Source organism: Triticum aestivum, chromosome 5B (assembly GCF_018294505.1).
Source record: "Triticum aestivum cultivar Chinese Spring chromosome 5B, IWGSC CS RefSeq v2.1, whole genome shotgun sequence".
Taxonomy (NCBI): Eukaryota; Viridiplantae; Streptophyta; class Magnoliopsida; order Poales; family Poaceae; genus Triticum; species Triticum aestivum.
The window spans coordinates 351,901,865-351,973,953 of NC_057807.1; positions in this window are offsets into that span (position 1 = coordinate 351,901,865).

The following is a 72,089-nucleotide window of genomic DNA, read 5'->3' on the forward strand; positions in this document are numbered from 1 at the left end:
CATGCATTTTTAGGATGTGTGTGTTGTCTTGTGCAAGCTTGCGAAGAGAGGTACCTGAGATTGCTGATTTCAGGGACTTGGTGATTTTCACTGTCTGGGATATTTTAGTTCATGATGCTATATGTCCAGCTTGTTTCCTAGTGATCCGTGCCTCTTTTGAGGATGACCAGTAAGGGAGTTTTGATATTTATGTTATGCTCTATCCATCCATGTCTTTGTTTTAATATGTGGAGTGCTCTAGGTTGACTCGATCGAGCTCAACTTTTGCTTCGTTGTTAATCTGGGCAGATCGTCAACTCGTTTGCGATTTCGCCGGTGCTATTGTTAGTGATCCATGCATGCTATGCCTTTGTTCTTGCCATGTGTAGCCAGCATATTGTGCCTTCTTACTGGATATATGCTTTCCTTGCCATGACTTGCACCGTAGTGAGTGCATCGAGCTCGTTTACATGCCCTCGCGAGTTAAATTTCTGCATGTCTCAGTTTTCACTAAGTCTGAAAACTGATTGTGTTTTAGCTATGTTCGTGTGCCCGTTAATATATTTTGTGATCCCTTTTGGCCCCAGGTCACTTTGGGTGTTTTGTTAAGATTGTTGAGTAGCTCCATGCCATATTCTTACTTGTCATGTTCAGGTCATCTATCATGTTGTTTTGCTGCTCCGAAGAGAGCATCGTGATCTGAAATTTCAGACTAGTGTTAATTTCACTAAGTCTGGAATCTGTTTTGCATTTGCGTTTTAGCCATGCTTGTTTGAACCTCATAATGGATGAATTGGCCGTGGCTCAGTGATAGTCTTTTGTTAACCATCTTGTGTACATCACTGCCATGTATTTTGTTTTCATGTTTGGTGGCTGTAGCATGTTCATTTCGTTGCATTTAGGAGCCTACTTGCTGTATATCGCAGATCGGTTCGTTTCGTAAAACGCTCGCCATTTCCAAACCGTAGCTCCGATTCCAATGATCTTTATATCGTTTTCCAGCGATTTCATCCCCTCTATCCAGTGGCACACTTGGTTTTCCAAGTTGATGCCAGGTTCATGCATTTCCTGTCATATCTTGCATTTTGCATCCCGCATCGCATCCCGCATAGCATATCGTCATTTCATCATATTGCTTGGTCTTGCCCGTGGTTGATTGTATCCTTGTTGCTTGTTTGTCTTGTTGGGTAGAGACGGGAGACGAGTTCGCTACCGAGGAGCCCGTTGAGTTTGCTTGTGAGGATCCAGTCAACTCTGACAACTGTGCAGGCAAGATGATCATACCCTCGAAATCACTACTATCTTTGCTATGCTAGTTTGCTCGCTCTTTTGCTTTGCCACTGCTACGATGCCTACCTTTTGCTTGTCAGCCTCCCAATTGCCATGTTGATCCTCTAACCCACCATTGTCCTAGCAAACCGTTGATTGGCTATGTTACCGCTTTGCTCAGCCCTTCTTATAGCGTTGTTAGTTGCAGGTGAAGATTGGAGCCGTTCCTTGTTGGAACATTTATTTTTCTTGTTGGGATATCATTATATTGCTATGCTGTCTTAACGCATCTATATACTTGGTAAAGGGTGGAAGGCTCGGCCTCTCGCCTAGTGTTTTGTTCCACTCTTGCCGCCCTAGTTTCCGTCATATCGGTGTTATGTTCCCGGATTGTTGCGTCCCTTACGCGGTTGGGTTATAATGGGAACCCCTTGATAGTTCGCCTTGATTAAAGCTTTTCCAGCAATGCCCAACATTGGTTTTACCATTTGCCACCTAGCCTCTTTTTCCCTTGGGTTTCCGGAGCCCGAAGGTCATCTTATTTTAACCCCCCCGGGCCAATGCTCCTCTGAGCGTTGGTTCAAACTAGAGTCCTGTGCAGCGCCCCCTCGGGGAAACTCGAGGTTTGGTTTTAGTTGTATGGAGCGCTCATCTGAGTGTGCCCTGAGAAAGAGATATGTGCAGCTCCTATCGGGATTTGTCGGCACATTCGGGCAGTGTTGCTGGTCTTGTTTTAACCTGTCGAATTGTCTTGTTGTACCGGGTTGCCGAGTCTGATCGGTGTGTCTCGGGTGGAGGTCTATTCCTTCGTTGACCATGAGAGCTTGTCATGGGCTAAGTTGGGACCCCCTGCAGGGATTGAACTTTCGAAAGCCGTGCCCGCGGTTATGGGCAGATGGGAATTTGTTAATGTCCGGTTGTAGATTACTTGAACTAAACTTAATTAAAATGAATCAACCGTGTGTGTTACCGTGATGGCCCCTTCTCGGCGGAGTCCGGGAAGTGGACACGGTGTTGGAGTTATGCTTGCGCAGGATGTTCCTTTAGCTTCTCGCTCGTGCTTCGCCTTCTCTTCTCGCTCTCTTTTGCGTATAAGTTAGCCACCACATATGCTAGTCGCTTGCTGCAGCTCCACATATATTTGCCTTATCCATTCCTATGAGCTTAAATAGTTTTGATCGCGAGGGTGCGAGATTGCTGAGTCCCTGTGGCTCACAGATACTATAACTCCAGATGCAGGTCCAGGTGATTTCGCTCCAGGTGACGAGTACGAGCTCAAGTGATAGTTCGACGAGGACTCTCAGCGTTATTATGTTTCCTTTCCCGATGATCAGTAGTGGTGCCTAGTTGGGGATCGATTCAGGGCCTTGTCGCACGTTGGGTTCTTTTCTATTTTGGCGCCGTAGTCGGGCCATGAGTGTTTGTTTGATGGATGTTATTTATGTACTCTGATGTGACGTGGCGAGTGTAAGCCAACTATGTTATCTCCCCCTTTTATTATATATTACATGGGATGTTGTAATGATTGCCTGACTTGCGACATTGCTTTCAATGTGGTTATGCCTCTAAGTCGTGCCTCGACACGTGGGAGCTATAGCCGCATCGAGGGTGTTACACCTATGTTAGAGTATATTGACTTAGGAGTCAAGTGAGTTCACTTGATCATAGGTTATGCTCATCGTTTAAGCTTAAAATGGGGTTATCATTTATCGTTTAAGCATCTTGATGTACTCACATCTTATCGAGTTGCTTTGACTCATGACTCGGAGTAAAGCTTCTCTAAGATGGAATGACATACCTTGGGTGGTGGTGTTGATCATGTAGTTGAACTTGTGTGGGTTGCTCAAGGTTGATGTAGCTCATCAAGAGTTGGGAGCACCACTTGGAATTTGAGTTCATCTACCTACATGGGTTAGTTTTTGCAAGGAAGAGCACTTGTGTATCCAAAATGACAATCATGAAACTCAACATAGAATTTGTCAAAGGATATGCTTGAATGGTTCCGTGCTTCCTTGTCTTCAACCACCATTGTCTAGAGCCTTGGTGGTGTAGAGATTGCTCAAGATATGAGTAGGTTACAATCTCATGGAATTCGATTCAACCAAGTACCTACATGGGTTAGATAACATGCAAGGTGCAAATATATCCAAGACATAAGATTATCATCATAAGAGAAATATCAAGGATTAGTCATAAGCTCATGTCTTGCATGTATCTAATGGAGTTTCTACTCCAAGTTTGAAGCATAAATGATGTTCAATTCACCTCTTAACCTGCAAAACACCTTCTCATCAAGTGGTTTAGTGAAAATATCCGCTAATTGTTTTTCGGTGCGAACATGCTTAAGATTAATGGAACATGTTTAACATATATCCCATAATCTTTATGTGACGCCCGGGTAATTAAGCTACAGTAATCCCCGCTAATGATGCCACATCACCTCGGTTACTGTGGATAAACTCGCGTTAGTTCGGAACCTAGTTCGAATTTCAAATTCAAAATCGAGCAAACAATAAAAGTTTTCAAATATTAAAATTTAAATGTTCGGAGTGAACCAAATAATACATAGGTAATTATGGTGATGAAACCACATTTTTATAAAAAGTTTAAATGCTGAAAAGAAAATAAAATAGCAGCATAACAATTATTTTAAATGCTTTTAAATACTAAACAAATGTTAATCTAGTTTATATAATCACCAAACTTTTTGGAGTAGGTGGCCTATGTTGTTATGCTAATTTAGGAGTAGGAGTTATATTTTTGTAAAGATGTTTCGCTAACTAAAATAAATAAAATAGAAAAGGGAAAATAATAAAAACAGAAGAAAACAAAAGAAATTAAAAGCCCCTCCCCCCCTCACTGGGCCTCGGCCCAGCTGGCCATCCAACTAGGCCAACCCACCTAGCCCAGCCGGCCCACCCCCGGCTATAACCCCCCCCCCCCCCGCTACCAGAAACCCTAACCCCATTCCCCCACTCCCCCCCGATCCCCTTTCTCCCCCTCGCGCCGATCCGGATCGGCCCCCGCCCGATCCCGGTCCCCCTCGTCCTCCCCTCATCGTCGGCGGCCCCCGCCGCCCCGACACCGGTCACCTCCGCCCCCCTGCGCCCCTCGCCGCCGTCCGGACCCCCCCTCCACACCGTCGCTCCACGCGCGGGGCACCCGCCGCCGCGGGATCGTCCCCGACCTCCCCCGCCTCACCGGACCCCCTCCCCGACGCCGGCGACCGCCTCCCCGACTCCCTCCTCGCCGGTCGCCTCCAAGCTCCACCGTGCTCGCCTCCTAGACCCCGTGGACCCCTTGTGAGCCTCGCCTCCTCCCTTTCGCCCCCGTACGCCCGAGTTCCGGGCGACGCAAGCCCCACCTCGCCTCCTGTCGCCGGCGCTCCTGGCCTCCTCGTCGCACGCCCTGGCGACGCCCGCCGTTGCCTGCGGCCGCGGCCATGTCCGCACGCCCCGCCTCTGTCCCGCCGCCTCCGGCGCCGGCCCGCGTCCGCGCTGGCCGCCGTGGCCTCGCCGCCGCCGGGCATAGCCCTGGCCGGCCTCGCCGCCCCTCGCGTGGTGGGCGCCTTGGGTGCGCCCCGTACCCACACGCCCGTAACCGCCCGCCCACTCACGGGGCTCCGCCCCAGCAACCACGCCCGAACCCGATAGGCCCCTGGGGCCTATGACAGATGGGCCCCATGCCCATAATGTTTATAAAAAAAAGGGAATTAAATATAAAAAAATAAATAGAAAAAATGATTTAATAAAATAATTAATTAACTAATTAATTAATTATCTAATGAATTAATTAAGTTAATTAATCCGGTTTAATTGATTTAATTAACTAGTTAGGTTAATTAGATAGTAATTAAATTAACTAATCTATAATTAACCTAAACAGCGAATGACATGTCGGTCCCACTGGACCCACATGTCAGGTTGACTCAGTCAACCCTGTTGACTGCTGACGTCAGCATGACATCATGTTGACGTCATAAATACATTTTTTCGAATTAATTAAATAAATAATTAAATTCCAAAATTGTTAAAATCTTTTAAAAATCATATCTTTTAATCCGTAACTCGGATTAAAATACTTTCTACATGAAAGTTGCTCAGAACAACGAGGCAAACCCGGATACGCAGCCCGTTCGTCCACAACACACCTCTAACATACCAAACACGCAACTTTCCCCTCCGGTTCATCTGTCCGAAAACGCGAAACCCCGGGGATACTTTCCCGGATGTTTCCCCCTTCACCGGTATCGCCTATCCCTATGTTAGGACACCCCTAGCACAACGTATTGCCGCATCTTGCTTTGTGTTACATTTGATTGCTCTGTTATTTATTGTGTTCCCCCTCCGTTACTCCTTTCCGGTAGACTCCGAGACCGACGCTGCTGCTGACCAGTTCGACTACGGAGTTGACGACCCCTCTCTCTTGCCAGAGCAACCAGGCAAGCCCCCCCTTGATCACCAGATATCGCCTATTCTACTCTATACTGCTTGCATTAGAGTAGTGTAGCATGTTACTGCTTTCCGATAATCCTATTCTGATGCATAGCCTGTCATTGCTGCTACAGTCATTGATACCTTACCCGCAATCCTAAATGCTTAGTATAGGATGCTAGTTTATCATCATTGGCCCTACATTCTTGTCAGTCTGCCTTGCTATACTATCGGGCCGTGATCACTTGGGAGGTGATCACGGGTATATACTATACATACATACATACTAAACAGATGGTGACTAAAGTCGTGTCAGCTCATTGAGTACCCGCAAGTGATTCTGACGAGGGGGCTGAAGGGGCAGGTGGCTCCATCCCGGTAGAGGTGGGCATGGGTTCCCGACGGCCCTCGACTGTTACTTTGTGGCGGAGCGACAGGGCAGGTTGAGAACACCTAGGAGACAGGTGGGCCTGGCCCGGTTCGGCATTCGCGGATACTTAACACGCTTAACGAGATCTTGGTATTTGATCTGAGTCGGCTATGAGCCTATACGCACTAACCATCTACGTGGGAGTAGTTATGGGTATCCCGACGTCGTGGTATCAGCCGAAGCACTTCAGACGTCAGCGACGGAGCGGCGCGCGCCGGATTGGACTGGAACGCCTACTAGGCTAGGTCTGCTTCCGGCCGCCCTCGCAACGTGCAGGTGTGCTCAGGGCGATGGGCCCAGACCCCTGCGCGCTTAGGTTTAGACCGGCGTGCTGGCCTCTCTGTTGTGCCTAGGTGGGGCTGCGACGTGTTGATCTTCCGCGGCCGGGCATGACTCAGGAAAGTGTGTCCGGCCAAATGGGATCAAGCGTGTTGGGTAATGTGGTGCACCCCTGCAGGGAAGTTAATCTATTCGAATAGCCGTGATCTTCGGTAACAGGACGACTTGGAGTTGTACCTTAACCTTATGACAACTAGAACCGGATACTTAATAAAACACACCCTTCCAAGTTCCATAGACAACCCGGTGATCGCTTTTCCGCAGGGCAACGAGGAGAGGATCGCCGGGTAGGATTATGCTATGCGATGCGACTGGAGATGCGCTTGGAGATGATATTTGGAGATTCTACCGTGGAGATGCTACTTGGAGGACTTCATTCTACTCTCTTCTACATGCTGCAAGACGGAGGCTGCCAGAAGCGTAGTCTTCGACAGGATTAGCTATCCCCCTCTCTTTCTGGCATTCTGTAGTTCAGTCCACTGATATGGCCTCTTTACACTTATACCCATGCATATGTAGTGTAGCTCCTTGCTTGCGAGTACTTTGGATGAGTACTCACGGTTGCTTTCTCCCCCCTTTTTTTCCCCTTTCCTTTCTTTCTGGTTGTCGCAACCAGATGCTGGAGTCCAGGAGCCAGACGCCACCGTCGACGACGACCCCTACTACACCGGAGGTGCCTACTACTACGTGCAGCCCGCTGACGACGACCAGGAGTAGTTAGGAGGATCCCAGGCAGGAGGCCTGCGCCTCTTTCGATATGTATCCTAGTTTGTGCTAGCCATCTTATGGCAACTTGTTTAACTTATGTCTGTACTCAGATATTGTTGCTTCCGCTGATTCGTCTATGATCGAGCACTTGTATTCGAGCCCTCGAGGCCCTTGGCTTGTATTATGATGCTTGTATAACTTATTTTATTTGTAGAGTTGTGTTGTGATATCTTCCCGTGAGTCCCTGATCTTGATCGTACACATTTGCGTGCATGATTAGTGTACGATTGAATCGGGGGCGTCACAAGTTGGTATCAGAGCCGACTGCCTGTAGGAATCCCCCTTTCCAACTCCTTGGCCGAAGTCGAGTCTAGTCGTTGAAAAACTTTTACTAACATGGCTGTGTGGCCCATGGGCCCACGTCGCCATCGGGAGGTATTAGGATCTTTTATTCCTCGACCTTTACTCTGGGATTCTGAACCCTCTTCTATTCGGGTTAAACGATTTTTACTAAAAACTAACTTTAGGTTCTCGAAAATACTTTCTCCCGGAGAGCCCCTTCAGTCCAGATGGTCACCGACTGCACCAGAAGATTTCGGAGATACTCTTTGATATTCTCTCGAGACTTTGTGCCCATCACTTTTGCTATTCCCGACCACCGATAAATCCTTATGGATAACTACTTACACTTGCCATTCTTACGATCATTCCCCATTGTTCTTGTTATTACAAGATACCCGAAGTTTTCTCTATTGTTCCGAGAATACTTCGTGCCTACTGCCTAGCAGTTCTTTGCCACATGAATACCCCTTCAAATAAATCGCCGCACTTGTCAAGTATCCGCTCATCCCCAGTTGTTCATGAGTTTCACAAAAGTCTTCAAAATACTATTCGATCTTCCGAAAATCCTCTGGAGCCTTTGGCTCTTGAAATTCTTGTTTGCTCGCATTATGGTTAATCCCATAAGTCTCGTAGTCTTAATGACATTCCTTGTCATTATCATTTTGAGTCTGTTGACTCAATATGTTTGCGAATGCACGCAAGCATCATTGATCCTTATAAATTACTTCTCCGGCTAAGCTGCCATTCTTTTAACTGGAATTGGTTCTCGACCAATCCAATTGTCATTGATTGTACCCTAAGGCTATTCAACTTATCCATCCCTACTCAGAGCATTGCTTCTGATCCCTTGATTTGGAAATCATAATTCCTTTGCATTTGACAATTGAGTTAGTCAGTTGTTTCTATAATCTGATCTCCTTGCATTCTTCTTCCTCTATTTGAGTATCGATACTTGTATCAGATCCTTTGTGGACCATCAAGTCCTTTGTTGGATTGTTATCCGACAGTGTCCTTCACATTTGATCACCTTGTGAGTTCTTCCCCTGATACATAATGCCTTTGTTAAGTTGTATCCTCTGCTTGGCCAACAATGCTCTGCTTTCGGGCTTGTGTTATTTACTCTTGAAACTTGAGGTATAGGTTTCTAAGAAGCCCCTATGGGTTGAACATATGCCTTCTCTAAACCGTGTGAACCCGAAAGTTTTCACGAGTCATACTCTTCTGGCGCTTCACCAGATAAAATTTCAACACTGCAACTTCATCGAACGCGAGAAGTAAATGAAAGGTTATGCATTGGAGAAGTGGGAGACGACCTTGAACCTTGCGTTCATGCCCATGGACACGATGTATAACTTATCATGGAAGCTGCTCGTAAAAATAGTTACCCCCTTGTTATAAGTTCATCTTGTATCCGTGGTTCAATCATTTATGATCGTGGTTTCTGACCATGTTCTCCTTTAAATACCATTTCTCGTGCAAGTTAAGCACTGGTCTTATGTAGAGTAATACCCTAATCCAACCTCTACTTTGAATTGTCGTCGAGTATTACCCCCTGGTATCTCGAAATTATCATGGAACTGCAGAACTTCTTATGAGTTCTTCATCAAGTGCTACCTTCCCACTGATTCCAATTTTTCGCGGGCTCTGAGTTATTGAACACTCAAAGGCACCGATAACTGAACCGAGTCCGCACTACGGTTCAACAACTCTTCAGTAAGCTTCTATAAGTACGAGTTTGTACCCGATCACGCCATTCCTAGCCTGTTTGGCTATATCATTGTAGTGATGATTTTAACTGTGCTACCCGGTCCTTCTTCTCGGAGCACAATTTTCGACGATGAACTAACCTTACGTCGATCCTCATTATCATATCATTTCGCCTTGAACAACAAGCTTGGTTTCGAGTTTGTGTTGTACCCTTGGTTCCAATAACCTTTCACTTCATCATTACTTTGACTTGATGTCGTCGCCGATCGATTACATCTTCATGAACTCTCGCGACAAAGGGGTCGTGATCATCAACATTCTGAGCTCATCCAGGATATCAATTGAATTCATGATGAGAAATACCATCCTTGCCCTCGATGAATTGTATTATCATCGACCACTTTATTGCCTTCCCACCAACACAAGCTTGTTCATGTTTGGTCTTATACCTTGAGTTCCTTGCTATCCAGCAATTGTTCTTCTTTACCTCGGAAGTATTACCATCACTTTTTGTCAAGAATGTGGTGAGAATTTCACCACCTCTTAATAATTCTTGATATCTTAATACTTCTTGCCATCTTCGTTCATTCCTTGGTCCCCGTATTGTTTTCAACTGGAATACCGACAATGGAGCTATGACGTGTGAATTCAAAACTTCTAGCAACCCTATTGCTTTGAAGTGAATGGGCGATAGTTCATTCTAAGTCCTTCGCTAATTGAATCGCCATTCTAACATTGGTCGTGCAACCCAACCCGTACTTCGGGCGCACCCTTCAACCAATGTTTAATTGTGTTTGTTTTCCTCGAGCATACTTCCTTATATCAGTTGATCTGACAAATGTTATCTCCTTGTTCACTTAATGGTGGAAATCCATCTTTTGGGAATCTCGGTGAATTGCCGTTGAGTTCACCAGACACCTCCTTGTCCTCTCCTTGGGTTAATGATGGACTCTTGTTAATGGAAATCACTTCGTAGTTCATTTCCCCGAGAATCTTACAATGTCATCTCGTCAATTTGCATTGCACCTTTTCTTCTCAGGTATCCTAAGTCTGAGGTATCCTGACACCAATCGGATCTGAATCTCGGTCAGATATGATGGTTGGGACAATTTTCCAAGAGTCATGAAGTTGATCCTTTGATGACCCGGTAACATGATGTCATGCCTAGCACCCCCCCCCTCGGCTGGAGGACCTATCACTATAGATTCCTTTTCAGCAAGGTTATCCGTTCATCCATGGGGAAATTGTAAGACTTATTCTACAAGTTATTCCTGATGGATCCTTCGTGTTTCCAAAGTTTGATCTTCACCTGAAGACCATGTCAACTCTATCTCGAAGCATGTCTATGGTACTTCGATGTTTCAACAAGAACATTTGAAGCCCAATGCTAAACGTTTCTTGCTCAATTATCCAAACACCACTGTATGGATAATGTCATGAAAATTTCTTTCGCCTCACCTAGAGGCTTTTCTACTAAATATCTTGTCATGGTTATCATGTTCTGCTTGTCCTTGGGAAGGATATACCCCTGAAATAGGTGTATAAACATATTTTCCATTCCATTGTTCTATTTGATCTGATGATCACCTTTTCCTTTCCATTGTTTTGTTTAACCTTTCTTGTGATCTATATGATCTAAGCAGTAATGTTCTCCTGCTTATGTAAACACCTCGGTGTACAACTCTGTCAGCAAGACCCTGTTACTATTGTTGAAAACATTCCGGTAACCACCGATGGACGAGAACTTTGCCTATTGGCCCGCCTCGTTCAACGAGCAGGAAAATGGTTCTCTTCGTCCCTCGCCCTTGGTATCGATATTGTTGCCGACATATCTGACAGGCTACCCTTTGACGCACCTTACTATCATGACCGTGCAAAATGTCGGCCCCCTTCCTACTTTCAACCACATGGTGGGCCCATAACCCACAGTTCCACAGGATCGAAACCTGACTCTCCTGCACCTCTGTTACTAAAGTTAATCCTCACGCTTGGCTTCGTATGAAAGATCACGAGCCACTTGCCTATTGATCTATTCTGGTATCAGACACAAAACTTATTACCATTGCTCTGGACCCCTTTTACACTTTGTTTCAGGCATCGGATGATTGCCTACCCGCTTGAAACTTCTCATGGTACCTTCTTACTTGCTCTCGATATTTTCTTGAGTTCCAGTTCAAGAGTTACTTTCCGCCACCTTTCCCTATGTTAGCTACCAGATAGTCAACCTTGCATAGGTTCGTTCTGCCGGAATACCCCTTACCTATTCGTAAGTACGTTGGAGTTCCCGAGAAAAGGGCGGCATCACCATGATTACCTGTAGCAGAGAAATGATGATGTCAAGGTAATGGATCGACCTCTTCAAGAAGAACAACCAAGACTGAGAAGATTCATTAGGATTTCGTAACCAGACCTTTCCCCCTTACTCCCCTTTTAAATCTCGGGACGAGATTTCTTGTAGTGGAGGAGAATTGTGACGCCCGGGTAATTAAGCTACAGTAATCCCCGCTAATGATGCCACGTCACCTCGGTTACTGTGGATAAACTCGCGTTAGTTCGGAACCTAGTTCGAATTTCAAATTCAAAATCGAGCAAACAATAAAAGTTTTCAAATATTAAAATTTAAATGTTCGGAGTGAACCAAATAATACATAGGTAATTATGGTGATGAAACCACATTTTTATAAAAAGTTTAAATGCTCAAAAGAAAATAAAACAGCAGCATAACAATTATTTTAAATGCTTTTAAATACTAAACAAATGTTAATCTAGTTTATATAATCACCAAACTTTTTGGAGTAGGTGGCCTATGTTGTTATGCTAATTTAGGAGTAGGAGTTATATTTTTGTAAAGCTGTTTCGCTAACTAAAATAAATAAAATAGAAAAGGGAAAATAATAAAAACAGAAGAAAACAAAAGAAATTAAAAGCCCCTCCCCCCCTCACTGGGCCTCGGCCCAGCTGGCCATCCAACTAGGCCAACCCACCTAGCCCAGCCGGCCCACCCCCGGCTATAACCCCCCCCCCCCGCTACCAGAAACCCTAACCCCATTCCCCCACTCCCCCCCGATCCCCTTTCTCCCCCTCGCGCCGATCCGGATCGGCCCCCGCCCGATCCCGGTCCCCCTCGTCCTCCCCTCATCGCCGGCGGCCCCCGCCGCCCCGACACCGGTCACCTCCGCCCCCCCTGCGCCCCTCGCCGCCGTCCGGACCCTCCCTCCACACCGTCGCTCCACGCGCGGGGCACCCGCCGCCGCGGGATCGTCCCCGACCTCCCCCGCCTCACCGGACCCCCTCCCCGACGCCGGCGCCACCTCCCCGACTCCCTCCTCGCCGGTCGCCTCCAAGCTCCACCGCGCCCGCCTCCTAGACCCCGCGGACCCCTTGTGAGCCTCGCCTCCTCCCTTTCGCCCCCGTACGCCCGAGTTCCGGGCGACGCAAGCCCCACCTCGCCTCCTGTCGCCGGCGCTCCTGGCCTCCTCGTCGCACGCCCTGGCGACGCCCGCCGTTGCCTGCGGCCGCGGCCATGTCCGCACGCCCCGCCTCTGTCCCGCCGCCTCCGGCGCCGGCCCGCGTCCGCGCTGGCCGCCGTGGCCTCGCCGCCGCCGGGCATAGCCCTGGCCGGCCTCGCCTCCCCTCGCGTGGTGGGCGCCTTGGATGCGCCCCGTACCCACACGCCCGTAACCGCCCGCCCACTCACGGGGCTCCGCCCCAGCAACCACGCCCGAACCCGATAGGCCCCTGGGGCCTATGACAGATGGGCCCCATGCCCATAACGTTTATAAAAAAAAGGGAATTAAATATAAAAATAAAAATAAAAAAATGATTTAATAAAATTAATAATTAATTAATTAATTATCTAATGAATTAATTAAGTTAATTAATCCGGTTTAATTGATTTAATTAACTAGTTAGGTTAATTAGATAGTAATTAAATTAACTAATCTATAATTAACCTAAACAGCGAATGACATGTGGGTCCCACTGGACCCACATGTCAGGTTGACTCAGTCAACCCTGTTGACTGCTGACGTCAGCATGACATCATGCTGACGTCATAAATACATTTTTTCGAATTAATTAAATAAATAATTAAATTCCAAAATTGTTAAAATCTTTTAAAAATCATATCTTTTAATCCGTAACTCGGATTAAAATACTTTCTACATGAAAGTTGCTCAGAACAACGAGGCGAACCCGGATACGCAACCCATTCGTCCACCACACACCTCTAACATACCAAACACGCAACTTTCCCCTCCGGTTCATCTGTCCGAAAACGCGAAACCCCGGGGATACTTTCCCGGATGTTTCCCCCTTCACCGGTATCGCCTATCCCTACGTTAGGACACCCCTAGCACAACGTATTGCCGCGTCTTGCTTTGTGTTACATTTGATTGCTCTGTTATTTGTTGTGTTCCCCCTCCGTTACTCCTTTCCGGTAGATTCCGAGACCGACGCTGCTGCTGACCAGTTCGACTACGGAGTTGACGACCCCTCTCTCTTGCCAGAGCAACCAGGCAAGCCCCCCTTGATCACCAGATATCGCCTATTCTACTCTATACGGCTTGCATTAGAGTAGTGTAGCATGTTACTGCTTTCCGATAATCCTATTCTGATGCATAGCCTGTCATTGCTGCTACAGTCATTGATACCTTACCCGCAATCCTAAATGCTTAGTATAGGATGCTAGTTTATCATCATTGGCCCTACATTCTTGTCAGTCTGCCTTGCTATACTATCGGGCCGTGATCACTTGGGAGGTGATCACGGGTATATACTATACATACATACATACTAAACAGATGGTGACTAAAGTCGGGTCAGCTCATTGAGTACCCGCAAGTGATTCTGACGAGGGGGCTGAAGGGGCAGGTGGCTCCATCCCGGTAGAGGTGGGCCTGGGTTCTCGACGGTCCTCGACTGTTACTTTGTGGCGGAGCGACAGGGCAGGTTGAGACCACCTAGGAGACAGGTGGGCCTGGCCCGGTTCGGCGTTCGCGGATACTTAACACGCTTAACGAGATCTTGGTATTTGATCTGAGTCGGCTATGAGCCTATACGCACTAACCATCTACGTGGGAGTAGTTATGGGTATCCCGACGTCGTGGTATCAGCCGAAGCACTTCAGACGTCAGCGACGGAGCGGCGCGCGCCGGATTGGACTGGAACGCCTACTAGGCTAGGTCTGCTTCCGGCCGCCCTCGCAACGTGCAGGTGTGCTCAGGGCGATGGGCCCAGACCCCTGCGCGCTTAGGTTTAGACCGGCGTGCTGGCCTCTCTGTTGTGCCTAGGTGGGGCTGCGACGTGTTGATCTTCCGCGGCCGGGCATGACTCAGGAAAGTGTGTCCGGCCAAATGGGATCGAGCGTGTTGGGTAATGTGGTGCACCCCTGCAGGGAAGTTAATCTATTCGAATAGCCGTGATCTTCGGTAACAGGACGACTTGGAGTTGTACCTTGACCTTATGACAACTAGAACCGGATACTTAATAAAACACACCCTTCCAAGTTCCACAGACAACCCGGTGATCGCTTTTCCGCAGGGCGACGAGGAGAGGATCGCCGGGTAGGATTATGCTATGCGATGCGACTGGAGATGCGCTTGGAGATGATATTTGGAGATTCTACCGTGGAGATGCTACTTGGAGGACTTCATTCTACTCTCTTCTACATGCTGCAAGACGGAGGCTGCCAGAAGCGTAGTCTTCGACAGGATTAGCTATCCCCCTCTCTTTCTGGCATTCTGCAGTCCAGTCCACTGATATGGCCTCTTTACACTTATACCCATGCATATGTAGTGTAGCTCCTTGCTTGCGAGTACTTTGGATGAGTACTCACGGTTGCTTTCTCCCCCCCTTTTTTCCCCTTTCCTTTCTTTCTGGTTGTCGCAACCAGATGCTGGAGTCCAGGAGCCAGACGCCACCGTCGACGACGACCCCTACTACACCGGAGGTGCCTACTACTACGTGCAGCCCGCTGACGACGACCAGGAGTAGTTAGGAGGATCCCAGGCAGGAGGCATGCGCCTCTTTCGATCTATATCCCAGTTTGTGCTAGCCATCTTATGGCAACTTGTTTAACTTATGTCTGTACTCAGATATTGTTGCTTCCGCTGACTCGTCTATGATCGAGCACTTGTATTCGAGCCCTCGAGGCCCTTGGCTTGTATTATGATGCTTGTATGACTTATTTTATTTGTAGAGTTGTGTTGTGATATCTTCCCGTGAGTCCCTGATCTTGATCGTACACATTTGCGTGCATGATTAGTGTACGATTGAATCGGGGGCGTCACACTTTAAGAGTTTGGGTCATCCAAAGTAATTGAGCACAACATGAACCAGCGGCAATGTATTCCGCTTCGGCGGTGGATAAGGATACCGAGTTTTGTTTCTTGGAAGACCAAGACACAAGAGATCTACCAAGAAATTGACAAGTACCCGAAGTGGACTTTCTATCAACCTTGTCACCGGCATAGTCCGAGTCGGAGTAGCCAAAAAGATCGAATGAGGCCCTCTTAGGATACCAAATGCCAAAATTTGGTGTATGGATTAAGTATCTCACTATCCTTTTCACGGCCTTAAGATGACATTCTTTAGGAGCAGCTTGATATCGCGCACACATGCACACACTTAGCATGATATTGGGACATGAAGCACATAGATATAACAATGAACCAATCATAGAGCGATAAACCTTTTGATCGACCGGTTCACCATGTTTGGTCAAATCAAGATGTCCACTAGTACGCATGGGTGTAGTCATACCTTTGCATTCTTGCATATTGAACTTCTTGAATAAGTCCTTGGTGTACTTTGTTTGAGAGACAAAGGTACCTTCCTTAGTTTGTTTGACTTGCAAACCAAGAAAGAATTTGAGTTCATTGATCATTGACATCTCAAACTTCTCCGACATTAGCTTCCCAAACTTTTCACTTAAATGAGGGTTAGTAGAACCAAATATAATATCATCAACATAGATTTGGCACACAAATAGTGTTGGGGAACGTAGCAGAAATTCAAAATTTTCTACGCGTCACCAAGATCAATCTATGGAGATTCTAGCAACAAGAGAGGGAGAGGATGAGCATCTTCGTACCTTTGAAGATCGCTAAGTGGAAGCGTTACTAGAACGCGGTTGATGGAGTCGTACTCGCGGCGATTCAAATCGCGGAACATCCGATCTAGCGCCGAACGGACGGCGCCTCCGCGTTAAACACATGTACAGCCCGGGGACGTCTCCTCCTTCTTGATCCAGCAAGGGGAGAGGATAAGTTGAGGGAGAGCTCCGGCAGCACGACGGCATTGTGGTGGTGGAGCTCGTGGTTCTCCAGCAGGGCTTCGCCAAGCACTACGGAGGAGGAGGACATGTATGAGGAGGGAGGGGTTGCGCCAGGGGAAGGGTATGGCTGCCCTCCCACCCCCTCACTATATATAGGGGGAAGGGGAGAGGGGGCCGGCCCCTCTAGATGGATCTAGAGGAGGGGCGGCGGCCAAGGGAAACCCTAGATGGGTTTGGGCGCCCCCACCCCCTAGGAAACTTGCCCCCCAAACCAGGAGGGGTGGCTGCCCTAGGAGAGGCGCCCCAACCTCTCCAGGTTATGTTAGATGGGGTAGGAGGGGCGCTCAGCCCCTTAGTGGGCTGATGTGCCCCCTCCCCTTGGCCCATAAGGCTCCCCAACGCTTGCCGGGGCCTCCGAAACCCCTTTAGGACACGCTGGTCATCACCTGATACCCCCGGAACAATTCCGGACTCCAATACCCTTCGTCCAATATACCGATCTTCACCTCCAGACCATTCTGGAGCTCCTCGTCATGTACGGGATCTCATCCGGGACTCCGAACAACCTTCGGTAACCACATACTATTTCCCATAACAACTCTAGCGTCACCGAACCTTAAGTGTGTAGACCCTACGGGTTCGGGAACCATGGAGACATGACCGAGACGTTCTCCGGCCAATAACCAACAACGGGATCTGGATACCCATGTTGGCTCCCACATGTTCCAGGATGATCTCATCGGATGAACCACGATGTCGAGGATTCAATCAATCCCGTATACAATTCCCTTTGTCCATTCGTATGTTACTTGCCCGAGATTCGATCGGCGGTATCCCTATACCTTGTTCAATCTCGTTACCGGCAACTCTCTTTACTCATTCCATAATGCATGATCCTGTGACTAACTACTTGGTCACATTGAGCTCATTATGATGATGCATTACCGAGTGGGCCCAGAGATACCTCTCCATCATACGGAGTGACAAATCCCAGTCTCGATTCATGCCAACCCAATAGACACTTTCGGAGTTACCTGTAGTGCACCTTTATAACCACCCAGTTACGTTGTGACGTTTGGTACACCCAAAGCATTCCTACGGTATTCGGGAGTTGCACAATCTCATGGTCTAAGGAAATCATACTTGACATTAGAAAAGCTCATAGCAAACAAACTACACGATCTTGTGCTATGCTTAGGATTGGGTCTTGTCCATCACATCATTCTCCTAATGATGTGATCCCGTTACCAATGACATCCAATGTCCATGGTCAGAAAACCATAACCATCTATTGATCAACGAGCTAGTCAACTAGAGGCTCACTAGGGACATGTTGTGGTCTATGTATTCACACATGTATTACGATTTCCAGTTAATACAATTATAGCATGAACAATAGACAATTATCCTGAACAAGGAAATACAATAACAACCATTTTATTATTGTCTCTTGGGCATATTTCCAACAGTCTCCCACTTGCACTAGAGTCAATAATCTAGTTCACATCACTATGTGATCGTAATGAATCTAACACCCATGGGGTTTGATCATATCTCGCTTGTGAGAGAGGTTATTAGTCAATGGGTCTGAACCTTTTAGATCCATGTGTGCTTTACAAATCTCTATGTCATCTTCTAGATGCAGTTACCACGCGCTATTTGGAACTATTCCAAATAACTGTTCTACTATACGAATCCGGTTGACTACTCAGAAACATCCATATTAGTGTCAAAGTTTCCATCGGCGTAACCCTTTACGACGAACTCTTTTACCACCTCCATAATCGAGAAAATTCCTTAGTCCACTACTTATTAAAGATAACCTTGACCGTTGTCCTGTGATCCATTCCTGTATCACACTTGTACCCCTTGACTGACTCATGACAAGGCACACTTCAGGTGCGGTACACAGCATAGTATACTGTAGAGCCTACGTCTAAAATATAGGGGACGACATTCCTCCTTTCTCTCTATTCTGCCGTGGTCAGGTCTTGAGTCTTGATACGTCTCCAACGTATCTATAATTTTTGATTGCTCCATGCTACTTTACCTACTATTTTGGACTATATTGGGCTTTATTTTCCACTTTTATATTACTTTTGGGACTAACCTAATAACCGGAGGCCTAGCCCAGAATTGCTGTTTTTTGCCTTTTTCAGTATTTCGAAGAAACAGAATATCAAACGGAGTCCAAACGGAATGAAACCTTCGGGATCGTGATTTTCCAACCGAACGTGATCCTGGAGACTTGGACCCTACTCCAAGCAGTGCCAGAGGCGGTCACGAGGGTGGAGGGCGCCCCCCCTGGGCGCGCCCCCTACCTCATGGGCCCCTCAATGCTCCACCGACATACTCCTTCCTCCTATATATACCTATGTATCCCCGAACGATCAGAAGAGGAGCCAAAAACCTAATTCCACCGCCGCAACCTTCTGTATCCACGAGATCCCATCTTGGGGCCTGTTCCGGAGCTCCGCCGGAGGGGCATCCACCATGGAGGGCTTCTACATCATCACCATAGCCCCTCCAATGAAGTGTGAGTAGTTTACTTCAGACCTTCGGGTCCATAGCTAGTAGCTAGATGGCTTCTTCTCACTTTTTGGATCTCAATACAATGTTCTCCCTCTCTCTCGTGGAGATCTATTCGATGTAATCTTCTTTTGCGGTGTGTTTGTTGAGACTGATGAATTGTGGGTTTATGATCCAGTATTATCTATGGAAAATATTTGATTCTTCTCTGAATTCTTTTATGTATGATTGAGTTATCTTTGCAAGTCTCTTCGAATTATCCTTTTTGGTTTGGCCAACTAGATTGGTAGTTCTTGCAATGGGAGAAGTGCTTAGCTTTGGGTTCAATCTTGCGGTGTCCTTACCCAGTGACAGAAAGGGTTGCAAGGCACGTATTGTATTCTTACCATCGAGGATAACAAGATGGGGTTTTTATCATATTGCATGAATTTATCCCTCTACATCATGTCATCTTGCTTAAGGCGCTACTCTGTTTTTACTTAATACTCTAGATGCATGCTGGATAGCGGTCGATGAGTGGAGTAATAGTAGTAGATGCAGAATCGTTTCGATCTACTTGTTTTGGACGTGATGCCTATATACATGATCACTGCCTAGATATACTCATAACTATGCTCAATTCTGTCAATTGCTCAACAGTAATTTGTTCACCCACCGTAGAATACTTATGCTCTCGAGAGAAGCCACTAGTGAAACCTATGGCCCCCGGGTCTATTCTCATCATATAAAATCTCTATCACTTTATTTACTTGCTTTGTTTTTACTTTGCCTTTTACTTTTTTACTTTGCATCTATCTATCAAAAATACCAAAAATATTATCTATCATATCTCACTCTCGTAAGTGACCGTGAAGGGATTGACAACCCCTAAGCGTTGGTTGCGAGTTGCTATCGTTTTGTGTAGGTACGAGGGACTTGTGCATGGTCTCCTACTGGATTGATACCTTGGTTATCAAAAACTGAGGGAAATACATACGCTACTTTGCTGCATCATCCTCTCCTCTTCGGGGAAATCCAAGGCAGTGCTCAAGAGGTAGCAAGAAGATTTTCTGCCGCCGTTGCCGGGGAGGCTCACGCAAGCAAGTCAACAATACCAAGTACCCATCGCAATCCCTATCTCTCGCATTACATTATTTGCCATTTGCCTCTCGTTTTCCTCTCCCCCACTTCACCCTTGCCGTTTTATTCGCCCTCTCTTTCCCAATCTCCTCCTCTCCTTCCCGTTTTCCTTTTTCCCGTTGCCTTTTTTTGCTTGTGTGTTGGATTATTTGTTGCCATGGCACAAGATAATACCAAATTGTGTGATTTCTCGAATACCAATAATAATGATTTCCTTAGTACTCCGACTGCTCCTCTTAATAATGATGAGTCTTGTGAAATCAATACCGCTTTGTTGAATCTTGTTATGAAAAATCAATTTGCCGGCCTTCCTACTGAAGATGCCGCTACTGATAACAATATTGTCAAATTGAAGTTATTTCCGTTTTCACTTAGAGATCATGCTAAAGTTTGGTTTTCGTCTTTGCCTAAAAATAGTATTGATTCTTGGAATAAGTGCAAAGATGCTTTTATCTCTAAGTATTTTCCTCCCGTTAAGATTATCACTCTTAGGAACGATATCATGAATTTTAAACAACTTGATCATGAGAATGTTTCCCAATCTTGGGAAAGAATGAAATTAATGCTTCACAATTGCCCTACTCATGGTTTGAATTTATGGATGATCATACAAAATTTTTATGCCGGATTGAATTTTGCTTCTAGAAATCTTTTAGATTCGGCCGCGGGAGGCACGTTTATGGAAATTACATTAGGGGATGCTACCAAATTGCTTGATAATATTATGGCTAATTATTCTTAATGGCACACCGAAAGATCTTCTAGTAAAAAAGTGCATGCTATAGAAGAAATCAATGTTTTGAGTGAAAAGATGGATGAACTTATGAAGACGTTTGCTCCTAAAAATACTCCTCTTGATCCCAATGATATGCCTTTGTCTACTTTTCTTGAGAATAATAATGAATCTATGGATGTGAATTTTGTTGGTAGGAATAGTTTTGGAAACAATGCTTATAGAGGGAATTTTAATCCTAGACCTTATCCTAGTAATCCTTCTAATAATTATGGAAATTCCTACAACAACTCTTATGGAAATTTTAATAAGATGCCCTCTGAATTTGAGAGTAGTGTTAAAGAGTTCGTGAATTCACAAAAGAATTTTAATGCTTTGCTTGAAGAGAAATTGCTTAAAGTTGATGATTTGGCTAGGAACGTTGATAGAATTTCTCTTGAAATTAATTCTTTAAAGCTTAGATCTATTCCTCCTAAGCATGATATCAATGAGTCTCTCAAAGCCATGAGAATTTCCATTGATGAGTGCAAGGAAAGAACTGCTAGGATGCGTGCTTCCAAAGATGCCTTTATTAAAGCGTGTTCTTCCAATTCCTATGAAAATCAAGATGAAGATCTAAAAGTTATTGATGTGTCCCCCATTAAATCTTTTTTTTGCAATATGAATCTTGATGAAACTGAATATGATCTTCCTTTACCTAGAAAGCGTTCTAAGAATTCGGAGTTTCTAGATCTTGATGATGAAATTGATGAAAGTGGGATTGAAAGAAATAAAAACCTAGGTGTTGCTAAACCCACTATTTTGGATCTCAAGGAATTTAATTACGAAATTGCTCTTTGATTGGTTGTATTTCCTTGTTGCAATCCGTGCTAGATTCTCCTCATGCTTATAGTCAAAATAAGGCATTTACCGAACACATTGTTGATGCTTTGATGCAATCTTATGAAGAAAAACTTGAGTTGAAAGTTTCTATCCCTAGAAAACTCTATGATGAGTGGAAACCTACTATTAAAATCAAAAATAAAGGTTATGAGTTTCATGCTTTGTGTGATTTGGGTGCTAGTGTCTCTACTATTCCCAAAGCTTTGTGTGATTTGCTAGATTTCCGTGATTTTGATGATTGCTCTCTAAACTTGCATCTTGCGGATTCCACTATTAAAAACCTATGGGAAGAATTAATGATGTTCTTATTGTTGCAAATAGGAATTATGTGCCCGTAGATTTTATCGTTCTTGATATAGATGGCTATCCTTCATGTCCTATTATTCTTGGTAGACCTTTCCTTAGAACGATTGGTGCAATTATTGATATGAAAGAAGGGAATATTAGATTCCAGTTTCCCTTAAAGAAGGGTATGGAACCCTTCCCTAGAAAGAAAATAAAATTTCCATATGAATCCATCATGAGAGCCACTTATGGATTGCCTACCAAAGATGGCAATACCTAGATCTATCCTCGCTTTTATGCCTAGCTAGGGGCGTTAAACGATAGCGCTTGTTGGGAGGCAACCCAATTTTATTTTGTGTTTTTTTGTTTTTGCTTCTGTTTAGGAATAAATAATCCATCTAGCCTCTGTTGGATGTGGTTTTATCTTTTAATTAGTGTTTGTGCCAAGTAGAACCTATAGGATAACCTACGATGATAGTTGATTTGATTCTGCTGAAAAACAGAAACTTTGCATGCACGAATATAGTTATGTTAAATCACAGGAATGTGATTTTGTGTTGATTCTTTTTGATTCTATTCAATAAACAAATTGTCCAGGACTTCCTATTTTGGTAGAATTTTTAGAGGTCCACAAGTTTGCCTTAGTTACAGATTGCTACAGACTGTTCTGTTTTTGACAGATTCTGTTTTTCGTGTGTTGTTTGCTTATTTTGATGAATCTATGGCTAGTAAAATAGTTTATAAACCATAGAGAAGATGGAATACAGTAGGTTTAACACCAAAATAAATAAATAATGAGTTCATTACAGTACCTTGAAGTAGTCTTCTGTTTTCTTTCTCTAACGGAGCTCACGAGATTTCTGTTGAGTTTTGTGTTGTGAAGTTTTCAAGTTTTGGGTTAATTCTTTTGATGGATTATGGAACAAGGAGTGGCAAGAGCCTAAGCTTGGGGATGCCCATGGCACCCCCAAGATAATCCAAGGACACCAAAAAGTCAAAGCTTGGGGATGCCCTGGAAGGCATCCCCTCTTTCGTCCACTTCCATCGGTAATTTACTTGGAGCTATATTTTTATTCACCACATGATATGTGTTTTGCTTGGAGTGTCTTGTATTTTTTTCGTCTTTGCTTGTTAGTTTACCACAATCATCCCAGCTGTACACACCTTTTGAGAGAGCCATACATGAATTGGAGTTTGTTAGAATACTCTATGTGCTTCACTTATATCTTTTAAGCTTGATAGTTTTGCTCATAGTACTTCACTTATATCTTTTGAGCGTGATAATTTTTGCTCTAGTGCTTCACTTATATCTTTTAGAGCATGGTGGTGGATTTGTTTTAAAGAAACTATTGATCTCTCATGCTTCACTTAGATTATTTTGAGAGTCGTTAATAGCATGGTAAATCGCTTAATGTTAATATACTTGGTGTTCAAGATATGTGAAACTTTCTTTTGAGTGCGTTGAATACTAAGATAAGTTTGATGCTTGATAATTGTTTTGAGATATGGAGGTGATAATATCAAAGTAATTCTAGTTGGGTGATTATGAATTTAAAAAATGCTTGTGTTGAAGTTTGTGATTCCCGTAGCATGCACGTATGGTGAACCGCTTTGTGATGAAGTTGGAGCACAATTTTATTTATTGATTGTCTTCCTTATGAGTGGCGGTCGGGGACGAGCGATGGTCCTTTCCTAGCAATCTATCCCCCTAGGAGCATGTGCGTAGTGCTTTGGTTTTTGATGACTTCTAAATTTTTGCAACAAGTGCATGAGTTCTTATGATTAATGTTGAGTCCATGGATTATACGCACTCCCATCTTTCCACCTTTGCTAGCCTCTCTAATACCGCGCACATTTCGCCAGTATCATACACCCACCATATACATTCCTCAAAACAGCCACCATATCTACCTATCATGGCATTTCCATAGCCATTCCGAGATATATTGCCATGCAACTTTCCACCGTTCCGTTTATTATGACACGCTCCATCATTGGCATATTGCTTTTTGCATGAACATGTAGTTGACATTGTATTTGTGGCAAGGCCACCTTCATAATTTTCATACATGTCGCTCTTGATTCATTGCATATCCCGGTACACCGCCGGAGGCATTCATATAGAGTCATACTTTGTCCTAAGTATCGAGTTGTAATTGTTGAGTTGTAAGAAAAATAAAAGTGTGATGATCATCATTATTAGAGCATTGTCCCAAGTGAGGAAAGGATGATGGAGACTATGATTCCCCCATAAGTCAGGATGAGACTCCGGATGAAATAAAATAAAAGAGGCCAAAGAAGCCCAAATAAAAAAAGGCCATAAAAAAGAGAAAAGGACCAAATAAAAAAACGAGAGAAAAAGAGAGAAGGGACATTGCTACTATCCTTTTACCACACTTGTGCTTCAAAGTAGCACCATGATCTTCATGATAGAGAGTCTCCTATGTTGTCACTTTCATATACTAGTGGGAATTTTCATTATAGAACTTAGCTTGTATATTCCAATGATGGGCTTCCTCAAAAGTGCCCTAGGTCTTCGTGAGCAAGCAAGTTGGATGCACACCCACTTAGTTTCTTTCGTTGAGCTTTCATATACTTATAGCTCTAGTGCATCCGTTGCATGGCAATCCCTACTCACTCACATTGATATCTATTGATGGGCATCTCCATAGCCCGTTGATATGCCTAGTTGATGTGAGACTATCTTCTCCTTTTTTGTCTTCTCCACAACCACCATTCTATTCCACCTATAGTGTTATGTCCATGGCTCACGCTCATGTATTGCGTGAAAGTTGAAAGAGTTTGAGATTATTAAAGTATGAAACAATTGCTTGGCTTGTCATCAGGGTTGTGCATGATTAAATACTTTGTGTGATGAAGATAGAGCAACAGCCAGACTATATGATTTTGTAGGTATAACTTTCTTTAGCAATGTTATTTTGAGAAGACATGATTGCTTTGATTAGTATGCTTGAAGTATTATTACTTTTATGTCAATATGAACTTTTGTCTTGAATCTTCCGGATCTGAATATTCATATCACAATTAAGAAGTTTTACATTGAAATTATGCCAAAGTATCACTCCGCATCAAATATTCTTTTTTTAGCATTTACCTACTCGAGGACGAGCAGGAATTAAGCTTGGGGATGCGTGATACGTCTCCAACGTATCTATAATTTTTTATTGCTCCATGCTACTTTACCTACTGTTTTGGACTATATTGGGCTTTATTTTCCACTTTTATATTACTTTTGGGACTAACCTATTAACCGGAGGCCCAGCCCAGAATTGTTGTTTTTTGCCTTTTTCAGTATTTCGAAGAAACAGAATATCAAACAGAGTCCAAACGGAATGAAACCTTTGGGATCGTGATTTTCCAACCGAACGTGATCCAGAAGACATGGACCCTACTCCAAGCAATGCCAGAGGCGGTCACGAGGGTGCAGGGTGCCCCCCTGGGCGCGCCCCCCTACCTCGTGGGCCCCTCGACGCTCCACCGAGGTACTCCTTCCTCCTATATATACCTACGTATCCCCAAACGATCAGAAGAGGAGCCAAAAACCTAATTCCACCGCAGCAACCTTATGTATCCACGAGATCCCATCTTGGGGCCTGTTCCGGAGCTCCACCGGAGGGGGCATCCACCATGGGGGGCTTCTACATCATCACCATAGCCCCTCCGATGAAGTGTGAGTAGTTTACTTCAGACCTTCGGGTCCATAGCTAGTAGCTAGATGGCTTCTTCTCTCTTTTTGGATCTCAATACAATGTTCTCCTCCTCTCTCGTGGAGATCTATTTGATGTAATCTTGTTTTTGCGGTGTGTTTGTTGAGAATGATGAATTGTGGGTTTATGATCCAGTATTATCTATGGAAAATATTTGATTCTTCTCTGAATTCTTTTATGTATGATTGAGTTATCTTTGCAAGTCTCTTTGAATTATCCTTTTTGGTTTGGCCAACTAGATTGGTAGTCCTTGCAATGGGAGAAGTGCCTAGCTTTGGTTCAATCTTGCGGTGTCCTTACCCAGTGACAGAAAGGGTTGCAAGGCACGTATTGTATTGTTGCCATCGAGGATAACAAGATGGGGTTTTTATCATATTGCATGAATTTATCCCTCTACATCATGTCATCTTGCTTAAGGCGTTACTCTATTTTTACTTAATACTCTAGATGCATGTCGGATAGCGGTCGATGAGTGGAGTAATAGTAGTAGATGCAGAATCGTTTTAATCTACTTGTTTTGGGCGTGATGCCTATATACATGATCATTGCCTAGATATACTCATAACTATGCTCAATTCTGTCAATTGCTCAACAGTAATTTGTTCACCCACCGTAGAATACTTATGCTCTCGAGAGAAGCCACTAGTGAAACCTATGGCCCCCGGGTCTATTCTCATCATATCAAATCTCTATCACTTTATTTACTTGCTTTGTTTTTACTTTGCCTTTTACTTTTTTTACTTTGCATCTATCTATCAAAAATACCAAAAATATTATCTATCAGATCTCACTCTCGTAAGTGACCGTGAAGGGATTGACAACCCCTAAGCGTTGGTTGCGAGTTGCTATCGTTTTGTGTAGGTACGAGGGACTTGTGCGTGGTCTCCTACTGGATTGATACCTTGGTTCTCAAAAACTGAGGGAAATACTTACGCTACTTTGCTGCATCATCCTCTCCTCTTCGGGGAAATCCAACGCACTGCTCAAGAGGTAGCAATTCTTACTCAATACTCACACCTTATAACACAGCCAAGAACTCATTCTTTGCCGATCTATTTTGAACTCCTTCAAAATCTTGTCACTGTATGTGTTCGTTTGAAAGTACTATTAAGCGATTTTGATCTATCCTTATAGATCTTGATGCTCAATGTTCAAGTAGCTTAATCCATGTTTTCCATTGAAAAACACTTTTCAAATAACCCTATATGCTTTCCAGAAACTCTACATCATTTCTAATCAACAATATTTCAACAACATATACTCATCAGAAATTCTATTGTGCTCCCACTCACTTCTTTGGAAAATACAAGTTTCTCATAAACTTTGTATAAACCCAAAATCTTTGATCATCTCATCAAAGCATATATTCCAACTCCGATATGCTTACTCCAGTCCTCAAAAGGATTGCTGGAGATTTGCATACTTGTTAGCATCTTTTAGGATTGACAAAACCTTCTGGTTGTATCACATACAACCTTTCCTCAAGAAAATCATCGAGGAAACAATGTTTTGACATCCTATCTGCAAGATTTCATAAATAATGCAGTAACTGCTAATATAATTCCAACAGACTCTTAGCATCGCTACGAATGAGAAAGTCTCATCGTAGTCAACTCCTTGAACTTGTCAGAAAACATCTTAACGACAAGTCAAGCTTTCTTAATGGTGATACTTACCATCATTGTTCGTCTTCCTTCTAAAATCCATCTGTACCCAATAGCCTTACGACCATCGAGTAGTTCTTCCAAAGTCTATACTTTCTTTTCATACATGGATCATCTCTCGGATTTTATGGCCTCGAGTCGTTCGTCGAAATCCTGTCCCACCATCGCTTCTCCATAGCTCGTATGTTCATTGTTGTCTAGCAACATGACCTCCAAGATAGGATTACGTACCACTCTCGAGTAGTACGTATCCTTGTTGACCTACGAGTTTTTGTAGTGACTTGATCCGAAGTTTCAAGATCAATATCATCAGCTTCCACTTCAATTGGTGTAGGCGCCACAGGAACAACTTCCTGTGCCCTGCTAAACACTAGTTGAAGTGATGGTTCAATAACCTCATCAAGTCTCCACCATCCTCCCACTCAATTCTTTCGAGAGAAACCTTTCCTCGAGAAAGGACCCGTTTCTAGAAACAATCACTTTTGCTTCCGGATCTGAAATAGGAGGTATACCCAACTGTTTTTGCGTGTCCTATGAAGATGCATTTATCCGCTTTGGGTTCGAGCTTATCTGGCTGAAACCTTTTCACATAAGTGTCGCAGCCCCAAACTTTTAAGAAACGACAGCTTAGGTTTCTCTAAACCATAGTTCGTACGCTGTCATCTCAACGGAATTACGTGGTGCCCTATTTAAAGTGAATGTGGTTGTCTCTAATGCTTAACCCATAAATGATAGTGGTAATTTGATAAGATACATCATGGCATGCACCATATCCAATAGGGTGCAGCTATGACATTCGGACACACCATCACACTATGGTGTTCCAGGCGGCATTAGTTGTGAAACAATTTCCACAATGTCTTAATTGTGTACCAAACACGCAACTTAGATATTCATCTCTGTGATCATATCATAGACATTTTATCCTTTTGTCACGACGATCTTCAACTCCACTCTGAAATTACTTGAACCTTTCAATAATTCAGACTTTTGTTTCATCAAGTAAATACACTTGGCATCTACTCAAATCATCTGTGAAGTAAGAACATAACGATATCCACTGCGTGCCTCAGCACTCATTGGACTGCACACATCAAAATGTATTACTTCCAACAAGTTGCTTTCTTGTTCCATTTCACTGAAAACGAGGCCTTTTAGTCATCTTGTCCATGTGGTATGATTTGCATGTCTCAAGTGATTCAAAATCAGGTGAGTCCAAACGATCCATTCGCATGGAGTTTCTTCATGCGTATATACCAATAGACATGGTTCGCATGTCTCAATCTTTTCAAAAACGAGTGAGTCCAAAGATCCATCAACATGGAGCTTCTTCATGCGTTTTATACCAATATGGACTCAAATGGCAGTGCCACAAGTATGTGGTACCATCATTACTATCTTATATCATTTGGCATGAACATATGTATCACTACGATCGAGATTCAATAAACCATTCATTTTAGGTGCAAGACCATTGAAGGCATTATTCAAATAAACAGAGTAACCATTATTCTCCTTAAATGAATAACCCAATTGCGATAAACATAATCCAATCATGTCTATGCTCAATGCAAACACCAAATAACAATTATTTAGGTTTAACACCAATCTCGATGGTAGAGGGAGTATGCGATGCTTGATCACATCAACCTTGGAAACACTTCCAACACATATCGTCATCTCACCTTTAGCTAGTCTCCATTTATTCCGCAGCTTTTATTTCGAGTTACTAACACTTAGCAACCGAACAGTATCTAATACCCTGGTGCTACTAGGAGTACTAGTAAAGTACACATGAATATAATGTATATCCAATATACTTCTGTTGACCTTGCCAGCCTTCTCATCTACCAAGTATCTAGGGTAGTTCTGCTTCAGTGACCGTTCCCCTCATTACAGAAGTACTTAGTCTCGGGTTTGGGTTCAACCTTGGGTTTCTTCACTAGAGCAGCAACTGATTTGCGGTTTCATGAAGTATCCCTTCTTTCCCTTGCCTTTCTTGAAACTAGTGGTTTTACTAACCATCAACAATTGATGCTCCTACTTGATTTCTACTTTTGCGGTGTCAAACATCGCGAATTGCTCAAGGATCATCATGTCTATCCCTGATATGTTATAGTTCATAACAAAGCTCTAGTAGCTTGGTGGCAGTGACTTTGGAGAACCATCGCTATCTCATCTGGAAGATAACTCCCACTCGATTCAAGCGATTGTAGTACTCAGACAATCTGAGGACATGCTCAACGATTGAGCTTTTCTCCCTTAGTTTGTAGGCTTAAGAAACTTGTCGGAGGTCTCACACCTCTTGACGTGGGCACGAGCCTGAAATCCCAATTTCAGCTCTTGGAACATCTCATATGTTCCGCGACATCTCAAAATGTCTTTGGTGCCTCAATTCTAAACCGTTTAACATTACGCACTTAACTATCACGTAGTCGTCAAAACGTGTATGTCCGATGTTCGCAACATCCACAGACGACGCTCAAGGTTCAGCACACTGAGCGGTGCATTAAGGACATAAGCCTTCGGCGCAGCAATGAGGATAATCCTCAGTTTACGGACCCAGTCCGCATAATTGCTACTATCAACTTTCAACTAAAATTTTCTCTAGGAACATATCTTAAACAGTAGAACTAAAGCGTAAGCTACGACATAATTTGCAAAGACTTTTTGACTATGTTCATGATAATTAAGTCCATTTGGTTATTTAATGAACTCCCACTTAGATAGACATCCCTCTAGTCATCTAAGTGATACATGATCCGAGTCAACTAGGTCGTGTCCGATCACCACGTGAGACGGATTAGTCATCATCAGTGAACATCTTCATGTTGATCATATCTACTATACGACTCATGTTCGACCTTTCGGTCTCTTGTGTTTCGAGGCCATGTCTGTACAAGCTAGGCTCGTCAAGTCAACCTAAGTGTTTTGCATGTGTAAATATGGCTTACACCCGTTGTATGTGAACATTAGAATCTATCACACCCGATCATCACGTGGTGCTTCGAAACAACGAACTTTCGCAACGGTGCACAGTTAGGGGGAACACTTTCTTGAAATTTTATGAGGGATCATCTTATTTATGCTACCGTCGTTCTAAGCAAATAAGATTTAAACATGACAAACATCACATGCAAATCATAAAGTGACATGATATGGCCAATATCATCTTGCGCCTTTGATCTCCATCTTGAGGCACGGCATGATCACCTTAGTCACCGGCATGACACCATGATCTCCATCATCATGATCTCCATCATCGTGTCTTCATGAAGTTGTCTCGCCAACTATTACTTCTACTACTATGGCTAATGGTTTAGCAATAAAGTAAAGTAATTACATGGCGTTATTTAATGACACGCAGGTCATACATACAATAAATTAAGACAACTCCTATGGCTCCTGCCAATTGTCATACTCATCGACATGCAAGTCGTGATTCCTATTACAAGAACATGATCAATATCATACATCACATATCATTCATCACATTCTTTTTGGCCATATCACATCACATAGCGTACCCTGCAAAAACAAGTTAGACATCCTCTAATTGTTGTTGCATGTTTTACGTGGCTGCTATGGGTTTCTAGCAAGAACGTTTATTACCTACGCAAAGCCACAACGGTGATATGCCAATTGCTATTTACCCTTCATAAGGACCCTTTTCAACGAATCCGATCCGACTAAAGTGGGAGAGACTGGCACCCCCTAGCCACCTTTATGCAACAAGTGCATGTCAGTCGGTGGAACTTGTCTCACGCAAGCGTACGTCTAAGGTCGGTCCGGGCCGCTTCACCCCACAATACCGCCGAAACAAGATAAGACTAGTAACGGTAAGCAAATTGAACAAACCAACGCCCACAACTACTTGTGTTCTACTCGTGCATAGAATCTACGCAATAGACCTAGCTCATGATGCCACTGTTGGGGAACGTAGCAGAAATTCAAAATTTTCTACGCGTCACCAAGATCAATCTATGGAGATTCTAGCAACAACATAGGGAGCGGATGAACATCTTCATACCTTTGAAGATCGCTAAGTGGAAGTGTTACTAGAACGCGGTTGATGGAGTCGTACTCGGGGCGATTCAAATCGCGGAAGATCCGATCTAGCGCCGAACGGACGGCGCCTCCGCATTTAACACACGTACAGCCCGAGGACGTCTCCTCCTTCTTGATCCAGCAAGGGGAGAGGAGAAGTTGAGGGAGAGCTCCGGCAGCACGACGGCGTGGTGGTGGTGGAGCTCGTGGTTCTCCAGCAGGGCTTCGCCAAGCACTACGGAGGAGGAGGACATGTATGAGGAGGGAGGGGCTGCGCCAGGGAAAGGGTATGGCTGCCCTCCCACCCCCTCACTATATATAGGGGGAAGGGGAGAGGGGGCCGGCCCCTCTAGATGGATCTAGAGAAGGGGGCAGCGGCCAAGGGAAACCCTAGATGGGTTTGGGCGCCCCTACCCCCTAGGAAACTTGCCCCCCAAGCCGGGAGGGGTGGCTGCCCTAGGGGAGGCGCCCCAACCTCTCCAGGTTATCTGAGATGGGGTGGGAGGGGCGCTCAGCCCCTTAGTGGGCTGATGTGCCCCCTCCCCTTGGCCCATAAGGCCCCCCAACACTTGTCGGGGCCTCCGAAACCCCTTTCGGACACGCTGGTCATCACCTGGTACCCCCGGAACATTTCCGGACTCCAATACCCTTCGTCCAATATACCGATCTTCACCTCCGGACCATTCCGGAGCTGCTCGTCATGTCCGGGATCTCATCTGGGACTCCGAACAACCTTCAGTAACCACATACTATTTCCCATAACAACTCTAGCGTCACCGAACCTTAAGTGTGTAGATCCTACGGGTTCGGGAACCATGCAGACATGACCGAGACGTTCTCCGGCCAATAACCAACAGTGAGATCTGGATACCCATGTTGGCTCCCACATGTTCCACGATGATCTCACCAGATGAACCACGATGTCGAGGATTCAACCAATCCCGTATACAATTCCCTTTGTCCATTGGTATGTTACTTGCCCGAGATTCGATCGGCGGTATCTCTATACCTTGTTCAATCTCGTTACCGGCAAGTCTCTTTACTCGTTCCATAATGCATGATCTTGTGACTAACTACTTAGTCACATTGAGCTCATTATGATGATGCATTACCGAGTGGGCCCAGAGATACCTCTCCGTCATACGGAGTGACAAATCCCGGTCTCGATTCGTGCCAACCCAACATGCACTTTCGGAGATACCTGTAGTGCACCTTTATAGCCACCCAGTTACGTTGTGACGTTTGGTACACCCAAAGCATTCCTATGGTATCCGGGAGTTGCACAATCTCATGGTCTAAGGAAATCATACTTGACATTAGAAAAGCTCATAGCAAACGAACTACACGATCTTGTGCTATGCTTAGGATTGGGTCTTGTCCATCACATCATTCTCCTAATGATCTGATCCCGTTATCAATGACATCCAATGTCCATGGTCAGGAAACCATAACCATCTGTTGATCAACGAGCTAGTCAACTAGAGGCTCACTAGGGACATGTTGTGGTCTATGTATTCACACATGTATTACGATTTCCAGTTAATACAATTATAGCATGAACAATAGACAATTATCATGAACAAGGAAATACAATAATAACCATTTTATTATTGCCTCTAGGGCATATTTCCAACAAATAGTTCTCCATTGACCCTTTTAGTAAAAAGAGTAGAATCTATTTTTCCAATTTCAAAGCCTTATTCAACAAGGAACTTGGTCAAGCATTTATACCACGCTCTAGGAGCTTGTTTAAGACCATAAAGAGCTTTGTGAAGTTTGTAAACATGATTTGGTTTCTTAGGATTGACAAAGTCGGGAGGTTGCTTAACATAAACTTCCTCCTCTATTTCACCATTTAGAAAAGCACTTTTAATGTCCATTTGGTACAAGGTGATATCGTGGTGATTAGCATAGGAAAGTAAGATGCGAATGGACTCAAGTCTAGCAACAGGAGCATAAGTCTCACCATAGTCCATACCTTCGACTTGTGTGTAGCCTTGGGCGACAAGACGTGCTTTGTTGCGACCTACTTGTCCTTCTTCATCTTTCTTGTTGCGAAACACGCATTTGGTACCGATGATGTTGTGGTTGTTGTCGGGCTTCTCAACCAATGTCCAAACTTGATTTCTCTCAAAGTTGTGTAGCTCTTCATGCATGGCATTTATCCAATCCGGATCTTCCAATGCTTCTTCAACCTTCATAGGTTCAATGCTAGAGATGAATGAATAGTGTTCACAAAAGTTAGCTAAACGAGTTTTAGAGCGAGTGATTCTCCCGGTTTGGATATCGTTGTAGATTTGCTCGACGGGATGGTCTTTAGCAATTCTTGCTCGAACTCGTGAAAGCTTTTGCTTGGGTCTTGGTTGAACATCTTCTTCATCTTGTTCTTCTTCTTGGCCTTCTTCATTGTCGGCGTTGTTGTTCTCTTGTCATGGTGGAGAAGGAGGTTGTTGACGTCCCACTTGTGGATGCTTCCATATCAACTCTTGGTTCACCTTGTCGTGAGGTAGAAGCTTCCACTTGGACGGACGAGGTACTCTCCTTCACCTCCATTGGGCGAATCTTGCCAATAGACAAGTCTTGGATTGCTTCCGAGGGGTCTTTGTCTCCTACATCAATTGGCAATTGCTCTACTTGCGAGCCATTAGATTCATCAAACTTCACATCTATCGTTTCTTCAACCTTTCGGGTGAAATTGTTGTAGACACGGTATGAGTGAGAGTTTGAGCCATAACCAAGTAGGAAACCTTCATGAGACTTAGGAGCAAATTTAGAACGACGATTCTTATCAAGAATGTAGCACTTTGAGCCGAATAATCGAAAGTATCCAACTTGGGGTTTGTTACCGGTAAGGAGCTCGTATGCCGTCTTGCCGAGTAGCTTGTGAAGATACAAGCAATTTGTTGCATGACAAGCTGTCTCAACCGCTTCCGCCCAAAAGTGCTTTGGCGTCTTGTACTCATCAAGCATCGTTCTCGCCATTTCGATGAGCGCCCGGTTCTTCCTCTCAACAACTCCATTTTGTTGAGGTGTGTACGTAGTCGATAACTCGTGTGAAATCCCTTCTTTGTCAAGAAAGGTGTCCACATTTGCGTTCTTGAACTCCGTTCCGTTGTCGCTGCGAACCTTCTTGATCTTCACTTCAAATTGATTTTGGGCCTTCCTAGCGAAGTTTTTGAAGATCTTTTGGACCTGCGATTTATCATCGAGAAAGAACACCCACGTAAATCTTGAAAAATCATCAACTATAACTAGACCAAAAGAATTTCCACCGAGACTCTTGTAAGCATTGGGACCAAAAAGATCCATGTGAAGTAGCTCGAGTGGCCTCCTTGTGGTCATGATGTTCTTCACGGGATGCCTTCCTCCATCCTGTTTACTTGCCTGACAAGCACTGCAAAATCTATCCTTATCAAATATGACATCATTAATGCCAAGGATATGATTTCCCTTAATAAGCTTGTCTAGGTTTCGCATACCAACATGACCTAATCGTCTATGCCATAACCAACCTTTAGAAGATTTAGCAACAAAGCATGTTCTAGGTTGAGCCTTTTTAGTGATGTCAACAATGTATAGATCACCTCTACGAACACCGGTAAAGATTATTTTATGATTATCTCTATGAAACACTTGGCAATCTACTTCAGTGAATAGGACATTGAAACTGAAATTAGCAAGTCTAGATACTGAAAGTAAGTTGTAGCCAAGAGATTCAATGAGCATAACATTTTGTATGGAGCTATCATGTGATATGGCCACCTTACCGAGGCCAACCACCTTACCCTTTGAGTTTTCACCGAAGTGACATACTTTCGAGGTCCATTGTTTCCAGCAAGCTCACGAAACATGTCTTTATCTCCGATCATGTGATCGGTACATCCACTATCAAGAACCCATTCCTTTCCTCCAACCATATACCCCCGAAGATTTGCCATAAGACCAAAGTGTCTCATTGCATCATCAAGATCAAAGTCACTATCATCATCCTCATCATAGTATCCATGTTCAAGAACGTCATGTGGCGGATCAAATCCTAGAGAGGGTGATTCGTTAGAGTGAGTTTGACAATGATCTTGCTTATGAATTTTTATAGCTTCAGAAATAATATCACCAATAATTCCAACATCTCCTTTGGCATGCACAAGGTTTGTAAGTTCAAATAGACAATCACCGAACATAGGATCACTAGAATTCATCTTACTCAAGGCAATAGACTTATGAAGAATTTCATCTAGATTTTCAAGGAATAATTTGGAAAGCATTCCTCAAGAAATTTCCATATAGTGTAGGCACACTCAAGAGTAGGCAAGTTTCTAATCAAGTTTCTAGGCAAGCCTCCAGTGATAAGATTAACAGTTCTAAGATTCCTAATCATGTCAATTGACTCATCAAGAGTAGGATGCATAGGATCAACATGAGGTGCACAAGCACTAGCAATGTACTTGTTCAAATGATATTGATTGAAAATCACAAGCATCTCATTTTTCACTCATGAAAGTACTCTCCATCAAGTATAGGCACTCTATGTCTAAGACTCCCAATAGTAGACTCGTCCATCTTCCACCAATGGTGTTTAAACCAAAGCGATGGAGACCAAAGCTCTGATACCAATTGAAAGGGATTGAGAAGAGGTGTATAGAGGGGGGGTTAGCCAAAGTAGCAGTTTTTAACTTCTTTAAGTTGGAGTGGAGTTTAGGCACAAGTTTAACACTCACAATACATAACAAGCAAGCATGCAAAGAGTATATGAGCAGCGGAAAGTAAAGCATGCAACTTGCAAGAATGTAAAGGGAAGGGATTGGAGGATTCAAACGCAATTGGAGACACGGATGTTTTTGTCGTGGTTCCGATAGGTGGTGCTATCGTACATCCACGTTGATGGAGACTTCAACCCACGAAGGGTAACGGCTGCGCGAGTCCACGGAGGGCTCCACCCACGAAGAGTCCACGAAGAAGCAACCTTGTCTATCCCACCATGGTCATCGCCCACGAAGGACTTGCCTCACTAGCGGTTGATCTTCACGAAGTAGGCGATCTCCTTTCCCTTACAAACTTCTTGGTTCAACTCCACAATCGTGTCGGAGGCTCCCAAGTGACACCTAGACAATCTAGGAGACACCACTCTCCAAGAAGTAACAAATGGTGCGTTGATGATGAACTCCTTGCTCTTGTGCTTCAAATGATAGTCTCCCCAACACTCAACTCTCTCTCACAAGATTTGGATTTGGTGGAAAGAAGATTTGAGTTGAAAGCAACTTGGGGAAGGCTAGAGATCAAGATTCATATGGTAGGAATGGAATATCTTGGCCTCAACACATGAGTAGGTAGTTCTCTCTCAGAAATAAGATGCTGGAAGTGTAGGTTCGTTCTGATGGCTTTCTCCACGAATGAAGACGAGGTGGATGGGTATATATAGCCTCCAAATAAAATCTAACTGTTACACACAATTTACCGATCTCGGTGGGACCGAATCAACAAACTCGGTCAGACCGATTTAGTAACCTAGTGACCGTTAGGGTTTTCGGTGGGACCGACATGCAACTCGGTAGGACCGATATGGTTAGGGTTAGGGCATAACGTAATCGTGGTGAGACCGATTACACAAACTCGGTGAGACCGATTTTGGTAATAAGCTAACCAGAGAGTTGGTTAGGTAAACTCGGTGGGACCGGTTCGCTCATTTCGGTGGGACCGAAATGTTGTGAAAAGGAAACAGAGAGTTTACATTGCAATCTCGGTGGGACCGATCGCTCACTTTGGTTAGACCAAAATGTTACGAAGGGAAATAGAGAGATTACAATCCCATCTTGGTGAGACCGAGATCCCTATCGGTGAGACCGACTTGCCTAGGGTTTGTGGCAGTGGCTATGACATCTGAACTCGGTGGCTCCGGGTAGAAAGATTCGGTGGGGCCGAGTTTGACTTTTGGTTTAGGACCTATGTGGATGTGAGAAAGTAGTTGAGGGCTTTGGAGCATATCACTAAGCACTTTGAGCAAGCAAGCCATTAAGCAACACCTCATCCCCTCTTGATAGTATTGCCTTTTCCTATAGACTCAATGTGATCTTGGATCACTAAAATGGAAAATGTAGAGTCTTGAGCCAATCCTTTGTCCTTAGCATCTTGAACGGGTTCCACATCCTTTAGTCCATGCCACTCCATTGTTGAACTTATCTGAAACATACTAGGTAAACGTGTTAGTCCAACAAGAGATATGTTGACATTAATTACCAAAACCACCCAAGGAGCACTTGTGCTTTCAGAGCTCTACGGAGAAGCTGTTCTAGTCTCAATACCTTGGACCAGAACTTCCATTGCCCTTCAGCGACCAGCTGAAACAGCTGGTCGAGCTGCATAAGGCGGCTGAACTAGCCATGAAGGACTTAATAGTCCGGCTATGGCCTGCCGAGCCCATGCCCAGCAGCTACTTCCGACTCGTCAAGCGGCTTATGAGTGCCTGTCCGCAGATTGAAGCCATCAAGCGGTCGGTCTGCATTGAGGGTGCGCGGATGGCCTTTGCCCGGGCTGAGGTGCACTGGGAGAAGATGGATGCCAAGAAGCTGATGACCGAGGGGCCGCCTGAGGGCAAGGAGCACCACTGACCCAAGATGTATTTTGACAGTGTCCTGGAGGGATCCCGCCTTGTGGCAGAGCAATGTGCCAAGGATATCATATTCCCGTGAAAACATTCATGTTATCATGTCCTGTAATATTGAACAGATCCGTTATGTAATTAAATGTCTGTTAGTTTAAAATTTTACCTCCTGTGCGGCCATTTATGAAAACCTGAGAGTTGGCCAGTCATCGGCTTCTTCTCCCACGTAGATAGTATGGGGGTGTTCGGGATAAATCTAAACACTCTTTACTCCACCTTTTGGTCCTTAAAGGAGGTGCTTAGTGCAATGAACAAGGCAATCGGACTATACGGCTTTATCATCCTCACTTAGCCATAGGAGTTTGACAATGAAAATTTTGGCGCAGCCCCTGGTATTCGGAAGGCCGAACTTGGGGCGCTATACGTGCCTAATCGGATAGAAATCGATTCCTCGCATAAAGCGGAAAAAATCTCTAAGGATTTGAAACCTCTCGAACAGCTGACCAGCTCTCGCCGCATCATGACAGTCAGTTTTCGGCTTTCTCTACTGAGGTGCTCGTCCGAAAGAACTGGGACACAATCGCAGTAGTTCTCCCTTTACTGCCCTAGCCGATATAGTGGACATAAAGTAGTAAGCACAGGAGCCGGGCAACCCAACTATTGACCAAAGATATGATTCGGAGCCGATGCATATAATGCTATAAGTTCGGGGTGCCGAACTGTACTGTAAAAGTGTTCAGACTTTATTGCCATATTGCAGGGCACGATGGAGCCCGTGGCGAAGTAATACATACCAGAGTGTACGGGTGCAATAAGTAATAAATACAAAGACAAGGAAATAATCAAATAATAAGCTGACGCCACCAATATTGACCCGCAAACTATTTTCCATTGTAATTTGATTGATATGTCAAGGCGTATTTGTACAAGCAATGTGATAAGCAAATAAGGCTATTTGACATGTCGTGGCCAAGAGCGAGCTGCGTGCAGGTATGTAAAATAGGTATAATGATCGTTAGCAGAGACCACCTGGGTATTCCCTTGTACGTCAAAGCTCCTCGCCTTCTTGGTGTATCCGTCCCGTCATAGGTCCAATGATCAGGTTATCAGAAAAGCCTCGAGAAGAGAAAAAAACCTGAAATGAAAAATAAAAGTTGAAGGTATGCGGATCCAGGTGCGGTCGAACTGCATTATGGACCACGGTCTAGTTGTGCCTCCGTCTATGCCCATGGTATATTGAGTGAGTAGTTATGTACGCGCGACACGAATGTCATCGCTTGATTGGGACTGGGACGGAGGCCGAATTGCTAGTTACGCTCTGGACGAGCTAGACTATCCTGTTGTAGAGTAGTTCGAACTCGTTTAATGTTGTCCAGGGGCTTTACTGCCGATTTGAGATTCTGTCGAAGAAGGCTGCTCTGTACTTCTGCTGCAAGGGCTGCGGTGTGCTCCTCAGTGCGGAGGGAGCATTCCGTATTTCTATTGACTGTTATGACACTGCATGGTCCAGGCATCTTGAGCTTGAGGTAGGCGTAGTGCAGCACCGCATTGAATCGAGTGAATGCGGTTCGTCCGAGAAGTGCATGATATCCACCGCGGAAGGGGACGATATCGAAGATTAACTCTTTGCTTCAGAAATTATCCGGAGATCCGAAGACCACTTCCAGTGTGATTGAGCCCGTACAACAGGCCTCTACACCTGGTATGACTAAAGGTGGTTTTTGTGGGCTTGATCCTTGAGGGATCGATCCCCATTTTGCGCATTGTATCCTGATAGAGCAGGTTCAGGCTGCTGCCGCCATCCATGAGGACTCACATGAGGTGGAATCCGTCGATAATTAGGTCAAGGACCGTTTGAAATAAACAAAAGTCTATTGAGATTTCTGGAAAAGAATCGTCAATGTTTAGTTGAGTGTGGGCTTCTTTTACCAAATGCTCTGGCTCGCGTGAATCCGACAGAAGCTACTTCAATAACGTCAAATTTGCGATATTTTATAAAATGCAAGAAATTCTTCACGATTTCTAGAGTTCCAGGATTACTTCACTGATATCGATTTTCGCCTAAGCACGGCCTCTAGGTTAGTTCAAAGTGTAATACAACGAACTATCGATACACCGAAAACGAGTCAAGATGGATACATAAAATGCAATGCGGCTGAACCGCCATGACGGATACTAGTCGAATGGTCCCTTCGTCGAAGGTGATCGGATAGGAGGACCATGGGTTGAATTTTGGGGCGACTGGCTCCATCGCGTAGACGTCCCTGAGTGCACGCTTGCACTCCTTCTTGGGGATATGGGTGGCGTATATCATGTTCACCGTTTTTATTTGGGGGGGGGGGCTCTCTGTCCCCCTGTGTTCGATGGTCGGGGTTCCTTGTCATCGTCATCGCTTTGCGACCCTTTCTCCTTACTCTCGGCATTTAAGTTGTCGGCCTGTTTGAAAACCCAACATTCCCTGTTGGTGTGATTGGCTGGTTTATCAAGAGTGCCATGGATTTAGCATGGTCGATCTAGTATGCGGTCCAGACTGGACGGGCCTAGATTATTTCTCTTAAATGGCCTCTTCCGCTGACCGGACTTAGAGCCACTGAATCTGGCGTTGACCGCCGTGTCTTCAGTGTTGTCACCGTTGTTTTGATGCTTACGTCTATTACATCGGGGCTTGTCGTTGCTATTTCTGGCTTCAGAAGTGCCAGGGTCGCTTGTATTATTGTTGCTACGGGTCATGAGTGTCGTAAGGGCTAACATGGACTTCGGTTTTTCCTGGCCAAGGTGTCTGGCCAGCCATTCGTCGCGGATGCTGTGTTTAAAGGCCACTAGGCCTTCGGCATCCGGACAGACGACAATCTGGTTCTTTTGAGTTAAGAACCGAGTCCAGAATTTCCTGGCTGACTCTCGGGGCTATTGGATTATGTGACTTAAGTCATCGGCATCCGGAGGTCGGACATGTGTGCCTTGCAAGTTGTCGAGGAAGGCGTCCTCCAATTCCTCCCAGCTACCAATAGAGTTTTCGGGCAGACTGTTTAACCAGTATCTAGCTGGTCCCTTGAGTTTGAGCAGGAGGTATTTGATGGCATGAAGATCGTCGTCGTGGGCCATATGAATGTGGAGAAGAAAGTCCTCAATCCACACCGCGGTGTCTATCGTGCCATCATATGATTCGATGTTTACGGGTTTAAACCCCCCTGAGAAATCGTGTCCCATTACTTTGTCAGTGAAGCAAAGGGGGTGTGCGGCGCCTCTGTATTGGGCCAAGTCGTGACGTAGCTCGGATGGAGCTCATTTGCGGTTTTCGGCCCGGACGTGGTTATGTTTGTCACGTTCAGCCAGATGACCATCATCGCGCGTTGAGGCCCGCCCCCGTGATCCATAGATTGATCTTGTCTGACCTACTCTGTTTTCCAAATCATGCCGCAGGTCATGTGTATATCCCCGAGCTGTTGTATTTCTGTCTGTTCGGTGAGGCAGTGCGGGCTCATGTTCGGCTCGAGGTGTCGCTTTATCCCGGCCACGTGGTGGTCGGTCAGTCGCATTGTATCTTGGTAGGACGGGCTCCAGTGCCTCGTCATTGAACTGTGGTAACAGTTTGCGCTTCAGGTAGCTTTTGGTTGGGCGCTTGAGGCCATATTCCTCGGCTGCCAGGACATCAGTCCATCTTTCATTCAGCAAATCTTGGTCAGCTTGAAGCTACTGCTGCTTCTTTTTCAAGCTTCTTGCAGTGGCAATTAGCTGGCGCTTAAAGCGTTCCTGTTCGGCGGGCTCTTCAGGCACGATGAAATCTTCGTCACTGAGGCTAACCTCGTCCTCAAAGAGCAGAAGCTAGTTGCTATCCTCCGAGTCTTTGTTCATGGTCTGTTCGCCAGGACTGACTCGCCCATCCTCCCGTTCCTCCTATTCAGAGGTCGGCTCAACGGGGTCTTCATTGTTTTCGGCATCGTCCAGAGTGTTGTCCTCTTCTGTGACGGTATTGCTATTTTTACTACGGCATGGCTTAGAGCGGCGCCGCTGATGCCGTCACTTTGGTTGTATCTCAGGAGGTTTATCCTTGACTGGATTTTCATTGTCGCCGTTGTTTTCTTTGGGTGTATCCACCATATATATGTCATACAAGGAGGTAGTTGTCCAACGCCTTGTAGGCAGTGGTTCCTGCTACTCTCTGGCATCGTCGTCCATACCGTCGATGTCTTCGGAGTCGTAGTCAAGCATGTCGGTTTAATCATCGACAGTAGCTATAAAGTGGTTGGTGGGTGGGAAATGAAGTTCTTCGTCGTCCGCATTCCATTCGAACCGGACATAAATCGGCCGAGAATCCCCTGACAGGGAGAGGGATTTCAATGAATTTAACACGTCGCCAAAAGGTGAGTGCTGGAAGATGTCCGCGGAGCTGAACTCCAAGACCGGCGGCCAATTAGGTTCGATGGACGCGGATGCACGCGGTCCGGATCCCATGGCTGGAGACAAGTCCGAGGTCCCGGTGACACAATCCCAGCTTTATGTTGGGTCTGTGTGTGGTTCGAGCACCGCTGAGTCTGCGGCCTCCACGGCAGGGTTGAGCTTCCCGCTTTTGGACGGTGCAGTCCGCTCCGGCTCTAGGGCCAGGGTGGTCACAGGCGCTATCTCCTGTGCGCGGCCAGATGACAGATCTAGGTCATGTTCATCGTGGTGGCCGAAGGCAGCCGTCATGGGCTCGATCTGTTGAAGATCAAGTCCCCGCGGACATCGGCCACAAAATTCAGGCTTCCGGATCTGACCTGATGGCCAGGGGTGTAACTATCGATCTGCTCTAGATGGCCAAGCGAGTTGGCCCGCGAAGCCGCCGAATACAAAGATCTGTCTGGGGAGGAAGACCTCTCCCTAGACTGCATTATTGATGGATCCATCAAGCCTTCTGATGACGATGCGGCGGAACTATCAATGAAAGCACCAATGTCGGTGTTAAAACCAGCCGATCTCGGGTAGGGGGTCCCAAACTGTGCGTCTAAGGCTGATGGTAAAAGGAGGCGGGGGACACAATGTTTACCAAGGTTCGGGCCCTCTCTGTGGAGGTAATACCCTACTTCCTCCTTGATTGATCTTGATGAATATGAGTATTACAAGAGTTGATCTACCACGATATCGTAATGGCAAAACCCTATAAGTCTAGCCTAGGAGATTATGATTGTTGTGGGTCTAACCCTAGAAGTCTAAACCCTCCGGTTTATATGGACATCGGGGGGACTAGGGTTGTACAAAGTCGGTTACAGAGAAAGGAATCTACATATCTGAATCGCCAAGCTTGCCTTCCACGCAAAGGAGAGTCCCATCCAGACACGGGACGAAGTCTTCTACCTTGTATCTTCATAGCCAACAGTCCGGCCAAAGTATATAGTCCGGCTGTCCGAGGACCCCTTAGTCCAGGACTCCCTCAATGACCCACAACTTTATAAAGAAGGACTAGATGGTCTTCTTAGACATTGTGTACCTGAGCATGAACAGGAACAAATCATACGCAAGTGTCACTCTGAGGCTTACAGAGGATTGCAATCCGGTTTTTATTGGTCTACTCTTTTCAAAGATGCCCGTAAGTTTGTCTTGTCTTGTGAAGAATGTCAAAGAATTCGCAATATTAGTAGACATCAAGAAATGCCTATGAACTATTCACTTGTTATTGAACCATTTGATGTTTGGGGCTTTGATTATATGGGACCTTTTCCTGCCTCTAATGGATATACACATATTTTAGTTGCTGTTGATTACGTTACTAAGTGGGTAGAAGCTATTCCAACTAGTAGAGATGATCATAACACTTCTATTAATATGCTTAAAGAAGTTATTCTTCCGAGGTTTGGAGTCCCTAGATATTTAATGGCTGGTGGTGGTTCATATTTAATTCATGGTGCTTTTTGTAAAATGCTTGCTAAGTATGATGTTAATCATAGAATTGCATCTCCATACCACCCTCAGTCTAGTGGTCAAGTAGAATTGAGTAATAGAGAGATTAAATTGATCTTGCAAAAGACTGTTAATATATCTAGAAAGAATTGGTCCAAGAAACTTGATGATGCATTATGGGCCTATGGAACTGCATATAAATATCCTATGGGCATGTCTCTGTATAAAATGTTTATGGAAAAGCATGTCACTTACCTCTCGAACTAGAACATAAGGCATATTGGGCTATTAAAGAGCTCAATTATGGTTTCAAACTTGCCGGTGAGAAGAGGCTATTTGACACTAGCTCACTTGATGAATGGAGAACCCAGGCCTATGAGAATGCCAAATTGTTTAAAGAAAAAGTTAAAAGATGGCATGACAAGAGGATACAAAAGCGTGAGTTTAATGTAGGCGATTATGTTTTGCTATACAACTCTCGTTTAAGATTTTTTGCAGGAAAACTTCTCTCTAAATGGGAAGGCCCTTACATTATCGAGGAGGTCTATCGTTCGGGTGCCATAACAAAAACGCCGAAGGCACAAATCCGAAGGTGGTAAATGGTCAAAGAATCAAACATTATATCTAAGGTAATCCCATAAATGTTGAAACCAATGTTATTGACACTGTAACCCCGAAGGAGTACATAAGGGACACTTTGCCGAATAATTCAGACCCTGAAAGTAATAGGTATGTGGTACGGTAAGTAAACCAACTCCAAAACTGCTCAAATAGCATTTTTTGTTTTGGAATATTTTAAAAAATGGAAAATTAAAAGTACTCCGAAAGAGACACGGGGCGTCCATGAGGGTGGAGGGCGTGCCATACCCCCCTGGGTGTGCCCCCTACCTCGTGGTCACCTCGTGTGCCCTCTGGACTCTGTTTTCTTGCACGATACTTCTTTTGGCTGGTAAAAATTCATTATATAATATCCCGAAGGTTTTGACCACCGTACCACGACAAAATCCTCTGTTCTTGTTTTCAGCTGTTTTTCTGGCAAATCTAGATCATTATGACGTCTCCAAGCGCCCCCAAGGACAAGTTTTTCGAGAAGGTCATCAACCCTTACCTCGCGGAGGTTTTGCAACACTCTCAACCCATTGAGATGCGTGAGGGGGTGCTACACATCTGCTATGTTGAGGGACCGAGGAGGACCGGACGCGTGGAGACAAGACTCGAAGCAATGGAGCAACAAGTTTTCAAGTGCCAAGGGATGGTGGAACGCAGACTCAACACCAACCACATGATGATCGCGGAGTTCACCAACAACCACAAGCTGAATACCAAGAACATTGGGGAGACCATCTTCAAGCTTCACGAGAAAATCGAGCACCTCCAAGCCCAGATCTATGACCTGCAAAACCAAAACTGTGAGTATGAATATATTCAAGAGGATGAATTTGGCTGCAGATTTGAGGATCCCGGAGACTCGATCATCCTTCTATGATGGTGAGCCTATGCCTTGGAAGATGGACGACAAGCCTATATCATCAACAACTCCATCATCACCACCTCCGAAGAAAGAGACATAAATACATGGGTATGGGCACTGCCCTTGGCAACTGCCAAGCTTAGGGGAGGTGCCCCGGTATTGTATCACCACCACACTTCTATCTTTACCATTTTTCTTAGTTCGATCCTTTTGGTTATATCTTGATCTAGTAGAATAAAGTTTAGTATGATCTAGCTTTGAGTTTTGTTGTGATCTCTATCTATGTAATCGAGTCCGTGAGTTATATATAATAAATATTAGTTTTGAGTTGAGGGATTTTCTATCTTGCTATGATCTTGAGGGAATAAAAGAAAGAATAAAAAGAAATAAAAAAGATCATATTGATCTTATGGAGAGTAATGACTTCACATATAAAGGGTATGATGAAGAAAAGTTATTGAGAGTTGACAAACATAGTTTTGGTCATCGTTGCAATTAATCGGAAGTAATAAAGAAAGAGAGTTTTTCACATATAAATATAATATCTTGGACATATTTTATGATTGTGAGCACTCAATAAAATATAACATGCTAAAAAGTTGATGTTGGACAAGGAAGACATCGTAATGAGTTATGTTTTCTTATATCTGAAAAAGTTATATTCTCATGGATCATCCAACATGTTTAGCTTGCCTCTTCCCCTCATGCTAGCCAAATTCTTCGCACCAAGTAGAGATACTACTTGTGCATCCAAACATCCCTAAACCCAGTTTTGCCATGAGAGTCCACCATACCTACCTATGGATTGAGTAAGATCCTTCAAGTAAGTTTTCATCAGTGCATGCAATAAAAAATGCTCTATAAATATGTATGATCTATTAGTGTGAAGAAAATAAGCTTTATACGAGCTTGTGATATGGAAAAAATAAAAGCGACGGACTGCATAACAAAGGTACCTATCACAAGTGGCAATATAAAGTGACATTCTTTTGCATTAAGATTTTGTGCATCCAACCATAAAAGTGCATGACAACCTATGCTTCCCTCTACGAAGGGCCTATCTTCTATTTTTTACCTTCTACCCTTATACGAGACATGGTGATCTTCACCTTTCCTTTTTACACTTTATCTTTGGCAAGCACTATGTGTTGGAAAGATCCTGATATAATTATATCCACTTGGATGTAGGTTTTCATAAACTATTATTGTTGACATTACTCTTGAGGTAAAAGGTTGGGAGGCGAAAATATAAGCCCCTATCTTTCTCTATGTCCGATTGAAACTTCGTACCATAAGTATCGCATGAGTGTTATCAATTGTGAAAGAGAGTATGTGGACTCAGCCGCCGCCACGTGGCCCGGGGGACCGCTTCGCCGCCGCTGGCCCGCCAGGCCCGCGGGAAGCCCCCGCGGCCCAGCCGCCTCGCCCCGCCGCCTGGTGCCTCCTGCCTCGTCTCCGGCGCCTGGCGCCGCCGTGGGCCGCCGCCCCGCCACCGCTCGCCGCCCCTCCGTCGGCCTCCTCGCCGCCCACGGCCGCCACCACCGACGCCCGGCCGGCGCCGCGCCCCTCCGCCGCCTCCTCGCCGCCTCCTCGTCGCCGGCAGCCGCCTCGGCCACGGCCCCCTCGCCGGCAAGCTACAGGATCTCCGGTGTGAACAGTACTCCGGCGCCGCCTTGGGATCCGTGCACTGGATCTAGATCTAGGGTTGACCCCCACTCCCCCGAAACCCTAACTCCAAGATTTTTTATGCATTCTTTGACTGCTCGTATCTCCGCAACCGTAGCTCCGTTTTGGGCGTATGATATATCAAAATCTTCATCTCGACATGTACATCATTTCATTCCATTGCATCATTTGCATTTGAGGTCATTTTGATGCCCAAAATGCTGTTAGAAGTAGGCTTCGTGAGTAGATTGCAGATCCGTTAGTTCATCTTGCACTTTTGTCATTTTTGCTATGTTTAATTCGTGCATGATATGCCTGTGCCCCTTTGGGATGAATTGTTAAGCATTTTGTCTTCTTTCCAGCGGTGCCACGCATGCATTTTTAGGATGTTTGTGTTGTCTTGTGCAAGCTTGCGAAGAGAGGTACCTGAGATTGCTGATTTCAGGGACTTAGTGATTTTCACTAAGTCTGGGATATTTTAGTTCATGATGCTATATGTCCAGCTTGTTTCCTAGTGATCCGTGCCTCTTTTGAGGATGATCGGTAAGGGAGTTTTGATACTTATGTTATGTTCTATCCATCCATGTCTTTGTTTGCATATGTGGAGTGCTCTAGGTTGACTCAATTGAGCTCAACTTTTGCTTCGTTGTTAATCTGGGCAGATCGTCAACTCGTTTGCGATTTCGCCGGTGCTATTGTTAGTGATCCATGCATGCTATGCCTTTGTTCTTGCCATGTGTAGCCAGCATATTGTGCCTTCTTGCTGGCTATATGCTTTCCTTGCCATGACTTGCACCGTAGTGAGTGCATCGAGCTCGTTTACATGCCCTCGCGAGTTAAATTTCTGCATGTCTCAGTTTTCACTAAGTCTGAAAACTGATTGTGTTTTAGCTATGTTCGTGTGCCCGTTAATATATTTTGTGATCCCTTTTGGCTCCAGGTCACTTTGGGTGTTTTGTTAAGCTTGTTGAGTAGCTCCATGCCATGTTCTTACTTGTCATGTTCAGGTCATCTATCATGTTGTTTTGCTGCTCCGAAGAGAGCATCGTGATCTGAAATTTCAGACTAGTGTTAATTTCAGTAAGTCTGGAATCTGTTTTGCATTTGCGTTTTAGCCATGCTTGTTTGAACCTCATAATGGATGAATTGGCCGTGGCTCAGTGCTAGTATTTTGTTAACCATCTTGTATACATCACTGCCATGTATTTTGTTTTCATGTTTGGTGGCTGTAGCATGTTCATTTCATTGCATTTAGGAGCCTACTTGCTGTATATCGCAGATCGGTTCGTTTCGTAAAACGCTCGCCATTTCCAAACCGTAGCTCCGATTCCAATGGTCTTTATATCGTTTTCAAGCGATTTCATCCCCTCTATCCAGTGGAACACTTGTTTTTCCAAGTTGATGCCAGGTTCATGCATTTCCTGTCATATCTTGCATTTTGCATCCCGCATCGCATCCCGCATAGCATATCGTCATTTCATCATATTGCTTGGTCTTGCCCGTGGTTGATTGTATCCTCGTTGCTTATTTGTCTTGTTGGGTAGAGCCGGGAGACGAGTTCGCTACCGAGGAGCCCGTTGAGTTTGCTTGTGAGGATCCAGTCAACTCTGACAACTGTGCAGGCAAGATGATCATACCCTCGAAATCACTACTATCTTTGCTATGCTAGTTTGCTCGCTCTTTTGCTTTGCCACTGCTATGATGCCTACCTTTTGCTTGTCAGCCTCCCAATTGCCATGTTGATCCTCTAACCCACCATTGTCCTAGCAAACCGTTGATTGGCTATGTTACCGCTTTGCTCAGCCCTTCTTATAGCGTTGTTAGTTGCAGGTGAAGATTGGAGCCGTTCCTTGTTGGAACATTTATTTTTCTTGTTGGGATATCATTATATTGCTATGCTGTCTTAAAGCATCTATATACTTGGTAAAGGGTGGAAGGCTCGGCCTCTCGCCTAGTGTTTTGTTCCACTCTTGCCGCCCTAGTTTCCGTCATATCGGTGTTATGTTCCCGGATTGTTGCGTCCCTTACGCGGTTGGGTTATAATGGGAACCCCTTGATAGTTCGCCTTGATTAAAGCTTTTCCAGCAATGCCCAACATTGGTTTTACCATTTGCCACCTAGCCTCTTTTTCCCTTGGGTTTCCGGAGCCCGAAGGTCATCTTATTTTAACCCCCCCGGGCCAGTGCTCCTCTGAGCGTTGGTTCAAACTAGAGTCCTGTGCAGCGCCATCTCGGGGAAACTCGAGGTTTGGTTTTAGTTGTATGGAGCGCTCATCTGAGTGTGCCCTGAGAAAGAGATATGTGCAGCTCCTATCGGGATTTGTCGGCACATTCGGGCGGTGTTGCTGGTCTTGTTTTAACCTCTCGAATTGTCTTGTTGTACCGGGTTGCCGAGTCTGATCGGTGTGTCTCGGGTGGAGGTCTATTCCTTCGTTGACCGTGAGAGCTTGTCATGGGCTAAGTTGGGACCCCCTGCAGGGACTGAACTTTCGAAAGTCGTGCCCGCGGTTATGGGCAGATGGGAATTTGTTAATGTCCGGTTGTAGATTACTTGAACTAAACTTAATTAAAATGAATCAACCGTGTGTGTTACCGTGATGGCCCCTTCTCGGCGGAGTCCGGGAAGTGGACACGGTGTTGGAGTTATGCTTGCGCAGGATGTTCCTTTAGCTTCTCGCTCGTGCTTCGCCTTCTCTTCTCGCTCTCTTTTGCGTATAAGTTAGCCACCACATATGCTAGTCGCTTGCTGCAGCTCCACATATATTTGCCTTATCCATTCCTATGAGCTTAAATAGTTTTGATCGCGAGGGTGCGAGATTGCTGAGTCCCTATGGCTCACAGATACTATAACTCCAGATGCAGGTCCAGGTGATTTCGCTCCAGGTGACGAGTACGAGCTCAAGTGGGAGTTCGACGAGGACTCTCAGCGTTATTATGTTTCCTTTCACGATGATCAGTAGTGGTGCCTAGTTGGGGATCGATTCAGGGCCTTGTCGCACGTTGGGTTCTTTTCTATTTTGGCGCCGTAGTCGGGCCATGAGTGTTTGTTTGATGGATGTTATTTATGTACTCTGATGTGACGTGGCGAGTGTAAGCCAACTATGTTATCTCCCCCTTTTATTATATATTACATGGGATGTTGTAATGATTGCCTGACTTGCGACATTGCTTTCAATGTGGTTATGCCTCTAAGTCGTGCCTCGACACGTGGGAGCTATAGCCGCATCAAGGGCGTTACACCTATGTTAGAGTATATTGACTTAGGAGTCAAGTGAGTTCACTTGATCATAGGTCATGCTCATCGTTTAAGCTCAAAATGGGGTTATCATTTATCGTTTAAGCATCTTGATGTACTCACATCTTATCGAGTTGCTTTGACTCATGACTCGGAGTAAAGCTTCTCTAAGATGGAATGGCATACCTTGGGTGGTGGTGTTGATCATGTAGTTGAACTTGTGTGGGTTGCTCAAGGTTGATGTAGCTCATCAAGAGTTGGGAGCACCACTTGGAATTTGAGTTCATCTACCTACATGGGTTGGTTTTTGCAAGGAAGAGCACTTGTGTATCCAAAATGACAATCATGAAACTCAACATAGAATTTGTCAAAGGATATGTTTGAATGGTTCCGTGCTTCCTTGTCTTCAACCACCATTGTGTAGAGCCTTGGTGGTGTAGAGATTGCTCAAGATATGAGTAGGTTACAATCTCATGGAATTCGATTCAACCAAGTACCTACATGGGTTAGATAACATGCAAGGTGCAAATATATCCAAGACATAAGATTATCATCATAAGAGAAATATCAAGGATTAGTCATAAGCTCATGTCTTGCATGTATCCAATGGAGTTTCTACTCCAAGTTTGAAGCATAAATGATGTTCAATTCACCTCTTAACCTGCAAAACACCTTCTCATCAAGTGGTTTAGTGAAAATATCCGCTAATTGTTTTTCGGTGCGAACATGCTTAAGATTAATGTTACCCTTGGCAACATGATCTCGAATGAAATGATGACGAACTTCAATATGCTTAGTTCGAGAGTGTTGCACGGGATTGTGAGCAATCTTGATAGCACTTTCATTGTCACAAAGTAATGGAACATGTTTCACATATATCCCATAATCTTTAAGAGTTTGGGTCATCCAAAGTAATTGAGCACAACATGAACCAGCGGCAATGTATTCCGCTTCGGCGGTGGATAAGGATACCGAGTTTTGTTTCTTGGAAGACCAAGACACAAGAGATCTACCAAGAAATTGACAAGTACCCGAAGTGGACTTTCTATCAACCTTGTCACCGGCATAGTCCGAGTCGGAGTAGCCAAAAAGATCGAATGAGGCCCTCTTAGGATACCAAATGCCAAAATTTGGTGTATGGATTAAGTATCTCACTATCCTTTTCACGGCCTTAAGATGACATTCTTTAGGAGCAGCTTGATATCGCGCACACATGCACACACTTAGCATGATATTGGGACGTGAAGCACATAGATATAACAATGAACCAATCATAGAGCGATAAACCTTTTGATCGACCGGTTCACCATCTTTGGTCAAATCAAGATGTCCACTAGTAGGCATGGGTGTAGTCATACCTTTGCATTCTTGCATATTGAACTTCTTGAATAAGTCCTTGGTGTACTTTGTTTGAGAGACAAAGGTACCTTCCTTAGTTTGTCTGACTTGCAAACCAAGAAAGAATTTGAGTTCACTCATCATTGACATCTCAAACTTCTCCGACATTAGCTTCCCAAACTTTTCACTAAAATGAGGGTTAGTAGAACCAAATATAATATCATCAACATAGATTTGGCACACAAATAGTGTTGGGGAACGTAGCAGAAATTCAAACTTTTCTACGCGTCACCAAGATCAATCTATGGAGATTCTAGCAACAAGAGAGGGAGAGGATGAGCATCTTCGTACCTTTGAAGATCGCTAAGTGGAAGCGTTACTAGAACGCGGTTGATGGAGTCGTACTCGCGGTGATTCAAATCGCGGAAGATCCGATCTAGCGCCGAACGGACGGCGCCTCCGCGTTAAACACATGTACAACCCGGGGACGTCTCCTCCTTCTTGATCCAGCAAGGGGAGAGGATAAGTTGAGGGAGAGCTCCGGTAGCACGACGGCGTTGTGGTGGTGGAGCTCGTGGTTCTCCAGCAGGGCTTTGCCAAGCACTACGGAGGAGGAGGACATGTATGAGGAGGGAGGGGTTGCGCCAGGGGAAGGGTATGGCTGCCCTCCCACCCCCTCACTATATATAGGGGGAAGGGGAGAGGGAGCCGGCCCCTCTAGATGGATCTAGAGGAGGGGCGGTGGCCAAGGGAAACCCTAGATGGGTTTGGGCACCCCCACCCCCTAGGAAACTTGCCCCCCAAACCAGGAGGGGTGGCTGCCCTAGGGGAGGCGCCCCAACCTCTCCAGGTTATGTTAGATGGGGTAGGAGGGGCGATCAGCCCCTTAGTGGGCTGATGTGCCCCCTCCCCTTGGCCCATAAGGCCCCCCAACGCTTGCCGGGGCTTCCGAAACCCCTTTAGGACACGCTGGTCATCACCTGGTACCCCCGGAACAATTCCGGACTCCAATACCCTTCGTCCAATATACCGATCTTCACCTCCGGACCATTCTGGAGCTCCTCGTCATGTACGGGATCTCATCCGGGACTCCGAACAACCTTCGGTAACCACATACTATTTCCCATAACAACTCTAGCATCACCGAACCTTAAGTGTGTAGACCCTACGGGTTCGGCAACCATGCAGACATGACCGAGACGTTCTCCGGCCAATAACCAACAACGGGATCTGGATACCCATGTTGGCTCCCACATGTTCCATGATGATCTCATCGGATGAACCACGATGTCGAGGATTCAATCAATCCCGTATACAATTCCCTTTGTCCATTGGTATGTTACTTGCCCGAGATTCGATCGGCGGTATCCCTATACCTTGTTCAATCTCGTTACCGGCAACTCTCTTTACTCGTTCCATAATGCATGATCCTGTGACTAACTACTTAGTCACATTGAGCTCATTATGATGATGCATTACCGAGTGGGCCCAGAGATACCTCTCCATCATACGGAGTGACAAATCCCAGTCTCGATTCGTGCCAACCCAATAGACACTTTCGGAGTTACCTGTAGTGCACCTTTATAACCACCCAGTTACGTTGTGACGTTTGGTACACCCAAAGCATTCCTATGGTATTCGGGAGTTGCACAATCTCATGGTCTAAGGAAATCATACTTGACATTAGAAAAGCTCACAGCAAACAAACTACACGATCTTGTGCTATGCTTAGGATTGGGTCTTGTCCATCACATCATTCTCCTAATGATGTGATCTCGTTATCAATGACATCCAATGTCCATGGTCAGAAAACCATAACCATCTATTGATCAACGAGCTAGTCAACTAGAGGCTCACTAGGGACATGTTGTGGTCTATGTATTCACACATGTATTACGATTTCCAGTTAATACAATTATAGCATGAACAATAGACAATTATCCTGAACAAGGAAATACAATAATAACCATTTTATTATTGTCTCTTGGGCATATTTCCAACAGTCTCCCACTTGCACTAGAGTCAATAATCTAGTTCACATCACTATGTGATCGTAATGAATCTAACACCCATGGGGTTTGATCATATCTCGCTTGTGAGAGAGGTTATTAGTCAATGGGTCTGAACCTTTTAGATCCATGTGTGCTTTACAAATCTCTATGTCATCTTCTAGATGCAGTTACCACGCGCTATTTGGAACTATTCCAAATAACTGTTCTACTATACGAATCCGGTTGACTACTCAGAAACATCCATATTAGTGTCAAAGTTTCCATCGGCGTAACCCTTTACGACGAACTCTTTTACCACCTCCATAATCGAGAAAATTCCTTAGTCCACTACTTATTAAAGATAACCTTGACCGTTGTCCTGTGATCCATTCCTGGATCACACTTGTACCCCTTGACTGACTCATGACAAGGCACACTTCAGGTGCGGTACACAGCATAGTATACTGTAGAGCCTACGTCTAAAGCATAGGGGACGACATTCCTCCTTTCTCTCTATTCTGCCGTGGTCAGGTATTGAGTCTTGATACGTCTCCAACGTATCTATAATTTTTGATTGCTCCATGCTACTTTACCTACTATTTTGGACTATATTGGGCTTTATTTTCCACTTTTATATTACTTTTGGGACTAACCTATTAACCGGAGGCCTAGCTCAGAATTGCTGTTTTTTTGCCTTTTTCAGTATTTCGAAGAAACAGAATATCAAACGGAGTCCAAACGGAATGAAACCTTCGGGATCGTGATTTTCCAACCGAACGTGATCCAGGAGACTTGGACCCTACTCCAAGCAGTGCCAGAGGCAGTCACGAGGGTGGAGGGCGCCCCCCTGGGCGCGCCCCCCTACCTCATGGGCCCCTCAACGCTCCACCGACATACTCCTTCCTCCTATATATACCTACGTATCCCCGAACGATCAGAAGAGGAGCCAAAAACCTAATTCCACCACCGCAACCTTCTGTATCCATGAGATCCCATCTTGGGGCCTGTTCCGGAGCTCCGCCGGAGGGGCATCCACCATGGAGGGCTTCTACATCATCACCATAGCCCCTCCGATGAAGTGTGAGTAGTTTACTTCAGACCTTCGGGTCCATAGCTAGTAGCTAGATGGCTTCTTCTCACTTTTTGGATCTCAATACAATGTTCTCCCTCTCTCTCGTGGAGATCTATTCGATGTAATCTTCTTTTGCGGTGTGTTTGTTGAGACCGATGAATTGTGGGTTTATGATCCAGTATTATCTATGGAAAATATTTGATTCTTCTCTGAATTCTTTTATGTATGATTGAGTTATCTTTGCAAGTCTCTTCGAATTATCCTTTTTGGTTTGGCCAACTAGATTGGTAGTTCTTGCAATGGGAGAAGTGCTTAGCTTTGGGTTCAATCTTGCGGTGTCCTTACCCAGTGACAGAAAGGGTTGCAAGGCACGTATTGTATTCTTACCATCGAGGATAACAAGATGGGGTTTTTATCATATTGCATGAATTTATCCCTCTACATCATGTCATCTTGCTTAAGGCGCTACTCTGTTTTTACTTAATACTCTAGATGCATGTTGGATAGCGGTCGATGAGTGGAGTAATAGTAGTAGATGCAGAATCGTTTCGATCTACTTGTTTTGGACGTGATGCCTATATACATGATCATTGCCTAGATATACTCATAACTATGCTCAATTCGTTAATTGCTCAACAGTAATTTGTTCACCCACCGTAGAATACTTATGCTCTCGAGAGAAGCCACTAGTGAAACCTATGGCCCCCAGGTCTATTCTCATCATATAAAATCTCTATCACTTTATTTACTTGCTTTGTTTTTACTTTGCCTTTTACTTTTTTACTTTGCATCTATCTATCAAAAATACCAAAAATATTATCTATCATATCTCACTCTCGAAGGTGACCGTGAAGGGATTGACAACCCCTAAGCGTTGGTTGCGAGTTGCTATCGTTTTGTGTAGGTACGAGGGACTTGTGCGTGGTCTCCTACTGGATTGATACCTTGGTTATCAAAAACTAAGGGAAATACATACGCTACTTTGCTGCATCATCCTCTACTCTTCGGGGAAATCCAAGGCAGTGCTCAAGAGGTAGCAAGAAGAATTTCTGCCGCCGTTGCCGGGGAGGCTCACGCAAGCAAGTCAACAATACCAAGTACCCATCGCAATCCCTATCTCTCGCATTACATTATTTGCCATTTGCCTCTCGTTTTCCTCTCCCCCACTTCACCCTTGCCGTTTTATTCGCCCTCTCTTTCCCAATCTCCTCCTCTCCTTCCTGTTTGCCTTTTTCCCGTTGCCTTTTTTTGCTTGTGTGTTGGATTATTTGTTGCCATGGCACAAGATAATACCAAATTGTGTGATTTCTCGAATACCAATAATAATGATTTCCTTAGTACTCTGATTGCTCCTCTTAATAATGATGAGTCTTGTGAAATCAATACCGCTTTGTTGAATCTTGTTATGAAAAATCAATTTGCCGGCCTTCCTAGTGAAGATGCCGCTACTCATCTAAACAATTTTGTTGATTTGTGTGATATGCAAAAGAAAAAAGATACTGATAACAATATTTTCAAATTGAAGTTATTTCCGTTTTCACTTAGAGATCATGCTAAAGTTTTGTTTTCGTCTTTGCCTAAAAATAGTATTGATTCTTGGAACAAGTGCAAAGATGCTTTTATCTCTAAGTATTTTCCTCCCGTTAAGATTATCACTCTTAGGAACGATATCATGAATTTTAAACAACTTGATCATGAGAATGTTGCCCAATCTTGGGAAAGAATGAAATTAATGCTTCACAATTGCCCTACTCATGGTTTGAATTTATGGATGATCATAAAAAAAAATATGTCGGATTGAATTTTGCTTCTAGAAATCTTTTAGATTCGGCCGCGGGAGGCACGTTTATGGAAATTACATTAGGGGATGCTACCAAATTGCTTGATAATATTATGGCTAATTATTCTCAATGGCACACCGGAAGATCTTCTAGTAAAAAAGTGCATGCTATAGAAGAAATCAATGTTTTGAGTGAAAAGATGGATGAACTTATGAAGACGTTTGCTCCTAAAAATACTCCTCTTGATCCCAATGATATGCCTTTGTCTACTTTGCTTGAGAATAATAATGAATCAATGGATGTGAATTTTGTTGGTAGGAATAGTTTTGGAAACAATGCTTATAGAGGGAATTTTAATCCTAGGCCTTATCCTAGTAATCCTTCTAATAATTATGGAAATTCCTACAACAACTCTTATGGAAATTTTAATAAGATGCTCTCTGAATTTGAGAGTAGTGTTAAAGAGTTCGTGAATTCACAAAAGAATTTTAATGCTTTGCTTGAAGAGAAATTGCTTAAAGTTGATGATTTGGCTAGGAACGTTGATAGAATTTCTCTTGAAATTAATTCTTTAAAGCTTAGATCTATTCCTCCTAAGCATGATATCAATGAGTCTCTCAAAGCCATGAGAATTTCCATTGATGAGTGCAAGGAAAGAACTGCTAGGATGTGTGCTTCCAAAGATGCCTTTATTAAAGCATGTTCTTCCAATTCCTATGAAAATCAAGATGAAGTTCTAAAAGTTATTGATGTGTCCCCCATTAAATCTTTGTTTTGCAATATGAATCTTGATGAAACTTAATATGATCTTCCTTTACCTAGAAGGCGTTCTAAGAATTCGGAGTTTCTAGATCTTGATGATGAAATTGATGAAAGTGGGATTGAAAGAAATAAAAACCTAGGTGTTGCTAAACCCACTATTTTGGATCTCAAGGAATTTAATTACGAAATTGCTCTTTGATTGGTTGTATTTCCTTGTTGCAATCTGTGCTAGATTCTCCTCATGCTTATAGTCAAAATAAGGCATTTACCGAACACATTGTTGATGCTTTGATGCAATCTTATGAAGAAAAACTTGAGTTGAAAGTTTCTATCCCTAGAAAACTCTATGATGAGTGGAAACCTACTATTAAAATCAAAAATAAATGTTATGAGTTTCATGCTTTGTGTGATTTGGGTGCTAGTGTCTCTACTATTCCCGAAGCTTTGTGTGATTTGCTAGATTTCCGTGATTTTGATGATTGCTCTCTAAACTTGCATCTTGCGGATTCCACTATTAAAAAACCTATGGGAAGAATTAATGATGTTCTTATTGTTGCAAATAGGAATTATGTGCCCATAGATTTTATCGTTCTTGATATAGATGGCAATCCTTCATGTCCTATTATTCTTGGTAGACCTTTCCTTACACGATTAGTGCAATTATTGATATGAAAGAAGGGAATATTAGATTCCAGTTTCCCTTAAAGAAGGGTATGGAACACTTACCTAGAAAGAAAATAAAATTTCCATATGAATCCATCATGAGAGCCACTTATGGATTGCCTACCAAAGATGGCAATACCTAGATCTATCCTCGCTTTTATGCCTAGCTAGGGGCGTTAAACGATAGCGCTTGTTGGGAGGCAACCCAATTTTATTTTGTGTTTTCTTGTTTTTGCTTCTGTTTAGGAATAAATAATCCATCTAGCCTCTGTTTGGATGTGGTTTTATCTTTTAATTAGTGTTTGTGCCAAGTAGAACCTATAGGATAACCTACGATGATAGTTGATTTGATTCTGCTCAAAAACAGAAACTTTGCATGCACGAATATAGTTATGTTAAATCACAAGAACGTGATTTTGCGTTGATTCTTTTTGATGCTATTCAATAAACAAATTGTCCAGGACTTCCTATTTTGGTAGAATTTTTAGAGGTCCACAAGTTTGCGTTAGTTACAGATTGCTACAGACTGTTCTGTTTTTGACAGATTCTGTTTTTCGTGTGTTGTTTGCTTATTTTGATGAATCTATGGCTAGTAAAATAGTTTATAAACCATAGAGAAGTTGGAATACAGTAGGTTTAACACCAAAATAAATAAATAATGAGTTCATTACAGTACCTTGAAGTAGTCTTCTGTTTTCTTTCTCTAACGGAGCTCACGAGATTTCTGTTGAGTTTTGTGTTGTGAAGTTTTCAAGTTTTGGGTGAATTCTTTTGATGGATTATGGAACAAGGAGTGGCAAGAGACTAAGCTTGGGGATGCCCATGGCACCCCCAAGATAATCCAAGGACACCAAAAAGTCAAAGCTTGGGGATGCCCTGGAAGGCATCCCCTCTTTCGTCCACTTCCATCGGTAATTTACTTGGAGCTATATTTTTATTCACCACATGATATGTGTTTTGCTTGGAGTGTCTTGTATTATTTTCGTCTTTGCTTGTTAGTTTACCACAATCATCCTTGCTGTACACACCTTTTGAGAGAGCCATACATGAATTGGAGTTTGTTAGAATACTCTATGTGCTTCACTTATATCTTTTGAGCTTGATAGTTTTGCTCATAGTACTTCACTTATATCTTTTGAGCGTGATAATTTTTGCTCTAGTGCTTCACTTATATCTTTTAGAGCATGGTGGTGGATTTGTTTTAAAGAAACTATTGATCTCTCATGCTTCACTTAGATTATTTTGAGAGTCGTTAATAGCATGGTAAATCGCTTAATGTTAATATACTTGGTGTTCAAGATATGTGAAACTTTCTTTTGAGTGCGTTGAATACTAAGATAAGTTTGATGCTTGATAATTGTTTTGAGATATGGAGGTGATAATATCAAAGTAATTCTAGGTGGGTGATTATGAATTTAAAAAATGCTTGTGTTGAAGTTTGTGATTCCCGTAGCATGCACGTATGGTGAACCGCTTTGTGATGAAGTTGGAGCACAATTTTATTTATTGATTGTCTTCCTTATGAGTGGCGGTCGGGAACGAGCGATGGTCCTTTCCTAGCAATCTATCCCCCTAGGAGCATGTGCGTAGTGCTTTGGTTTTTGATGACTTCTAAATTTTTGCAACAAGTGCATGAGTTCTTATGATTAATGTTGAGTCCATGGATTATACGCACTCCCATCTTTCCACCTTTGCTAGCCTCTCTAATACCGTGCACATTTCGCCAGTATCATACACCCACCATATACATTCCTCAAAACAGCCACCATATCTACCTATCATGGCATTTCCATAGCCATTCCGAGATATATTGTCATGCAACTTTCCACCGTTCCGTTTATTATGACACGCTCCATCATTGGCATATTGCTTTTTGCATGAACATGTAGTTGACATTGTATTTGTGGCAAGGCCACCTTCATAATTTTCATACATGTCGCTCTTGATTCATTGCATATCCCGGTACACCGCCGGAGGCATTCATATAGAGTCATACTTTGTCCTAAGTATCGAGTTGTAATTGTTGAGTTGTAAGAAAAATAAAAGTGTGATGATCATCATTATTAGAGCATTGTCCCAAGTGAGGAAAGGATGATGGAGACTCATGATATTCATGATAGAGAGTCTCCTATGTTGTCACTTTCATATACTAGTGGGAATTTTCATTATAGAACTTAGCTTGTATATTCCAATGATGGGATTCCTCAAAAGTGCCCTAGGTCTTCGTGAGCAAGCAAGTTGGATGCACACCCACTTAGTTTCTTTCGTTGAGCTTTCGTATACTTATAGCTCTAGTGCATCCGTTGCATGGCAATCCCTACTCACTCACATTGATATCTATTGATGGGCATCTCCATAGCCCGTTGATATGCTAGTTGATGTGAGACTATCTTCTCCTTTTTTTCTTCTCCACAACCACCATTCTATTCCACCTATAGTGTTATGTCCATGGCTCACGCTCATGTATTGAGTGAAAGTTGAAAGAGTTTGAGATTATTAAAGTATGAAACAATTGCTTGGCTTGTCATCGGGGTTGTGCATGATTAAATACTTTGTGTGATGAAGATAGAGCAACAGCCAGACTATATGATTTTGTAGGTATAACTTTCTTTAGCCATGTTATTTTGAGAAGGCATGATTGCTTTGATTAGTATGCTTGAAGTATTATTACTTTTATGTCAATATGAACTTTTGTCTTGAATCTTTCGGATCTGAATATTCATATCACAATTAAGAAGTTTTACATTGAAATTATGCCAAAGTATCACTCCGCATCAAAAATTCTTTTTTTAGCATTTACCTACTCGAGGACGAGCAGGAATTAAGCTTGGGGATGCGTGATACGTCTCCAACGTATCTATAATTTTTTATTGCTCCATGCTAATTTAGCTACTGTTTTGGACTATATTGGGCTTTATTTCCACTTTTATATTACTTTTGGGACTAACCTATTAACCGGAGGCCCAGCCCAGAATTGTTGTTTTTTGCCTTTTTCAGTATTTCGAAGAAACAGAATATCAAACAGTGTCCAAACGGAATGAAACCTTTGGGATCGTGATTTTCCAACCGAACGTGATCCAGAAGACTTGGACCCTACTCCAAGCAATGCAAGAGGCGGTCACGAGGGTGCAGGGTGCCCCCCTGGGCGCGCCCCCCTACCTTGTGGGCCCCTCGACGCTCCACCGAGGTACTCCTTCCTCCTATATATACCTACGTATCCCCAAACGATCAAAAGAGGAGCCAAAAACCTAATTCCACCGCCGCAACCTTATGTATCCACGAGATCCCATCTTGGGGCCTGTTCCGGAGCTCTGCCGGAGGGGGCATCCACCATGGAGGGCTTCTACATCATCACCATAGCCCCTCCGATGAAGTGTGAGTAGTTTACTTCAGACCTTCGGGTCCATAGCTAGTAGCTAGATGGCTTCTTCTCTCTTTTTGGATCTCAATCCAATGTTCTCCTCCTCTCTCGTGGAGATCTATTTGATGTAATCTTGTTTTTGCGGTGTGTTTGTTGAGACCGATGAATTGTGGGTTTATGATCTAGTATTATCTATGGAAAATATTTGATTCTTCTCTGAATTCTTTTATGTATGATTGAGTTATCTTTGCAAGTCTCTTTGAATTATCCTTTTTGGTTTGGCCAACTAGATTGGTAGTCCTTGCAATGGGAGAAGTGCCTAGCTTTGGTTCAATCTTGCGGTGTCCTTACCCAGTGACAGAAATGGTTGCAAGGCACGTATTGTATTGTTGCCATCGAGGATAACAAGATGGGGTTTTTATCATATTGCATGAATTTATCCCTCTACATCATGTCATCTTGCTTAAGGCGTTACTCTATTTTTACTTAATACTCTAGATGCATGTCGGATAGCGGTCGATGAGTGGAGTAATAGTAGTAGATGCAGAATCGTTTTGATCTACTTGTTTTGGACGTGATGCCTATATACATGATCATTGCCTAGATATACTCATAACTATGCTCAATTCTGTCAATTGCTCAACAGTAATTTGTTCACCCACCGTAGAATACTTATGCTCTCGAGAGAAGCCACTAGTGAAACCTATGGCCCCCGGGTCTATTCTCATCATATCAAATCTCTATCACTTTATTTACTTGCTTTGTTTTTACTTTGCCTTTTACTTTTTTTACTTTGCATCTATCTATCAAAAATACCAAAAATATTATCTATCATATCTCACTCTCGTAAGTGACCGTGAAGGGATTGACAACCCCTAAGCGTTGGTTGCGAGTTGCTATCGTTTTGTGTAGGTACAAGGGACTTGTGCGTGGTCTCCTACTGGATTGATACCTTGGTTCTCAAAAACTGAGGGAAATACTTACGCTACTTTGCTGCATCATCCTCTCCTCTTCGGGGAAATCCAACGCACTGCTCAAGAGGTAGCAAGTCTTACTCAATACTCACACCTTATAACACAGCCAAGAACTCATTCTTTGCCGATCTATTTTGAACTCCTTCAAAATCTTGTCACTGTATGTGTTCGTTTGAAAGTACTATTAAGCGATTTTGATCTATCCTTATAGATCTTGATGCTCAATGTTCAAGTAGCTTAATCCATGTTTTCCATTGAAAAACACTTTTCAAATAACCCTATATGCTTTCCAGAAACTCTACATCATTTCTAATCAACAATATTTCAACAACATATACTCATCAGAAATTCTATTGTGCTCCCACTCACTTCTTTGGAAATACAAGTTTCTAATAAACTTTGTATAAACCCAAAATCTTTGATCATCTCATCAAAGCATATATTCCAACTCCGATATGCTTACTCCAGTCCTCAAAAGGATTGCTGGAGATTTGCATACTTGTTAGCATCTTTTAGGATTGACAAAACCTTCTGGTTGTATCACATACAACCTTTCCTCAAGAAAATCATCGAGGAAACAATGTTTTGACATCCTATCTGCAAGATTTCATAAATAATGCAGTAACTGCTAATATAATTCCAACAGACTCTTAGCATCGCTACGAATGAGAAAGTCTCATCGCAGTCAACTCCTTGAACTTGTCGAAAAACATCTTAACGACAAGTCAAGCTTTCTTAATGGTGATACTTACCATCATTGTTCGTCTTCCTTCTAAAATCCATCTGTACCCAATAGCCTTGCGACCATCGAGTAGTTCTTCCAAAGTCTATACTTTCTTTTCATACATGGATCATCTCTCGGATTTTATGGCCTCGAGTCGTTCGTCGAAATCCGGTCCCACCATCGCTTCTCCATAGCTCGTATGTTCATTGTTGTCTAGCAACATGACCTCCAAGATAGGATTACGTACCACTCTCGAGTAGTACATATCCTTGTTGACCTACGAGTTTTTGTAGTGACTTGATCCGAAGTTTCAAGATCAATATCATCAGCTTCCACTTCAATTGGTGTAGGCGCCACAGGAACAACTTCCTGTGCCCTGCTAAACACTAGTTGAAGTGATGGTTCAATAACCTCATCAAGTCTCCACCATCCTCCCACTCAATTCTTTCGAGAGAAACTTTTCCTCAAGAAAGGACCCGTTTCTAGAAACAATCACTTTTACTTCCGGATCTGAAATAGGAGGTATACCCAACTATTTTTGCGTGTCCTATGAAGATACATTTATCCGCTTTGGGTTCGAGCTTATCTGGCTGAAACCTTTTCACATAAGTGTCGCAGCCCCAAACTTTTAAGAAACGACAGCTTAGGTTTCTCTAAACCATAGTTCGTACGCTGTCATCTCAACGGAATTACGTGGTGCCCTATTTAAAGTGAATGTGGTTGTCTCTAATGCTTAACCCATAAATGATAGTGGTAATTTGATAAGATACATCATGGCATGCACCATATCCAATAGGGTGCAGCTATGACGTTCGGACACACCATCACACTATGGTGTTCCAGGCGGCATTAGTTGTGAAACAATTTCCACAATGTCTTAATTGTGTACCAAACACGCAACTCAGATATTCATCTCAGTGATCATATCATAGACATTTTATCCTTTTGTCACGACGATCTTCAACTCCACTCTGAAATTACTTGAACCTTTCAATAATTCAGACTTTTGTTTCATCAAGTAAATACACTTGGCATCTACTCAAATCATCTGTGAAGTAAGAACATAACGATATCCACTGCGTGCCTCAGCACTCATTGGACTGCACACATCAAAATGTATTACTTCCAACAAGTTGCTTTCTTGTTCCATTTCACTGAAAACGAGGCCTTTTAGTCATCTTGTCCATGTGGTATGATTTGCATGTCTCAAGTGATTCAAAATCAGGTGAGTCCAAACGATCCATTCACATGGAGTTTCTTCATGCGTATATACCAATAGACATGGTTCGCATGTCTCAATCTTTTCAAAAACGAGTGAGTCCAAAGATCCATCAACATGGAGCTTCTTCATGCGTTTTATACCAATATGGCTCAAATGGCAGTGCCACAAGTATGTGGTACCATCATTACTATCTTATATCATTTGTCATGAACATATGTATCACTACGATCGAGATTCAATAAACCATTCATTTTAGGTGCAAGACCATTGAAGGTATTATTCAAATAAACAGAGTAACCATTATTCTCCTTAAATGAATAACCGTATTGCGATAAACATAATCCAATCATGTCTATGCTCAATGCAAACACCAAATAACAATTATTTAGGTTTAACACCAATCTCGATGGTAGAGGGAGTATGCGATGCTTGATCACATCAACCTTGGAAACACTTCCAACACATATCCTCATCTCACCTTTAGCTAGTCTCGGTTTATTCCGCAGCTTTTATTTCGAGTTACTAACACTTAGCAACCAAACCAGTATCTAATACCCTGGTGCTACTAGGAGTACTAGTAAAGTACACATTAATATAATGTATATCCAATATACTTCTGTCGACCTTGCCAGCCTTCTCATCTACCAAGTATCTAGGGTAGTTCTGCTTCAGTGACCGTTCCCCTCATTACAGAAGTACTTAGTCTCGGGTTTGGGTTCAACCTTGGGTTTCTTCACTAGAGCAGCAACCGATTTGCGGTTTCATGAAGTATCCCTTCTTTCCCTTGCCTTTCTTGAAACTAGTGGTTTTACTAACCATCAACAATTGATGCTCCTACTTGATTTCTACTTTTGCGGTGTCAAACATCGCGAATTGCTCAAGGATCATCATGTCTATCCCTGATATGTTATAGTTCATAACAAAGCTCTAGTAGCTTGGTGGCAGTGACTTTGGAGAACCATCGCTATCTCATCTGGAAGATAACTCCCACTCGATTCAAGAGATTGTAGTACTCAGACAATCTGAGGACATGCTCAACGATTGAGCTTTTCTCCCTTAGTTTGCAGGCTTAAGAAACTTGTCGGAGGTCTCACACCTCTTGATGTGGGCACGAGCCTGAAATCCCAATTTCAGCTCTTGGAACATCTCATATGTTCCGCGACATCTCAAAATATCTTTGGTGCCTCAATTCTAAACCGTTTAACATTACGCACTGAACTATCACGTAGTCGTCAAACCGTGTATGTCAGATGTTCGCAACATCCACAGACGACGCTCGAGGTTCAGCACACTGAGCGGTGCATTTAAGGACATAAGCCTTCTGCGCAGCAATGAGGATAATCCTCAGTTTACGGACCCAGTCCGCATAATTGCTACTATCAACTTTCAACTAAAATTTTCTCTAGGAACATATCTTAAACAGTAGAACTAAAGCGTAAGCTACGACATAATTTGCAAAGACTTTTTGACTATGTTCATGATAATTAAGTCCATTTGGTTATTTAATGAACTCCCACTTAGATAGACATCCCTCTAGTCATCTAAGTGATACATGATCCGAGTCAACTAGGTCGTGTCCGATCACCACGTGAGACGGATTAGTCATCATCAGTGAACATCTTCATGTTGATCATATCTACTATACGACTCATGTTCGACCTTTCGGTCTCTTGTGTTTCGAGGCCATGTCTGTACAAGCTAGGCTCGTCAAGTCAACCTAAGTGTTTTGCATGTGTAAATATGGCTTACACCCGTTGTATGTGAACATTAGAATCTATCACACCCGATCATCACGTGGTGCTTCGAAACAACGAACTTTCGCAACGGTGCACAGTTAGGGGGAACACTTTCTTGAAATTTTATGAGGGATCATCTTATTTATGCTACCGTCGTTCTAAGCAAATAAGATTTAAACATGACAAACATCACATGCAAATCATAAAGTGACATGATATGGCCAATATCATCTTGCGCCTTTGATCTCCATCTTGAGGCACGGCATGATCACCTTAGTCACCGGCATGACACCATGATCTCCATCATCATGATCTCCATCATCGTGTCTTCATGAAGTTGTCTCGCCAACTATTACTTCTACTACTATGGCTAATGGTTTAGCAATAAAGTAAAGTAATTACATGGCGTTATTTAATGACACGCAGGTCATACATACAATAAATTAAGACAACTCCTATGGCTCCTGCCAATTGTCATACTCATCGACATGCAAGTCGTGATTCCTATTACAAGAACATGATCAATATCATACATCACATATCATTCATCACATTCTTTTTGGCCATATCACATCACATAGCGTACCCTGCAAAAACAAGTTAGACATCCTCTAATTGTTGTTGCATGTTTTACGTGGCTGCTATGGGTTTCTAGCAAGAACGTTTATTACCTACGCAAAGCCACAACGGTGATATGCCAATTGCTATTTACCCTTCATAAGGACCCTTTTCAACGAATCCGATCCGACTAAAGTGGGAGAGACTGGCACCCCCTAGCCACCTTTATGCAACAAGTGCATGTCAGTCGGTGGAACTTGTCTCACGCAAGCGTACGTCTAAGGTCGGTCTGGGCCGCTTCACCCCACAATACCGCCGAAACAAGATAAGACTAGTAACGGTAAGCAAATTGAACAAACCAACGCCCACAACTACTTGTGTTCTACTCGTGCATAGAATCTACGCAATAGACCTAGCTCATGATGCCACTGTTGGGGAACGTAGCAGAAATTCAAAATTTTCTACGCGTCACCAAGATCAATCTATGGAGATTCTAGCAACAACATAGGGAGCGGATGAACATCTTCATACCTTTGAAGATCGCTAAGTGGAAGTGTTACTAGAACGCGGTTGATGGAGTCGTACTCGGGGCGATTCAAATCGCGGAAGATCCGATCTAGCGCCGAACGGGCGGCGCCTCCGCGTTTAACACACGTACAGCCCGAGGACGTCTCCTCCTTCTTGATCCAGCAAGGGGAGAGGAGAAGTTGAGGGAGAGCTCCGGCAGCACGACGGCGTGGTGGTGGTGGAGCTCGTGGTTCTCCAGCAGGGCTTCGCCAAGCACTACGGAGGAGGAGGACATGTATGAGGAGGGAGGGGCTGCGCCAGGGAAAGGGTATGGCTGCCCTCCCACCCCCTCACTATATATAGGGGGAAGGGGAGAGGGGGCCGGCCCCTCTAGATGGATCTAGAGAAGGGGGCAGCGGCCAAGGGAAACCCTAGATGGGTTTGGGCGCCCCTACCCCCTAGGAAACTTGCCCCCCAAGCCGGGAGGGGTGGCTGCCCTAGGGGAGGCGCCCCAACCTCTCCAGGTTACGTGAGATGGGGTGGGAGGGGCGCTCAGCCCCTTAGTGGGCTGATGTGCCCCCTCCCCTTGGCTCATAAGGCCCCCCAACACTTGTCAGGGCCTCCGAAACCCCTTTCGGACACGCTGGTCATCACCTGGTACCCCCGGAACATTTCCGGACTCCAATACCCTTCGTCCAATATACCGATCTTCACCTCCGGACCATTCCGGAGCTGCTCGTCATGTCCGGGATCTCATCCGGGACTCCGAACAACCTTCAGTAACCACATACTATTTCCCGTAACAACTCTAGCGTCACCGAACCTTAAGTGTGTAGACCCTACGGGTTCAGGAACCATGCAGACATGACCGAGACGTTCTCCGGCCAATAACCAACAGCGAGATCTGGATACCCATGTTGGCTCCCACATGTTCCACGATGATCTCACCAGATGAACCACGATGTCGAGGATTCAACCAATCCCGTATACAATTCCCTTTGTCCATTGGTATGTTACTTGCCCGAGATTCGATCGGCGGTATCTCTATACCTTATTCAATCTCGTTACCGGCAAGTCTCTTTACTCGTTCCATAATGCATGATCTTGTGACTAACTACTTAGTCACATTGAGCTCATTATGATGATGCATTACCGAGTGGGCCCAGAGATACCTCTCCGTCATACGGAGTGACAAATCCCGGTCTCGATTCGTGCCAACCCAACATGCACTTTCGGAGATACCTGTAGTGCACCTTTATAGCCACCCACTTACGTTGTGATGTTTGGTACACCCAAAGCATTCCTATGGTATCCGGGAGTTGCACAATCTCATGGTCTAAGGAAATCATACTTGACATTAGAAAAGCTCATAGCAAACGAACTACACGATCTTGTGCTATGCTTAGGATTGGGTCTTGTCCATCACATCATTCTCCTAATGATCTGATCCCGTTATCAATGACATCCAATGTCCATGGTCAGGAAACCATAACCATCTGTTGATCAACGAGCTAGTCAACTAGAGGCTCACTAGGGACATGTTGTGGTCTATGTATTCACACATGTATTACGATTTCCAGTTAATACAATTATAGCATGAACAATAGACAATTATCATGAACAAGGAAATACAATAATAACCATTTTATTATTGCCTCTAGGGCATATTTCCCACAAATAGTTCTCCATTGACCCTTTTAGTAAAAAGAGTAGAATCTATTTTTCCAATTTCAAAGCCTTATTCAACAAGGAACTTGGTCAAGCATTTATACCACGCCCTAGGAGCTTATTTAAGACCATAAAGAGCTTTGTGAAGTTTGTAAACATGATTTGGTTTCTTAGGATTGACAAAGTCGGGAGGTTGCTTAACATAAACTTCCTCCTCTATTTCACCATTTAGAAAAGCACTTTTAATGTCCATTTGGTACAAGGTGATATCGTGGTGATTAGCATAGGCAAGTAAGATGCGAATGGACTAAAGTCTAGCAACAGGAGCATAAGTCTCACCATAGTCCATACCTTCGACTTGTGTGTAGCCTTGGGCGACAAGACGTGCTTTGTTGCGAACTACTTGTCCTTCTTCATCTTGCTTGTTGCGAAACACCCATTTGGTACTGATGATGTTGTGGTTGTTGTCGGGCTTCTCAACCAATGTCCAAACTTGATTTCTCTCAAAGTTGTGTAGCTCTTCATGCATGGGATTTATCCAATCCGGATCTTCCAATGCTTCTTCAACCTTCATAGGTTCAATGCTAGAGATGAATGAATAGTGTTCACAAAAGTTAGCTAAACGAGTTTTAGAGCGAGTGATTCTCCCGGTTTGGATATCGTTGTAGATTTGCTCGACGGGATGGTCTTTAGCAATTCTTGCTCGAACTCGTGAAAGCTTTTGCTTGGGTCTTGGTTGAACATCTTCTTCATCTTGTTCTTCTTCTTGGCCTTCTTCATTGTCGGCGTTGTTGTTCTCTTGTCATGGTGGAGAAGGAGGTTGTTGACGTTCATCTTGATGCACTTCCTCATTTTCTTCATCTTGGTGTGTCCCACTTGTGGATGCTTCCATATCAACTCTTGGTTCACCTTGTCTTGAGGTAGAAGCTTCCACTTGGATGGACGAGGTACTCTCCTTCACCTCCATTGGGCGAATCTTGCCAATAGACAAGTCTTGGATTGCTTCCGAGGGGTCTTTGTCTCCTACATCAATTGGCAATTGCTCTACTTGCGAGCCATTAGATTCATCAAACTTCACATCTATCGTTTCTTCAACCTTTCGGGTGAAATTGTTGTAGACACGGTATGTGTGAGAGTTTGAGCCATAACCAAGTAGGAAACCTTCATGAGACTTAGGAGCAAATTTAGAACGACGATTCTTATCAAGAATGTAGCACTTTGAGCCGAATAATCGAAAGTATCCAACTTGGGGTTTGTTACCGGTAAGGAGCTCGTATGCCGTCTTGCCGAGTAGCTTGTGAAGATACAAGCAATTTGTTGCATGACAAGCTGTCTCAACCGCTTCCGCCCAAAAGTGCTTTGGCGTCTTGTACTCATCAAGCATCGTTCTCGCCATTTCGATGAGCGCCCGGTTCTTCCTCTCAACAACTCCATTTTGTTGAGGTGTGTACGTAGCCGATAACTCGTGTGAAATCCCTTCTTTGTCAAGAAAGGTGTCCACATTTGCGTTCTTGAACTCCGTTCCGTTGTCGCTGCGAACCTTCTTGATCTTCACTTCAAATTGATTTTGGGCCTTCCTAGCGAAGTTTTTGAAGATCTTTTGGACCTGCGATTTATCATCGAGAAAGAACACCCACGTAAATCTTGAAAAATCATCAACTATAACTAGACCAAAAGAATTTCCACCGAGACTCTTGTAAGCATTGGGACCAAAAAGATCCATGTGAAGTAGCTCGAGTGGCCTCCTTGTGGTCATGATGTTCTTCACGGGATGCCTTCCTCCATCCTGTTTACCTGCCTGACAAGCACTGCAAAATCTATCCTTATCAAATATGACATCGTTAATGCCAAGGATATGATTTCCCTTAATAAGCTTGTCTAGGTTTCGCATACCAACATGACCTAATCGTCTATGCCATAACCAACCTTTAGAAGATTTAGCAACAAAGCATGTTCTAGGTTGAGCCTTTTTAGTGATGTCAACAATGTATAGATCACCTCTACGAACACCGGTAAAGATTATTTTATGATTATCTCTATGAAACACTTGGCAATCTACTTCAGTGAATAGGACATTGAAACCGAAATTAGCAAGTCTAGATACTGAAAGTAAGTTGTAGCCAAGAGATTCAATGAGCATAACATTTTGTATGGAGCTATCATGTGATATGGCCACCTTACCGAGGCCAACCACCTTACCCTTTGAGTTTTCACCGAAGTGACATACTTTCGAGGTCCATTGTTTCCAGCAAGCTCACGAAACATGTCTTTATCTCCGATCATGTGATCGGTACATCCACTATCAAGAACCCATTCCTTTCCTCCTGCCATATACCCCCGAAGATTTGCCATAAGACCAAAGTGTCTCATTGCATCATCAAGATCAAAGTCACTATCATCATCCTCATCATAGTATCCATGTTCAAGAACGTCATGTGGTGGATCAAATCCTAGAGAGGGTGATTCATTAGAGTGAGTTTGACAATGATCTTGCTTATGAATTTTTATAGCTTCGGAAATAATATCACCAATAATTCCAACATCTCCTTTGGCATGCATAAGGTTTGTAAGTTCAAATAGACAATCGCCGAACATAGGATCACTAGAATTCATCTTACTCAAGGCAATAGACTTATGAAGAATTTCATCTAGATTTTCAAGGAATAATTTGGAAAGCATTCCTCAAGAAATTTCCATATAGTGTAGGCACACTCAAGAGTAGGCAAGTTTCTAATCAAGTTTCTAGGCAAGCCTCCAGTGATAAGATTAACAGTTCTAAGATTCCTAATCATGTCAATTGACTCATCAAGAGTAGGATGCATAGGATCAACATGAGGTGCACAAGCACTAGCAATGTACTTGTTCAAATGATATTGATTGAAAATCACAAGCATCTCATTTTTCACTCATGAAAGTACTCTCCATCAAGTATAGGCACTCTATGTCTAAGACTCCCAATAGTAGACTCGTCCATCTTCCACCAATGGTGTTTAAACCAAAGCAATGGAGACCAAAGCTCTGATACCAATTGAAAGGGATTGAGAAGAGGTGTCTAGAGGGGGGGTTAGCCAAAGTAGCAGTTTTTAACTTCTTTAAGTTGGAGTGGAGTTTAGGCACAAGTTTAACACTCACAATACATAACAAGCAAGCATGCAAAGAGTATATGAGCAGCGGAAAGTAAAGCATGCAACTTGCAAGAATGTAAAGGGAAGGGATTGGAGGATTCAAACGCAATTGGAGACACGGATGTTTTTGTCGTGGTTCCGGTAGGTGGTGCTATCGTACATCCACGTTGATGGAGACTTCAACCCACGAAGGGTAACGGCTGCGCGAGTCCACGGAGGGCTCCACCCACGAAGAGTCCACGAAGAAGCAACCTTGTCTATCCCACCATGGTCGTCGCCCATGAAGGACTTGCCT